The 60,948-nt window shown below is 42.2% G+C and overlaps 1 long non-coding RNA gene across 1 annotated transcript; it reads left to right on the forward strand.

Annotated features, from left to right (window-relative positions):
• The first annotated feature begins 33,270 nt into the window (after positions 1-33,270).
• Positions 33,271-41,453, forward strand: LOC125716792 (uncharacterized). Its single transcript, XR_007384405.1, has 3 exons — positions 33,271-33,653; positions 38,808-39,014; positions 40,305-41,453. It is a non-coding gene; the product is annotated as an uncharacterized LOC125716792 (long non-coding RNA).
• Positions 41,454-60,948: the final 19,495 nt, after the last annotated feature.

Below are 60,948 nucleotides of genomic sequence, written 5' to 3' on the forward strand. Positions count from 1 at the left end.
CCCGGCCTCTTATCACCAAACCCATCATCTAGGCTCGTTTTCCGGAATGTCAACCAGAATTATTCAGGTTAGCTTTTTTTATTTTTCAACCTCATTCACTGAGTCAATATTATTTCAATAAAGAGTAAATGGAGTCTGCCTTCACTCACAATTAAAGGGTTTAACAAGCAGATACAACTTGGAATCAAAACCATCACTGTTGTTATTGTTGGAAGGATATTAAGTAACATCAGAAACAGGAGAGATTAGCACCCATACCTGGAATTAAATGTATCAGGCAATATATATTTTTTTGGGGATAGGGGGCTGCAGCTGATTTTTATAACGGAATTTTTTTTGTTTCAAAGTGTTTCCAGTAATTCGCAGATATTTTCCAGCAGGAAAAGAAAAAAATGCGATACCCAAAATAGCAATACTGGTAAAAATGTAAAATTGTACCGTGACCCCTTCAAAGAACACATTACAGGAAAATAGCTTCTGGAATGAAATGTTAGCATCATAATAAAGACAGTATTTCTCCTGAAGCATTTCATTTCTTAGTTTTGTGACACTGATAATGGGGTGCGATATAAACACATCTGCATGTCAGAGGTTTTGCTGGTCTGTTTTTTTTTTGGGAAAATAGCCTACAACATCTACCTAAACACATGAAAATGTGAGTTTGCATTAATCACCTTATGATTCCTGCAAATGGCAATAATTATGCTTGAATGTCAGTTATTTGTCAAATGATTAAATGAAATAGGTCTGAAATGACTATAAGTGGAGTGTTATAAATTAACTGTAGCTAAGGCTTTGGCTGTACTTTCTGTTCCGACTTCAAAAATAAATCTTTTATCCTAAAGGTCAGTAACTCAAAAGCTGTGACCCCAGAACTGGGAGGCACCAAGAGCAGTTTTATAGATGATCGGTGGAGGTAAATAAGCAGATCAATGCAGGCTGAGGATTGTGGCACGCTGGTAGGGAAGATCTCACTGCACTTCAGCCTGAAGGGTGGGCGGCAGGGAGAGGTGGCAGATGGGCCGACATGTGTATAGACAGAAGGTCCAAACGATATCATGTACCCTGGGAGCTGGTGAGGGATCGTCAGCGAGACCTCACAGTCTTGGTACCTGGCCGCACTACAGTGGCGGACGCTAACTGTAGCATTGTGCATAGGGGCGGGGCTTTGACCGCGGCCGCTGAAACCGCTCGATCCCTCTCTGTCAAAACTGAGTGTTACAGACCATTGACATCGATCTGCGACTTAACAGGGAGAAGCAGCATCTACAGCATTCTGATAGGATGCCAAAGTTACAGTACAGTTCACATTAGATTCTGAGCTCTAGCTAATATTGGTAATGATTATTTATCCAATAACTGTTAGCTGTATTTGTACAATTAGAATAGTAATAATTAACGTGACATATTGATAACACAGACAGGAAGCCATTGCACCATTTCAAGAAAACAGCTACCTGTATTTGTATTTTGTAAATTAAAGATATATTATACAGTACATTAAGCATAATTATTATTAATAATATCTGGCGAATAATTGTTTTTCAACAATTCAAAAAGAAGGAAAAAAAAGGTTCCAGCACTGAGCCAAACCAACGTGGATGTTTTAATTAACCAATCTACTACATACTAGGACAGGCATACAGATTGCCACAAATCATCATTATTACACACACCGGACACATATTTGTCATGCTGCCTCGACGTATTTTCCAGCTAATCTATTTGATTGTTTTGTGGGGAAGGGAATCACTGTAGCGACGCTAAAATCTAAAATCCGGGCTCAGTCTCAGTTTGTGCTGAGCAGACATGTGACCACTTAGGCTGATCTGTCGAGCAGCTGCCCCACCTCCCAAGGTAACATCTGCGGGCCAAATTAAAATGGACCCAGTCATTTCCACTCCAAATATGAAATAGGAGAAAAGTGATCCTTCCTGGTAATTGATGAGCTGTTGGTCTTTAAACCCAGCATCATTCAGAGCAGCTTTTCCACTTCCCCTTAGCTGCTCCTCGGCTGACTCTTGTCAATTTTTTTTTTTACTTAATTTGAAGGAAAGAATGCAAAAATTATTCCAGAGTTATATAACCCGTGAATCTTTTTCTCCCATTTTTCCATAAACGATGCTCTTGTTGAATAAATAAAATGTTAAGGCTGAGCCAGGAAAGTCTCCACTCCCTGTGATCGTTGTCTAATTTGGCTACTCCTGCTCCTGACCTCAGCCCGTATTTGATAACATGAAATATTTAATTTTTAAACAACGTAAGAATACCCGAGAATTTAACGAAACTTTTGCGAACTCAAATTTCATATAGTTCAGCAGCTGTCACCGATAATCGTTTATACAGTACAAGGTGAGTCTGGTTAAGATGGTGAGGAATGTGAGTGTGGATCCCGTCCCACGAGGCTCAGGGCACTGGGTAGGGAACCTCTTTGGATAGAATTGCCAGGGCACTGTTACAAATCATGTCTGTATTTATTTCAGGTAGATAGACGTTGTTAGAAGATAGTTATTGTATGTGTGTGGAACCAAGGAGGTGGGTGGGACACTGTACCAGCGATAGGAAGGGGGTTAATTCAAATCCCAGGGTTGCCAGAGAGATTTCACTGTAGGGTCCTTGATCAAGGCCCCTAACCCCTAATTGCTCCTTCAACTATCTATCCTTACCTTCTCATAAAAATACATACATCGCTAAACAAATAAAAAGTGAAGTGTGAGCATTCGCAGCGTCAAACACAGGAGACATGTGAGCTGGGACCTTAAGGGGTTAAATGATCATGAAAGCGGAGCGCTTTTACTCTGTTCTGCATTTTCACCAATCTGACGTTCAGACGTTTATTGCTAATGCTGGTTTTGGGGCAAAGTAAAGTCTGTGGTTTTTTCCTCTGCCCGCTGCCGGTGCCCAGGAGCCCGAAAGCAGCAGAGCATAATTGAAATGTTTTCCCCTGCGGTGGGAGGGATTAAGTCAAAGCAGCATATTTTGACTGGCCGCCGCAGTAAAAAATGCGCTTGACAAATGCCAGCTGCGGACCTCTCAGGCAGCGGGGAAAAGGTGCCAGCTGGCATGGGGGGGGCAGAGATACGCCACTCCTCCAATCAGAGCCGGCACCGCTGCCAAAAACAATCTATCAGCCTCACAAGAAGTGAGACACTAAAGTATCCCCATAAAATAGTGCTCACCTGTTTTCCATTATTGTAATTTATTTTTAATTTTTTTTACTCCGTGCTACTTTGAATGCGTTTTGGAAATTCTGTCATGCTGCCCTCGTTGCACACGCGATATTAAACTTATTTGCACGCTGTTCCTGACTGACAGAAAGAAAACACAATGCAGATGACCAGCCTTCTACAGAATGCTGCCTAAATATGAGCTATGCTTTATGCGTTTAATGCTTCATTATTTTTTATTAGCTACAGATATTGTCACACGATGAAAACATGTCCCCACATAAGCATTACACATTACATTTGTTTAGCGGACACCTTTATCCAAAGTGACATGCATTTGAGAGAGCAGGGTTAGAGAGTCCTCGGGGGAATTGAGGGTTAAGGGCCTTTATTAAGGCCCCAACGGTGACATCACTCTACCGATTCTAGAACCTTCCGATTACAAACACAGCGCCCTAATCGGCAGAGCCACGCACTGCATACATGCAGACACATACTGTACATGCATGCACACTTCCCTTCCACTTTAGCTGCCAGAAGCATTTTGCTGCTTCCAATTTCATTTCAGAACTTGGCTACAGTCCCAGGGAATCATATTTTATTCATTTATTATTCTAATGTTCTTGTCCTCACCTTGCAGATGGCTTGAATGTGCCACATTCTTAAAACAGGAATCTGCTTCCTTCCATTTTGACACTTTGCTGCCTGGGTCGTCTTTGATTTCCTATTCTCATTTATTCCCGTCGGTGCCTGGAGACCTCGATAAACTGGCGAGCCATATTTCGAGGTCAATCGACTTTACCTTTTAAACACAGTTCAAGAATCCTGCTCGTATTCCTGGCAATACCCTTAATTAGTTTTTACTGTAAAGCAAAGCGAGTTTGAAAGTATTGCTCCCATACTGAGGTAGCTGACTCACGCGGGCACATTGCCTTATCCTCTGGACTGTTTATCTTCTGCATTTGCAGTTTTAGAATATTGGGAGCATAACAGTCTGTCTACAACATACTTAAGAAGAATACAATTATAATAGAGAAGCAGATTTCACAACTGCATTGCACAATATAACATATTACATGCAAGAGACTCCATGCCAATATAATGAGGTCATCTGCCTTAAGGACACATTTAGAGTTTGTTATATGAGAATTTGAAACCAACCTGCAGAGCAGAAAATGTCACATTTATCTTGCCTCTACTTCCATGGTCTGAAAATGATGCGAGAGCCGTGAAATAACATTAAAAAGACACAGCCTTAGCACATGTGAGTATATTTGCTGGGATATGCCAGGCCGTCCTCACAGATGCCGTGTTCAGAAGAGGAACAAAATCTTTTGCATTTGGAAGTGAGATAGTGAGATGGTGAGATGGTGCGAGGCCCATTAAACAGCCATGGCTTTGTAGATGCTGCAGTTTAAGTATAAGATACCATCTTTCGTTCTGGTCTCCGCACCAGTGACAGAGTGTTGTGATTGGCATCGTGCACCTTTGCATTTCTGACCTCTGACGCCCATCTTTTCTAACGGAGGAGCAAACTACACGTGCCGGGATGACAGGATATTCTCAGACGTGCGAGGCCGACTGAAAAACATATGGGTTGGAAATATCACAAACCCGGTGGTTGTTTAAAGTGTGACGCCGCACAAAAGTGCAGAAATCAACAGAAAAAGTGACGGAGGAAGTGCTATCCTCACCCCAAAAATATTTTTATTCATGACAATTTCAGCTTGTCTTTTTAGAAAATCTTATAATGCATTTCCTTTCTTGGTGTGTGCAGGATGGAGATAAGAAAGAGCAAAGTTCAAATCAATGTGATGCATAATAAATAAATGAATCTCAGAATTTTTGTAGGAAGCATCCAAGAGTAATTTTATAGGCAAAATAGTTATAAATCCCCAGAATTATATGCAGTACATTTATTTTTATTGACATCTCTACCAATAATTTCAGGAGTTCATTCGTATATTTGGACTCAAACTGCATTTATGTTATATAAAACTCAAGTGCTAGGGCTGAACTATGAGTCACAAACAAAAACATTATACAGACAGCAAATTCAAAACATGACTTGTGTTAAAAGCAGCACAATCATGGTTTTATGCATTGTTGCATTATGCATTATCTTGAGTGCGCCACTGTGCATTCCTGCGGTAGGCCGACTTTTAATGAGTAGAGCGCTGTGTCCAAAATGTTTCTTTCAAGTGGCAATTTTATTCAGGGTGAATATATTTTTAAGGGATTCCAGTTTTCAGAATAAAAAAATGTTGTATTCATTCACAACAGGGCTGATGATTTACATAAACCCCAATAACTAACCGTAATGAATTTTCTTAAAGCACAAGTCGGGACGTGGCACGGAGCAAAATTGCAGCAAAGTGAAGTTCTAAGACCTAACGCAGAAAAGGCATAATGAAATGATCTTAGAAGTATTCCTCGCTCACTGTTTGCAGATGAGAACCACGTCCATCACTATCTTGGCTGCGGTCATTCAAAACTCTCTGGCTGGCTGACTTGCCGGAAGCTTCCTCCCGGGATCTTATTATTTCTTGCAGGGAAACATTTCAACTTTGACCTTTGTAGCTGTCAGACGTTCTTCTCTTCACAGAAGCTGACAGATGAGAGCCAAGGTGCCTGGAGTCTGGTTCGTGTTCAATGCTGCTGAATTGCTGAAGATAATTAGGAGAACTTTGGTTCCATGTTGATACCTTGGCCTTATGACAACAAATGAGGTACAACTTGTAACAAACCTGGTAGCCATGTGCATGGAAGAGATCTGGACCAAAACCCTAACTGTTAGCCCAGAAGCTGCTAGAATGCCTGATTCCCCCCCCCATCTGGTTTGTTGTGAGTAGAACATCACAAGGTATTAACTGAACTAGACTATGTTTTACAGCCAGGAACACTATATGGCAAGTTATGCTCTCAGATGTCTAAGTGTAATTCATCCATTCGTTTTCTGCACCTGCTTGTCCTATTCAGGGTCATGGGGACTGGAGCCTATCCCAGAGGCTAGAGGCACAAAACAACACCGGATGGGGCGCCAACCCATCACAGGGCACACTCACACCTAAGGGCAATTTGGTAACTCCAGTTAACCTCAGCATGTTTTTGGACAGTGGGGGTAAGTCAGAGTACTCAGAGGAATTCCCTGCAGGGAGGACAAGCAAACCCCACACATACTGTACAGAGAGGTGGTGGAGACTGAAACCCTGGTGCCTGAGGTGCGAAACAACAGCGCTAATCACTGCGCCTGTCCTTTAAAGTCAATCGTTTTTTATGTAACAGTCTTGTATTTTTTAACCCAGAGATCCTGAACTAGGTAACAATTAGAATGTGGATAATGTTTGGAAGATGGATGGATGGATGGATGGATGGATGGATGGATGTATGGAAATGATCTTGCTCTGAGTTTAATCGCTAAGTTTGGCATCATTGGTATTTTTTGCATGTTTTGTCTTGGCTCTTCCAAGCATTGCCCTAATAAGTTTTATTTTCTCCGGATTTTCTGATCCAGTGACAGCCATCAGCGAAGCCTAAAAAGGCTTCTTTTCATACCCGCATGTTTCTTTTAAATGACCACTTTGGGGGGGCTTAAAAGGATGCCAAACCCGTATGTTATTATAATAAAACATAAGGTATAGTGATATGGGAAACTATACAAAGGAACACGAGCGATATAAGTAGTGGCACGGTTTCCGGGTAGAGGCAGCAGTGCAGAACGTGCAGCAGGAATCTGCTCATGTATTCGGTGCAGTTTGAATTCTGGGTAGTGATGACCTCAGGGCATATTTGCATACGGAAAAAAAAGAAGTTAAAAAAAAATCACTTTCCAGTGGAGGATTTGTATACACCTGTCAACCGGCTTAAGCATTCCTGATGTAATGTTTACTTCAGACCAGAGGTTGTAGGGGTGGGGGCAAGGGGGGGGGGGGTGCTCTATTGTGGGCTGTTTGCTGAACCGGAAACCAGTGACTGACTGATGGGTGTGCGATTCTTGACAAAGTTGACATGGGCACACAGCTAAGGGGTGAAATTCTGAAGGAGATATATGCCAACAGGCCAGGCACCATATTTGGGGCTATTTTATGGGGGGGGGGGGGGTGACTTTCTGTCAGTTCACATTTTTTTACCCTTTGCAGCCAATTAACGAGATGGTGGCATGGAAGCCATAACGGCACCAGAATGATTTATTCCTGTATTTTTTTATTGTGGATAGACCCTTAACACAAAAGTAGACTCAAGTCATTCCACAAGCCAATTGCTTTTACATTTTTTTGCCAAAATATAGCTTCTCTTTATGATCCAAGTGTGATGCATTGTGCACCTGGAGCCTGTATCATGAAGCAAGATTTGTTGGTAAGCTAGATAACTTATTGGGTTAAAGGTACCCCAGTTTAACCGGACTATATCTTTGTTCACTTACATTACAGCCTAGACTACCTTAAATCTGACAAGCTATCTCACTACCCCAAACAGCCAGCTTCGTGGTACAGACCCCTGGAGATACCAACAGGGTTGTGTAATTTTCAGTAAACAGAAACCAGAAAAAATAAATCCACCTACAAGTCTTCTAGTTGGATGGGGGCCTTTGATGACCCCAATGTTCAATACATGGCACTTATACGCTAATTACATAAAAGCATCATTAGCTTAGTGCAACATGCTGTTGAAATGCACACATATCAAATATGTAGCTAATGATTTCTATTCTGGTCACTGAATATTGAAGAGAGGAAAAAAACGGTAATTTCATATAATATGCTTCGGGTAGTGATAAAAAAAACAGGATTAAAAGGTGAGATAATGAAGGTGTTTTATGGATTACCATTGTCTGGGGGTTACAGGATAAGGGGGCCCAGAAATGTAACCAGCAGATAGGAGTAATTCTGGATTCACCTGGAGGGACTGAAATTATTTTTACAGTCAACCTGCACAACATGTCAGTCAGTGAAAAAGTGTAAGAGGAAATATCAGTCCTGCTAATTAGCTGAGAATTAGTGTAAAATGAACTAAAACAAAAATAATTCTGGCATCTATTGTTGCTTCTTTAGAATATCATTGTGTTTATGATTTAAGAAAAAAATTGTAATTTCTGCTGCAGTGCCAGTTGTTTTCTTTCTTTTTGCTTCATGCAGAATAAGATTGTGATTCAGAGAAACCGCTAGAACATTTTAATAGCATTCAAAAAAAGAAAAAAGAATAATGACTGCAGGTCTGCACTCTTGCAGATGAGCACATTTTCAGCCATTTTCAGAAGATTCTTTAACTGTCAAACACTAACTTTATGACAAAGCAGGCCTCACCTCCACAAAATATGGACATTTCGTTTTGTCACATAGAAAATAATCTGATGTAAACAAACATGAGTCTGACAGGGTCATTGCACAGCAAAACAGAACATGTTAGCTTGGTTTGGCGCAAACGTCGTCCTAACAGCGAGTTACAATTTTTGCTGTTCACTACATTATTACCGAGCCAATGAGGAGCCAGTCCAACCCAATTTCCAGTCTGTTTTTATACGACTATGTGGTTTGGGTGGGAAGTAATAATTTTGTTCTCTGCCTTTTTGTCTACAGAAGCATTTCATGTATTTGTATTTAAATGTGTCTTATGCAGCATCAGTCACATTGTTCCATAAATGATTCTACACTAAAAATGAAACTAGTAACTTGCACTACTGTGGGAAACAGCACACCTACATTTAATCACATTTATCTAGAAAGAGGGCAATTCACGTCACAATGAGTAATTGGGACCAGGCATGGAAATGAAAATAGGGGTTTTTTTGTAGGGCGTACGGTTTGTTGGAGTTGAAAGAGTCACAGGGTGGAGGTAATGAACTATTCACATTAATATTTTGTAATGAAAACATTTTCGATTGGCCAAACACAGCATGTTTATAGAATTGGAGAATACACAATTACTGTAGTATATTCAACAGAAAGCTTAATTAATAACAGGCAGGAGCTGAGTAAAGCTGAACTATAGAATGAGAGGTATAATAACAAGATTCAAATAATGGCTTGTGGGAGTTTTACTTGCACAAAAATGCTCTGAGGGCAGAACAAAAAAAATCATTGGTTCAGAGAAATAACCAATCAGATTTTAGAAAAGGTGGGTCCAGGCAACTGGAGGAGGCGGGACCAAGACATCTGATTGGTTGGTCCCATCTCCTCTACGTAAAACTCACATGAGCCAAATGCTCACTGTTTTTAGGGATTCAGGCTATCGACGTGATTTAGATGGTAGCATTATCACTCTGGTTATGTCTATGATTTTCATATCGGATTTGCATGTTTCAAGTTCCGCCTCTTGTCCCTGTTTACTGTTGCTCTTAAGCTCAAAAACTGACTGCTATTTGGCAACATTGTGCAGGCCTGCGCCCTCCGACGGCCTGACTGTCTTTCTCTGCATCCTATTTCACCCTGCACATGTTTTCCCGTGAGATTCCGATGGGATAATCTATTAATGACATGGATTATTTTTAATATTTAGTAACACATACAATATTTCCTGTCTCCTCCATCCACGGCTAATTTATGTTATGACAGAATTTGCCTTAATTTGTTTTAGACCAACCTGGAGGAAGGACAGCATGAAAGACACAATTGTGAGGTTTAGTGTATTCCCAGTGGCAGTGGCTGGCGTTACGAGCCCTACCAGGCATCTCCCTGCCAATGGAGTGATTTCTATCCCCTCCTTTATCTCCGCAATGCCTAGGGCTCTGCTTTGCCTGTTTCTACGGTCTAAAAATAGACGGTACTGAGCTCTCAGTTAATCCGCGCTGCCAGTTTTACTGACGGGAGAAAGTCTCCTCCATTTCCAGTCACACAAACTGCATAAACGCCTTTCGCAAAGCACTTTCCCAAAGCCCGTGTCGTGTCTGTTTGTGTGTTGAGGCAGCTGTGCTGGGAAAGGTGCTACACAGATACATAAACACAGAAATTGAACTGATGCAATTTATCTCATAACTGCACCGTAATTTGTGCGCGAGTATGAAATACGTTTCATTTTTTCATGATTAGTTATTGCACCCCCCCGTATTTCATACTGTCCTCCTCACATTAAAAACCATAATTGGTTTATAGCATATATCTATGATTTATGGTTTTGAAGGTTTTTTTTAAACTATACATTTTATAATGAGAGCCCCCGAATTAAGTCTCATATGCGAAGCTCCAAATAATTACTATAATTACACCATGGCAACAAAAATGGCACACTTTTCATATGAATTTGTTTTTAGATAGATCTTTAACCCAACAACAACCTCAATTAAGGCAAACAAAATATATGTTTTTGCCCCTTTCGTGAGTGCAACTAAAGTGGTTTAAAAATTCAATTTTGATGGTTGTCTCTTCACTGAGCCTGGGTATTTTTGGTGATGGATGGCACCGTTAATCAGCATCCAAGCGCAATTAACGTCATCCTTCATTTTCTGAGCACATTCCCCAACTGGACCTCAGCAGAATGATGCCTTCCCTGACTGAGGTGTTGAATAATCTTTCATGCTTTGGACTTTATTGATTCTCGCCTCTTGGTTTTATCACAGCGTTCAACAGGATGTGACCGCTCCTAACCGTGGCCCTGTAATTTCCTCGTTAATCTCCCGGCTTTCAAAACTAAATTGCCACATGAGTCCTCGGGCGGGTGCATTTGTCTAGTTCGTCTCCAAAACGTTGCATTACGTTGCTTATTTATTTTTTCAGATGGCCGTAATTGCCAATTTCAGCTTTAGCTTTATATATGCACGCCTATAAAGCGTTAAAAGCTTTGCTGTCTGAACTTAGTGTTCGGCAGACCTTAAACGATCAGGAAATGTCCGGAGATTAGTTATAAATAACATTACTGATGTCTGTCTGTTATTGATTTATAAATTGTTCACAAACCTTTTTATGGACACTGCCTTAATGTAAAGACTTATCATGTATCTATAGTTTCCCATGGGTAGAGTAAATAATCAGAGTTAAATAAACTGAGGCATACCTGATATCACTGAGGGGCAAATCGACTAAGATAAGGGCAGAGATGCCTAGATATCAAGGGGATTTCATGAACCTATAAATGGCACATGCAAGCTAACTCTGACATTTTCAGAATCTCACGCTTACGCAAGAAATCTTACAGTAAATCCATATTATTCCATTATAAACCTAAAATTAGCTACATCAAGAGCGATGGGGTAGTTTGCAAACCCAGCAGACTATTTACAAGGTAATAAATCTACCACATACATGTAAATGCGTGTGCATGTGTGTGCAGATTAGCCTGGAATTGAAAATCTCACTCTAGCCAGCTGACCAAAGTTGGCGCCCCTTAGTATGTGCGCATGGAATCTCTGTTAACACTCTTTAAAGTGTCATCAGTCGTTTTCTTCCGTGAGAATGCTATCCAGAAATAATAATGCTGATAACAATAAGCAAGATTCAAATGGTGCTTAATAAGATTTAAATGAGTCTTTCGAGTTATGGAGTAAAGTAAGAGTAAGTAATGCTGCACATATTGTAAAATATCCATCTGTCATCCAGTATAGTGACCCTAAAGCCTATCCCAGGAGACTCTACTGCCAATATACTGCCAGTGTATTCATGCACTCCTACAGTGGCAAATTTAGAGTCACCAGTTCACCTAGACACTTGTTTTATAAGTGCAGGAGGAAATCCACATCAACAGACAGTCCTAGGAGTGGAGCGAGCCAACAATGCTACCCACTGAGCCATCGTGGTGACCATCCATACACTGTTAAACGGCGCTTCATTATTTAATAACACATTGTCGCATTCAGTTCATGTTATTTGTTTTAACAGAGAATCTTTCATCATTGAACCCTTTAAACCTCCCCCCCGGCTAAATCATGTGTCTGATCTGCTGGGCTCAGACGTGGTTAAGAATGAGGTTTCTGTTGTGAAGCAGGCCATCGCGGTGTCCCGTGTCAGAAAGGGGGAGGAATTAATGGCACTGGACAGCTATTAAGGTCAGGGGTGTAAATCACCGGGAAACCATCTGACGGAAACACTGGCCGTAATCGCTGTAAGATTTACAGCCGTCGGGGCCGGCGTAATGTATGCGAGTGCCATGGGCACACTTGCAAATGTCAGGCCTTCATTTCCCTGAAAGATTATGCTGTAAATTTTACGCTTTAAATTTCCATCACAGTAGTGAAAGGGGATCGTGCACTAGAGGAAATGCACACGTGTGGGTCCGGGCTTCTTACGCCGTCATCTCCCTCTTCCCTAAGAAATCCCCCTCGAACGGGATAGTCTCCACTTCAAACACATAAAAGATGTTGACTGGTACGAGTCATCGACCATCGACCTCACGATGTAATCACCCCCTCACCCAATTTAACGCCTCTACCTCACCTTCCAGCCACGTGAATGGGGCATAGGGGCATATCCACACCTGCGCCATGGTCTGCTAGCTGGGCCAGGAGCCATTTTGAAGACCAGATGGGGTAGAAGACAGGGTCAACATCAACGTTACACAACGGCCCGTCGCTAATCTCCCCGAAAGTTCCGCATGCATTAATGAATGTTTAACAAAGCAACCGCTGTGAAATTCTCTTTTCATTTGATCCTTTAAAAAGTGATGGTCAGAAATCAGAAAAAGAGAAAATAATTGTATGGTTGGTACACTAATGAGTTTTCAATCGTTTCATTATTTTACTGTTTCATCATGCTTTTATTCGAAGTAGCTTAACATTTTTATCTATTTGTTTGAAATATTTTACTTTTCATGTGTTTAATCACATTGCATAATGCTCTAGTACATCACTCAAATGTGAAGTTTTTTTGTTATACATGTTTTTGTAAAAATGTGGTCATTTTGACACCGATACAGCCTCATTATTAATAAGAATTGCCTTTAGCCTCAATTTATGGCCACTGCCTCATTCCCAAAAGACAATGCCGACTCACTTTTGTAGTCTTTGGTAGAACATCATCGAACTGTCATCCTTTTAGGTTGTTGCTGTTGTATTTGACAGGGACCCAAGCCCCGACGGCTGGAGCAGTGTGGTTGGTTTGGTGTTTCACCACGCCGTCCGAGGAAGGTTATGGTTAGTGGGGCTTTTTGAAGGAATCGGAGAGAACCTCCCTTGGGTACAGATAGCTGATGACTCTCGGCAAAGCTCAGGCACATGTTTGACAGCTATGTGTCGCACGTCGTGCTTTGGATGAACGCCTTTGGCGGGGGTGGGCGGCTGGGTGCCTAAACGCCTGATTACTGACGTAGATGACTGGCACGTTCCAGCCATGGCATCCGGGAAGCTTCATGAGCGCAGGTGCTGTCGATAGGTGGCGAGGTGAACCAAAAAGCCAGAAGATGGCTGAGCTGTTTGGCCAGAGTGCGAAGACGTGCTGTCGGGAAGGTGAATGATGGCCAACAGGGAGGAGTGTTAACAGAAGCACACGTGTGTTGACATTTCTTGATGGAAACGTTATTCCACATCAAGCATTGTGTGAGAGGCTGAGCTGTGTTTTCCCAGAGCTTGTGGGGCCTGCCTCACCAAACTGTGACGTAGAGACCAGTGAGAACATTTCAAGAGAAAAAAGTAACTATTAAGGATGTGAGAGATTTATAATTACATGCTTAACTATTTTTATTCTTGTATAACCTTATAAATGTTACTACTTTCTATTTTGGTTTTATTCTTTATTTGGCGACATACAGTATAACCACATGGATTCTTAGAAAAATAGCAAAAGGATGTGGCGTGAATTCCCATCACAAATGGCGTGTCATACGTTTGATATCCTTTACCTGTTGCGGAAGTGAAATTGCATTGTGTTGGTTGCTAAGCGTGGACATCACAATTGTTCTCACATCGCTGAGGTCATGAATTACCGTTAACCCTCTGCTCTGCTTATCTGTCGCAACAACGCCGAGTGACACCGCATCGCTAGACACCGTGCAGTTGCTTTGACATCACAGAATTTCAGTTGGCGGATAAAATCAGGATTAGCAAGTAGAGTGATGGCGAAGCGGGAATGGGGGTCCCGCTACATTTCCCACAGGTCGATTAAGTTTACAACAGAACGACCTTAACAAAAGGAAAATACATTCTCCGTCGGTATCGGCCTGCCCATATGCCAAGGAATCTGTAAGTCAACAGCGGCTCAGAAAATGTGTCTCATTGATAAACAAATGATTCTGTCAGCCGGCTTGCAGCGCGACTTCTCAGCAATGTCTGGTCTAATAATGCTAATAATCATCTGCAAAGGTCATTTCCGGGCTGCGGTCACCCACAGCAACCGTGTCACACCGTCAGCTCGCTGCCCGCCTCAGTGGTTTGGCGTTAAACGTAGCCTGAAAATACCCCCAGTCCATATATAACGCTTATGGGACAGGAACAAGCAGGGCTGGAGAAGATGGGGAGCCAGGATGCTAATTAATATGTGAGCTTTGTGAGAGCCAGTGACATCCGTGTTGGGACCGACTGCACATTGCGAGTCCAAGAAGCGGCACTTCAGCTAGAACGCATCTGAATTTGCGCCGCGATTGTTTGGAGGAAGGTGTCTCTGCATGGACAGCATGTTGTGCATATAATGCGGGGAGTTCTGGAGCCAGATATTAAAATAGGTATTTTAATAATTAAATTTCACCTGGTTTGGTTTACAGACGTCACAGTTATTTGCATAATTTATCAAAAGCCAAAATCGGCGCGCAGTCAAAATCAAATTCCCCCAGGTACAAATTGCAGTAGGGTCAAGGTCGTCCAAAGACCGTCCTGGGAAAGCTGAGAGGGTCTGGCCCGGTATCCTGTTGTAATCTCCATGTCTACTAATACATTGGGGGGGGGGGGGGGGACACTTATACAGTCAAACACAATATTTTTGTTCACTGTTTATGCTCAGCTGTTCTTTGTTCTAGTTGTCTGATGCTAAAGAGAATTGCAGTTTCAGGTTTAATATGTGACATTAAAGTTGCATTGACGTAAAGATTCTCCAAGGCTGCGTGTCTATAGACAGTGAGAGGACACTGCGGCAGCTGGAGAAGAGCTGGGTGTGGATTTGCAGCTGCGACGCTGCAAACGTCTCAGTCTTCAGGAAACACAATGAAGCGAAAGGTAGCAGTTTCAGTTCTCAGCTTTGAAACGGCGGCCGTCAGGCTCGTACCGGCGTCCTCGGTGGGGCCGCCAGACTGCCGCTTCATCGCTTTCGGAAAACACATATTTATTAGCCTCCGTCTGACACCCGAAACACGGTGACATGACTCGCTGTTCAGAGAAATGTCACAAAAATTACAAGAAGAGGTGGAGCAAAGTGCAGATTCCTGAGGACTGTGGTCAGGAGCACCTGTGCTACTGTATCTGTTTCTGTACTGACACTGTACAATTCTTACTCAGGCGAACACAGAGAGTCCTTTGAAACTTTGGAGATGACAGACATGGTACCTACTCTGATGATACTGCTCTGATGAGTGTTACACAAAAAGGCAGCTTTTTGTGATTGTATACACCCATATTTGTGGGTGGGGGATATAATCATGTCCTTATTATGCATGTATAGCATATACAGCTTCAGTTTCACTCATTTCTCAATTTATGGGTCTGCGCCTGTGTAAAATATACATTTGTTTTGCAAACTCCAACCTGGCACTTCTCTGTTTCTCATTAATGAAGTGCTTCTTCTTTTATACTTTATGGGTCTTCAGTCCTGCTTCCAGGAGCCTGATATGAACTTTCCTAGTAGTGCACTTCACACTGGCACTTAATGTTTGCCATTCCTTTTGAAGGTCACTTGATGTCCTCCTACGATTCATGAGAAACTGCTGAACGTTCATCTCTGGCATTAGATAGTTGCTTCCACCTCAACCTGGCTGGTTTCTGGTCATTCCCAGTGTCTCCTGCTTCACTTTGTTCTTGAGCCTGGAAGCAACCTGCCTCAAAGTCTATTGCCAGGAGAACCAGGATTAAAGCAGGACTTAAAGCTGCAGATTTTTTTATATATTTCTCAGAGCTGTATAGTACACATTAACAAATAGCTGCAGACAAAATATTAAAAGGTTATAATATGTTGTTTTTACTTGTGCCATTTATCCTGCTTTTTGGAAGTATATGAAACACTTATATATACATATATATATATATATATATATATATATATATATATATATATATATATATATATATATATAAAGATAGTCGGTTTGGATTTTAACATCCAATGATGTTGATTGATCAAAAATATAATGTAATCACAAAGTAATCATAATCATAATCTATGACCATAATCTACACAACAAACTGAAGGCATAGATGCTAAATCTCCAGAACACAAAGCTGTGCGTGATACCACTGCGTGGTAACAGAGCATTGGGCAGAAGAAAATCGCATGAAACAGCAGGAAAGCTCCAATCTGAATTGTCCTGGACTTCAGTGAGATGAGGCAGATGTCATGTTCCAGAATTCTACTGCAAAATGACATGAGTGGGTCTACACGACTATTGAAGCGTAAATCAAACGGCTAAATGGATAACAGAGGCCCTATTCACTGAAACGCAGCACTTTCACACCCATGTGCTGTTTTGGGACTGAGATAATGGCCAGTAAATATCGAACAAAATAGCAATGATGAGGGGGAGAAGAAGAATGCGTTGTGCTGACGAGAGGCTCCCTCGTTGACGCAGGGGCGAGAAACGACAGCTTAATCAAAGGGGTTTTCTCGCATAAAAGCAGGTGCGCTTCATACTGAAAAGGAGATCGCATCATTGTGTTCCCATGCGTCGTGGATTTTAGACCCCCTCCAGTAGCGCTCTTTATACAAAACTGAAGAGCGGAACGTAGCCTAAATGATGCTTGATTTGCTCACTTCCTTTTATCGTGGAGCACTTTGAGATTTTCGTAAAGGAAATAGAAATCGAGAGTATTATGTTCCTTTGAGAATTTATAGCTACCCGCTCATACTTCCCCTGCAACATGCCTCACTAACCCTTATTTTTCACTCGTATCTGTTCGACGTGCCACATCCCCAGTGTGATCACAATTTTGTCTCACATCTGCCAATGACATGTAGTCAACACAGGATTGGATGACTGGGCGGTGGCTTAGTGGGTTACGCTTTGGTACTTGTGATTGTACAGTCACTGCTTCAAATCTTGTCCTTGGCTGAAAAGCTGCAGAATGGGTCCTTAACCCGACCAAAATGGCCCACAGCGCTGGATAAATAGCCTGATCCTGTACTTGGATCCCAAGCGTCATGTGTGTTTCTCAAAAGAGAGCAAGATGGGATATGTGAAAAGAAGCTTTTCCATGTCCTTGTGGAAATAAAACATCATTTCATGTTTCCAAATGGGGTCATGGTGCAGGTCTGTAGGCTATAGTTTCGGTAAATGTGGCATCAGGTGAGAAAAACAGCACAGTGCTGCTCTGCTGGAGACAAAGGTGCCACGCGTGTTTGTAAACACAAGTCCCATGTCCAGACACCTGATAACTGGATATACACCCATGACGTGGGAATTGCTGTAACCCAGCAATTTCTAAAGGCTTCCTCTTGCGCTGCTGCCGATCAGCCTGTGATCTCCCAGCATCGCGTCTGACGTGAGGATCCCTAATACGGTTTGCATCGAGTCTGGCGAGCCTGAACACGCACTGACCTCAACGGGCAAAGCTGAATGTCCCTCATATCAGGGTGCCTTCAGAATATCTACCCAGCTCTCTGATATTATAAAGTATCGGCTGTCTTTTGATGACATAGTGGGCTGAACCTAGCGAGATGCTCTTCTTTATATATATAAAAAAAGACTTAAAAATGTAATTTGTGGCTTTTGTTTAGGCAGAGACAGTACATAGTGTCATGGGGAATGGCGATTTGTTTTGAGAATAATGCATGAAAATCATTTTTCAGGTTCATTAGTAATCAGGAGAAGTTTAGACATGATGAAACAGCTCCGCTTCTTCATTACATATGTATTTGTTTGCTATATATGCAGCACATTTGTGTAACAGTGGGTCTGCCTAAATTCATGGTGTACAGACAATGTGGTCTGGATGTAACGCCGTTTTTCCACGGAAGGGCTTGGGTTCAGAATAACTGTATTTTAGCCGTTCATTTTGATGAGTCAATTGCAGAGTTTCATCTGACAGGTCAAAGCAAAACTTTCTTACTGTTTTAGTTCGTCAGTCTAATGTTTTGTGCACTTCAGACAGTATATTTTGGATTTGAAGCCCCCCCCCCCCAAATAAGAGATAAATCAGGAATAATTGATTAGCTTTACAGAAGTTCCTCTTACAACACAATGGTGTGCCTATTTGATGCAGAATAGACCAATGGAGAAATTGTTGTTTTTTAAAGATTATAGACTATATATATATATCAGATGATGATAATAAGCATAATTATGTGGTATCTTTTCATCTGGAGCCAAGAAATCTACTGTTTTTCCTCCAGACTGCACAGATCATAGGTTATGATTCCCAAAGCATGTTGTTTTTAATCAGCTGTAACAACATCGTCTGCCTAATCTATGCCAGTTTGATAAACCCGATAAGATTTCTGGCTTGTGTTTTTGCTCCCTAAAGCACCACTGTTGTACTAAATAATTGGAAGAGTGTCTTTTACCCATCGCCTCCAGGCTTTGGTTGAAAAAAAGCCCCCAATTAATCATGAAAATAACTGTTTCATTAGAAATTTAAAGAGCCATTTAGCCACCAAACCAGAAGACGAGTTTTACTCCTCATTGAAGCTTCCGTGTCCCATATCTGGTGCCTTTTCGCTTTCTGCTACAAAATCAATGTTCCTGGAAATCCTTGTGAGGGCAGTATTAAGAAAAACACAAACTAAATGCTGATCTTCAGTGCCAGGGCTGTGGGGCAATGCTTTATCACAGAGGACGGCCGCTGACACGCTTTCGAAAGTCAAGTTAAATGGGTCACAGAGTCATCAAGTTCAGCGCAGCGCAAAGCAAATATAAAACAAACCAAGGAAGCGGCGATTGTGAAAACACTGTCCTAAGGGTGTTTTGTAAGACGTTCAATCTCAGTGAGTTAGGATCCCTTACCCATATCCGGCATGTTGGCAGGTCAAATCCCATGACTAAGAGAGTAATCATTGGGCCCTTATGCAAGATCTCTATCCTCTATTGCTCCAGCAATGCAGGCTGGCTCTGCTTTCTAGTTCGTAGTGTGTGGCTCTGTGGGTTATTTCTGTGACCAGTTTGCTGGTTCGAATCCTGTGGTCAGCGTGATGATACCACCAAGGTGGCCGTATACTATGGAATCGAACATGTTGGCGAGACCGATCTGTCGCATGCTTAAAATTTTCCGTTCTGTGACACGCAGCAACTCTAGACGGCGCAGAATGCTTTCGATGTAGCCGACCCAGATACAGAGCGCAAATAAACATATTATGGTGAGCGTATGAGTCATTTTAATAAAGGAGATGACAGCTCTTTTAAAATGGAAGTTACTCTCTACATTAACAGCCCATATTGGTTTTATACTAGAAGCAGAACAAACAGGGAAACCAACTATTTAAATGACATTGACATGCTTGCTAACTAATGAAACATATTCCACGGTAAACATGACACGGTTATGAGATTTACTGTTTACAGAGATACATATATTCCATTCATTTTCTGTAATCATTTCTCCTATTCAGGGTCATAGGGGGTCTGGAGCCTATGGGCACAAAGCAGGGAACAACCCAGGATGGGGCGCCAACCCATCACAGGGCACAAAGCAGGGAACAACCTAGGATGGGGCGCCAACCCATCACAGGGCACAAGGCAGGGAACAACCCAGGATGGGGCGCCAACCCATCACAGGGCACAAAGCAGGGAACAACCCAGGATGGGGCGCCAACCCATCACAGGGCACAAAGCAGGGAACAACCCAGGATGGGGCGCCAACCCATCACAGGGCACAAAGCAGGGAACAACCCAGGATGGGGCGCCAACCCATCACAGGGCACAAGGCGGGGAACAACCCAGGATGGGGTGCCAACCCATCACAGGGCACAAAGAAGGGAACAACCCAGGATGGGGGCGCCAACCCATCACAGGGCACACATGCACCTATGGGCAATATTGTAACTCCAATCAGCAGAAGCATGTTTTTGGTCTGCGGGTGGGGAAACCCCATGACGACATGGGGAGAACATGCAAACCCCACGCACATTGAACTTGGGCAGAGACACAAACTCCGCTTTCATAGGTGTGAGGCAACAGTGCTAACCACTGCGCCACTGCGCCACCTCTGAATACACATACAGATGCTCCACTACTTACGAACTTTCAACTTACGAACTTTCAGACATATGAACGAACAGGACTGTAAGTCCAAATTGTATTCGTTGGGCTCCCGTTTCATGTCCGCAACATCGATTTATTTTTCCTGCGCGCCAATCCCACCCAGTACGACTTCTGGCCACTAGCACACAGCAGCGTAGTGTACAGTACGTACTCCCAACTCCCAGCATCCTAGTTCTTTGTACTTGCAAATACCCTTAAAATGATGTTGAAAAACTACTTACGAGCATTTCAAGTTGCGAACGGCCGTTCGGAACGTATCTTGTTCGCAAATAAATGAGCGTCTGTATTAATTTACAACATTTAAAATGCGGCGTGATAGCATGTTGGTAACTGCATAATTAGTCCTGCAGCGTCAGCCAATCGTGGATAGAGGGTGGGATCAGAACAAACGAAGCGGTTCACTCTGTCTGTGCTGCTTCCTGTACAGGCAGTGTGCCAAAATAGTGAGCACCAGAGTTATTACATATCATACGACGTCGTATTGCCAAAATGCCGCCCATTCCGTCATTTTTTTCTGAGGTATACAGCCCAATTTAGGCTCTTGAGCCAGGCCCTTAACCCCAATCGCTCCGGGGACTGTCTGACCCCACCTTCTCAGCTTCACTTCACTTTGGATAAAACCGGCTGCTAAATAAATGCAATTTTGCCCCATACATTTCAAGCTAAGCTGTCAGTCCCTACCATATAACATACGTTATCTCATAGCCTGCAGAAAAGATTCACCTCCATTTTTCTATATAATGTGCCAACATCCTACATTTAAGGAAGTATACTCTGTTCATGATCTTAATAAATAAGATTTGAAAGGCTGAGAATCCATTCCTTTTTTTTCCCCAGATAGCTTAATGTATGATTTATGTCAAAATGACCTTGATAAAAGAGTAAAGGGGTAAAACCGAAGATACAGTGGCTTGATGTAGTATTACAGCGAAGCGACCGGGTACTAAGGAGAAAAGCGCGCTAACAGCATCATGTATCAGAGGTAGCTGGCCTCGCGGTCATTGCCGTCGACTGCAATAATCGCTTAACTGGGAGGTTACTGTCTGGCTTTTCTGCTGTCTGGCCACCCCCACTGCTGTGGGGAATTATTAAATGCACAGGAAATTACCTTTCTGGGAACCGTGCATGTACCAAGCAGTCCTTCGGCAGAAATCACGTCACCGATGGCTATTACGGCTTTCTCTCCTGAGCACAGATGACATGGTTCCTCACAAGTAAACAAAGCACCGGGAACAGACGCGGCTATCTGGACGCCGTCATATGAGACGCACGGTGCTGGTTTAAGGGCCAGGCCCGGGTTCACGCAGGGATTAACGTTATGAAAGGTTATCGGGTTTGTTTATCCGGCGTAACGTGGTTTGGTGCTTCTTGCTGGTGCTGCTTATGTATTTTAACCTAAAATAAACACTGCCTACAATTAACAGCATATGACCTGGGGAAGGTGAGGTCCTAACAGATATGCGGGTCGAAAAATAAATGAAAAAAAAAAGCCGTCTGCAGCTTTAAAAGCAGAAACGAACACAGATTGTGGTTTAGGATGCAGCATATATGTGAAAAGTCCCAATGCAAACAATGAGGCAGAAGCCTGACAAAAAGAACAAAGCGACTAAGTGAGACACCAGCAAACCCAAACAGTGTCAGGCTCCATCGGTCACATGCAACCACTGGGCTGCCAGCCAAAAAGGCCTCTACTCCAGGGAGCCTTCCACTTCCTGGTTTTATCCTGTCACCTGATCCATCACTTGTCATCAGGTGACTCAGTTCATCCAATCAGGAGAGGAAGCTCACCATCCTCCACTGTGTTGTTCTAAATTCACCACATGCCTCATTTCTGCCGCTGTTATCCTGATCACATTGTTTTTATAACCTGTGGTGATCCTTACTCGAGCTACAGTAAATTTCCCATCTGTTCAGCTCAAGTATGATATTCGCTCTGAAATATGTTATTGTATTTGTTATTGTGGAAGGTTTTCTTGTGAGTGTATTACTGCTCAAAAATACATATTGTAACATGTTGGGGTAATCATGCTGCCAATGATTTTAATATACATTTGGCCCATGTTTAAAATCTGTTTGAGTTGTGCTGGTTTGAGGAACGACGTTGCAGCGAGTATTCCTGTGACGCTGGAAACCTTGGCATTAGCAATAGTATTGATTTTCATTCTGCTTCGATTTGAAACTTCTGTGCATTTTGTTTTTCCAAGAAAACACAGAAAGTAAAACAATCCAACACACTTGGCTGCCCCTTTTTATTGTTAGTGGAAATTCTAGCTGCATGCCTCTGATTTCATATTTATGTCCATTCAGTTTCCTGGCAATATTGAGTCAACGTAACATCATATTTGATACGAAAGGCGTAAAATACAGGGCACATTAAACAGCCATACTGGATTTCACATTTATTAATAGATTACACACTTTACTTTAAGTTCCATCAACAGCTTTGAATCATCTATAGATTACTAAGGTAAACAAAGCAGACTTAAATCACAGCCCCCGTATCTTGGCACAACTGTTGACTCCAGACAGAGGGAAAAAGAGAGAGCCAGCCCTTAATATGCTCCTAATTGGTTTCCCAGAGTCGCAGCTGTAACAAATTGCAGATGACACAGATTATGGAGGATTCTTGCATTCCCCTTAATAAGTCTCCATCCTCCCCCACAAAGCCAAATCCACCCCCCTCCCCCTACACCATTTCTCTCCCATGTGGACGCTAAAGGACGTATCCGCACGGCTCAACTCAGTAACTGCACCGGCTCGTCCAGGCGACGTCCTTGGCAGATGGGGGAGTTTGTTTAAGAGTCTCTAGGATAAAATTTCACCAGCTGGCACTGATGTGGTTTAGCTCTAACCTAATTGTGAAAACAAAGGGGTCCGTTTGTCCCTCCCTTTCTTGCGGTACGTCTGTGCCCATTGTCTTTGAGTGCAGTGTTCGGTGCCTGGTGTGTTTATGTCAGTATTGATGTCAAAACCTGAAAAGAGTTTTTCGTGCCTGTCTGGGAAACCAGTGACAAACATGCTTAATGGAATGTACTGGGCAACTCATAAAAGATCGTGTAAGCTGAGGAATTGATAACAAATTACGTAATATTTTCATGGCGTGACCTCTGCATTTTTACTCAACGAGAAGTGAATAGTATGGTTTGTGTAGGAGTCATGTTCCTGAAAGAAAAGTTTGGAATTCAAAGTAGAAATACAAGCAATAGTATTTCAAATAAATCGTAACTGGGACAGTCAGTGCGTCCGCCATTTGCAGTGCTGCCTTCCCTTCACCATGTGATCAAATGAATAACTGCATGTCATTTTTGCATGTTTTTTTTTTCCAAGTCTTTTCCAAACCTATTTTTTGTCAGACACCCATTTCCAAACGCTGCATATGTAATGATCCTTCGTCACTCCAAAATGCTCCTCGCAGCTCCGCTAATGCACCTGCATAATTAAACCTGCGATTTCTCTCTTCTGTTATATAAAGCAATTATCGAGTTAGCGCTGGTCTGTCAGTCCTGCGTCCTGCGTGGGATGAACACCGGTCTGAAAGACACGGGATACCGCCGGTTTTACAATGAGCAATTAAGGCATTTGCTGGCGGCCCCATGACCCGGCGGAGACAGATTCTGGTAAATCATAACACCACAATCTTGCCTTTCTCTACCAGACAATGATAGAGAGTTATTAAGAAAGACTGGATGGGAAAGAAATGCTAAACAGGCATAATGTTCTCCATTTAGAAATTCTGCAAAGAATAGCTAGAAAATGTGTGTATTTGCAATGGAACGTCCTTGAGTGTCAGAAAATTCTAGAATTAAAATCTAGCTTATTATTTCTGTACCGTAGCTCGACATTCAATAAGATACAGACCATTAGAACAAAAAATTCTATCGAGACGAAAATATTTATATGTGTTATAGACATAACATTACCCATTACCAGTATTGTCAGCTCTGAACTATTCACACTTAATAAGCACTGTTTCCAATTAGGAATGTGGGTTTTCTTGTTTTCATTAATTACTTCATGCAGTGGTTTAAATTTTGTCACTTTTACATTTAGTGCTGATAAGAGATTAACAATTGCTCAGTTTCACATGCATCATTGAGTGAATGTTACCATAATTAACTGAATTCACTTCTCAGAATACACCTTGAACTAATTCACTAGAGAGTCACATGTGCTATTGGCAGATACTGCACTGCACTTAACCTCTTCTTTGCTGATTCATTAGCACTGCATATCCGGCCAGTTCCACAAGTGATCTGAATCTGTAACTTGGTTTGGAATAAAAAAAAATGGAGGTTAGTTTTATTACTCATTATAAACATTGCCAGTCAAATGTTTATGCACACGCTGAGATTTTCTACATTTGCATGTTACTCATGTAACCTTTACTAAAAATACACTCAATATTCTTTGACAACAAATAAATTCACAGTATGTTTACCATTTGAGATTCTTTATTATCACGAAAATATCTTCGATTCATCAAGTGACCTCTAGCAGTTTTAACAGCAGAGAAAATTCAAGGCGTCTTTTCTAGAGGGAATGTTAAATATTCTGCTTCATGGGATCAAACCATTAGCTAGTGGATTTAAAGGACAGCCTGGAATCTGACTATCCCATCACCACACAAACAGCTAATAGGATGTCAGACATCCACTGGTACATGCTCTTTCCAGGTTATAAAGGAAACTTGTTTTATTTGACTTATATTTTCATTTATAATTATTCACTCATCTTTCCAGTACTTAACAAGAATAAAAAAAATGTGTAGTTTATGAAATAAATGGAAAAGTGGTAAAAACCTGTGGTGTGCAAGAACGTTTTGGGTAGATATATATGATTTATGTTATATATGATATATATGACTGTTTGTTTGGATGTTTATTTGAGGTATTTATTTTATTTATTTGTGCAACAACATTTTGTAACAAACTAATAAATCATTCTTTTGCTCAATAACAATGAAGGACCAAATTTATATTAGTGATCTAGCATGATCCAATGATTCAACAATAGTAAATCACAAACTATATCCACCAGTGCAACAAATAAAGTCTTTTTGTGTTCGTAAACCTAGAACAAAATATTGTAACTGAAAACGAATGGATACCATGTAATTGCTTTTTTACTCTCTATTTATTGTTCGTTTAGTCAGCCTCTATTCTGGATAGCTTAAACCTCCTGCTTCTGTCAAGATAATACACCACAAATGGACCATAGTCATAGTCTTGGGATTATCATGTCAAAATAATAAATAATTGCTTCAATGTCACCAATATAATCAAGCCTTACTGAATAAAACAGACATGCCACACTGAACAATATACTGCACGCATTGTTGGGAAATAAGCTGAATCTGGTTATTACCGTAACTTACATGTCTAACGAAAAAAAAACATCATATACTTCACAGCATGGAAAAATTTTTACACTGACCATTAAGAAGTGAGGTTCGTTTCCAATGTACAGGAGTCTGTATTTTATCTGCTGTTGTGTATTTTTTAGGCTGGATTTCACTAAGATTTACATGAAAGCTTCTTAGGCAAACTAATCTCACTGCTTATGCAGAGAGAGGCAGAGCAGAGAAAATCCCAGCGTCCCCAGCAGAGCGGCGCTGACGCGCTGATGCAAGCTAGAGGCTAAGCCTTGAAATCAGTCGGGCCACCCGACGACACTCACTGGCTGCCTGCTGCCGTTCGGCGCGAACCTCACAGCCTCGCCTGCCCTTTGATTTTGCTTCGAAGTTAACGAAAGAGGTCATTTTAGCCTGTGGGGGACGGGAAGCACATTTCCTGTAAATGCTTGCTTCACTGGTGACTTTCAGGGAAACTCTACTTATTCTTTAAAGCTCCTAAGTCTTCAAACCACTTTGCAGATAATAAGTGTTGAAAAATAGGCGTTCTGTTCTCCCGCCAGCGCTTGAGTCCAGATCTTCCACCTTTCGGAAAGGCTGAATGTTCCATTAAGTTATGATGCTTTTTGAGTGCTCTTCATTATCATGATGTTGCTTGTTATTCATACCATAAATCCAAATAGGCCTCCATGGTGGAGAGCGTAGCCAGTAAGATAGTAAGATGATTATTTTTCTCCCCTGAGACTGGACTGAGAGTAGAGGATACTGGGATTTTGTGTGCAGAACCTGGTCAGTCTCAGATGACCTATGCCAACAGAATTTCCCATCCAGTTCCCCTGAACACAATGCAGCCATAACCTGCTTTATGAAAAAGTCTTCTCACCTCCACGCTCATTATCTTCCATTCGTCCATCCTGCTTGGCATTAACGCCTTTGATATTAATCCACAAACATGAGCTCCCTGAGAAAACCCCCCTCGCCGTCTGCAATTCCCAGAGCTTTTGTAGGATGTGGTTACTGCATACCTGTGCATGGCGGCAGGGCAAAGGGAGTTTGATGTTGAGTTGATATGTGTCGAGACATGATCATTAGTAGCCTTGATTGCTGAGCAATGATGTCACAATGGCCATAGGTGTCGGAACACTCCTTAAAGTTAACCCCTTCAAAAACCTACTCGTCGCATTTATACATTAAAATGGAATATGAGATGGAGTATTTGTTTCGCAGAGCTAACGAATGGCGCTATCACGAATCAGTCCTTCCGAAAAGTGCCTTTATTATACCTTGGAGCGATGCCCATCACAACCGTGCCCTTACAACTTTAGCGATGTTTTACTTGCCCCATTTCCTAATTTTCCAGCCTCTCTTTGCAAGTGTCCTCTAAATGATTTTTGCATCTTCCAAGGCGCTAAAACAGTGAGCTTCTGATAGCCTGTTAAAGATTTTTAAAATGTAAATTTGCATTTATATGCGCATTTTTAAATCATGTACAGGAATTGCTGTCACATGAATGGTGTGATTTAAATGTGAGTGTGCATGTGTGTGTGGTCTAGGTATTCATCACCAAATGTCTCCACAATATGATAAAAACCTGTTATTTTGATGTTGTGGGGACCATTTTTCAGGTCCCCACAAAGATCTATGAATGCAATCAAAAAACAAAAAAAATCTCATATTTAGTTTGGTTACTTATGGTTAAGGATAGGGCTGGGTAGGGGTTAAGGTCGTCATGTTGGGATTAGAATTTTCCCCACAGAAATGAAAGGAGAGTCCCCACAAAGACATAATTATAAACCTCTGTGTGTCTGTATGTGTGTGCGTGTGTGTGTGCGTGCGTGTGTTTGTGTGTGTGTTTGTCTGTGTGTTTGTCTGTGTGTGCGTGTGTGTGTTTGTGTGTGTGTGTGTGTGTGTTTCTGTGTGTGTTTGTGTGTGTGCGTGTGTGTGTTTGTGTGTGTGTTTGTGTGTGTGTGTGTGTGTGCGTGTGCGCTGCATTCCAGCAGTCAGACATGTGACATTACGTTGCGTCTGTAGAACCAGGCAGAATTAAATCTCAAAGCAGGTGTTAGTGAGACAAAAAAAATGGAGCAAATTGACCAAGCCAGGAAAAATCCCGGCAGTTGTGGGATCCAAATATGTGGGAATCAGGCCATGGCAGCTGACACGAGGACTGCCAGTACATTTTTGGGAAGTCAGGAAGATGTGAAGCCGCCCGGGACCTCCTTCTCCCAGACTGAACTGAAAGCTGATGAAGATGAAAGCGAAGATTCCAGAACCTGGTCCAATTTTTGGAATATATAGGATACAAAAAGGAAAACACTGAGTATGGTTTCAGACACTGACAGACACTGTTAATAAATACAATCATTTAGTTATATAAATGTAACATGCAACACCAAACTTGTTGTTATACTCACACATAATTTTTTACCGACGATGTAAATGTTCACTTGTGTCCCTGAGCATCTAAATCATTTGAAGCGTGTTTTCATAAAACTGGGATATTTTTAGTTTCCTTCAGAAATGGTACCTGCGATATGCATTGAGGTCTTCCCACGGGACGGGACATAGTACAGCAGTCCAGGACAGGAACCCCCACCTTAAATAAAGATCCTTTGCCAGGGAGCAGAGGGCACAAGGCAGGGGACACCCTCGATGGAAGGCCAGGCGATCACTGGGCACACACACACACACACACACACTATTTGTGATGCTGAGTCACCAATTCACCAAACTGATTGTTTTTGCACTGCAGGAGGAAACTGCAGTAGCTGTTCGGAAACCCTCACAAATACGGGAAGAACACGTACCACGAAACGCCTCTCACGCAAGGAGGGAACCGGAAAAAGACAAGTAATCGCTACAGCCAGTCCCCAGGTTAGGAGCAAGATCCATTCCTGACTCTAGAAGTTGAATCTGTAGGTAATTCCGAACAGATACCAATGAATGAGTGTTGTATTTATATAGCGCTTTTCGAAACACCCAAAGCACTTTACAGAATAATGGGGGGGCACTTCAACCACCCCCACTGTGTAGCCCCCACCTGAATGATGTGACAGCAGCCATTCTGTGCCAGTACACTGACCCCACAGTAGCTAAGCTGGTGAAGGGGCAGGAGAGAATTCAGCAGTTAGATACAGGGGATGATTAAGTGGCCAGATTTGATAGGGCCACAGTGGGCAATTTTATCGTAGACATGGCGGTACCACGCTAACCCTTCCGAAAGACGCCCATACTTATGGCTCTTATTTAGGGTTAGTTAGCTGAATGTTTGTCTGAGTACTTTTCTAAATACACTAAAGCACTGTTTCTCAAACCAATCTTCAGGGAATGGGAGAGAGAGCAAAAAAACATCTGGGGTGGTCTGGGGGTCCCCAAGGACTGACTTGAGAAACACTGCACTAAAACATTTTAAGTATAATAATATATATAATATTCATGACCCTCATAAAGCAATGTGTGCATTCGTTATTACAAGCTGTTGTATTTAACACAAATGTTTAATATAATAAGCTTAATGGTAGTCTGTTCGTAAGTATGAGTTGACATTCTTAACCCAGGGATTTGTACACTGCTACCTGCTGTAGCTTTGTGAAGCTCCAGTGAATCTTCTGCTCCAGGAAAGTGTCTATGGAAAGCGGCATGAATTCAAGCATCAGTTAAGAAAGGAGATAAAGCTATTTTACAGTCATTTTACAAAGAAACTGACTTTGTCAGACATATATCCTGGATAAAGATGGAGGCAATGAAAATATACATTTCTATTAAATGAAGCTAGCACAGGGAAGAATTTATTTAAGTGCATTTAATTATTCAATGTAATTCCTTTAAAAATGCTAAACCTGCTACCACTTTCCTATATGGAAATAGACTGTAACCCAGACAGCAGTGTAAAAATAATGACAAAATGGTTTCATTTCCTCTTTTGAGGTCACACACACAGACCTCCGTGTAGAAAATCTCTGCGTATCATTGGGACGGAGAGACAGACTTCCTGTTTGGTTAACACTGTTCCCAGGGGAAAAGGAGGTTAAAGGTGAAATGTACAAGTGCATGCACTGTACTGGCCATTGACAGCCAGTGTTTTTGGTCGCCATGACACCCCATCACACATCAGAGGGAAACACTCCCTAGCCCAAATACACTGAGGTTTATGACTATAGAATGTGATCCGCTCCCCTACCTATGTTTACTTTTCGAGCCATTTATATCAGCTATTTTCTAATACAATCACTACTGAATTTTACATATAAAACAAGAAACTTAAGGTCACAGCTGTCATGCATATTACTCAGAAAATGATTTTTAATCGACATGAAGGATTCTTAAATTATACAGATCAAATTAGCTGGTGTCGAGGATTATCTTAATCCACAGATTTAACATATTAAACTGAAAGTAAAAAGCTTTAATAATGTCAAACAGAGCCAAGGTATCACCTTTAAATCCCGATAATGCTCTGCATTGCTTTTGCAACACCCAGCTATTCATCTTACAGTTGTTTATCCAGTGCAGAAGAGGGTCTGGGGTATATCCTAGGCGAGAGAGAGCAGAAAGCAGGGGTACATCCTGGATGGGATATCAGTCCATCACTGCGTGCACACACACACACACACACACACACACACACACTATGGCCAAATTACAGACACCAGTTTACCTAACTGTATAACTGTGTACTGTGAGGACACGAGAGTACCCATATAACATGTTCTCTCCACACACACACATGCAAGCACACACAATGAGCTGAGGTGGGATCCAGACCCAAACCCTTTACGTGAGCGGGGAAACAATGCCAAGAATAACAACAATTATTTTCGATAAAGCTAATGTTCATGGTGCCAGTCAATGCAAAATCTAGCGGCTGCTAACATAAGAAGCGGGTTAGACGCTCAGTGTTGCATATTCATAGCAGTGATATCCCCAGCCTTTACCGTCGTGCACATTACTGACGGAGCATGCCGTGGGGAGCATTACCATCTCAGATATGTTGAGATTCCTGTCGGAATAACGGGAAGTATCTGGTTGCTAATGCTAGTCAAATGTTGACTAATTACGGGATTATCCAACCTGAGCAATAGCAACCCCTTCAGACGGATTGTCTTTGGAAGAAGAAAAAACTGCTTGCCTCTCTCTTCCAAGCAAAAGATCTGTGTAGCATTGCAATCTACCCTAGTAAATAAAGACAAGCAGCTGTGGTTACATTCTCAAATGTAATTTCACTGGTTTTATTAATATTATTATTATTATTACTATTCAGAGGTCATAAATGACAAATTACGACACATCATCTTAAAACTCTATCAGAAGGTCATTTGGATTTCGTTTCCCGTTAATGCTACCACAGCAGGGGCCTTATAGCATTATCTGCCCCTTTATATTTTGCAATCATCAGTGTAGCAACAAAAGTCAGTGTAGCAACCCACCGAGTGGCTGTCCTGGAGTTTTCTTAGTGAGCATAACAGTTGAGCCATTTCATTATAACGATTCTGGTCGAACAGTATTTGTCACGTCATTAAACCTCAATTGCAGTGAAACAAGACAATGATCCCGGCCAAATGTCTGTTTGATTTGCATTAGCATTCATGATAGCAACGTTAGTCTCCAGAAAAGTATGACATACATCATAGCATAAAAATCTCGAGGAGGATGGAAAACACTGATCCTGGTGACTCTTTCATTGTTCGCTCTGATTGAAGACACAAGGCCGCAAATGGAAAATAGTGTGGATGGCTTTGGATCAGAACAAAGAAAACATTTTTCAAAACAAAGAGGAGTGGGGGTCTGGAATGAACTTTCTTCCAGGCCAGGACAGAGGAGGCTAAGTCCTCACTGATTCACTCCTGCCTGTGCTGGATGAAATTTACCAACACAGGAATATTAATCCAAAAAGAAACAATGTAGCCTCTTTAGTAATTCTATTGTTCTTGTCTTCTCCCTTGTGAATTCTACAAAGTGGGCTTTTTCTGAGGAACATATTGTTTGATGCTTACTCAAGCCATGTTTATTCTTTTATATTTGTTGTCCAGAAGATAAGGAAAAAGAAAAGTGCGGTGATGACTAATACCGAAACACAACGCTAAATTGGATTACGCTAAATCCAATGAGCTGGCCTGCCGTAACCTCAGGACACAAGGCTTGGCAAGACCAGCGATAGGTAAAATGATTAATGGGGAAGAACAGGAACGGTATAACGTGGCTTTCGGGTTTCGCTCTGCAGAGCCCGCGTCTGTACGCGGCCCGTGGCAGGTTTTGTGCCGGGCGAATCTGGAAATGGCAGCGAGTTCACGCAGCAGGGATCGTGCGAGTCATGTGGTGAGGCCCGGCCCATCAAGCTGGCCCACCCTCGCGGAAAAGTAGGTGAAAGGCCGTCTGCTCTCAGACGGCTCTGTTCCTAGAACTGCTCGCTTCAGAAGGAGGGGCGGCTTTTATGGGGAAGTTGGGGGGAAGGTTGGAGCCTGTCAGATGTCTTTGTGGGCAGACTCTGACCTGTTTCTGTGCTCACACCAGATGCACACATGTAACACAGATACACAGAACTCTTTTCGGCTTTTACAAGACAGATAAGTCCAAAGTTACTAATACGCTTGGTGTCAACGTAAACACTACCTACTAAACCTTCCGATAAAATCTTAAAAAGGTTTCCAGTGAACTTATTACAGAACTGAGGGCTACTTGCATAAATACGGATGTTCATGTTTTATTATTGTAAATTATTGTGGAATGTAGAGAAAAATATTTTCTGTCCCCTACAAAAGCCAGGGAACTTAAACCCTGCTAGCTGCAGACACGTGAAAGAAAAGCTTTTGTACAGTATTAAAATATTCACATATTTTCCATGGATACTTTATAATAACTTCCATAACTTTATTTGGTATGGGGTTGTGGTATTAATACACTGTATTTAAAATGTAATGGTAAATGTTTGTTGTTTGTTTTGGAATTTTAGTGTAGGTTCTTTTTTGTATGAAATTGCAAAATTTTTATCTCCCTGACAACAGTTTTCGGACTTGGCCAGTTCCTCCTGCTACAACAGCAGTGAATTCAATGGCATCTTTGCGCAGAAGTGAGATTGTGAGGAAATCTTAATGAAGGTTCTTCTACCACTGAAAGTCCTGCAGTGTTACTGGTCCATTCGAGGTTATCTGAAATTCACACATGTGAACACATGGCAAGTTTTTGCCAAGATTTTGGGAATGTAAGCAGCTTCTCATCAGCGTTGAATATGAAGCTTGTGCAGGTTATTCCGTATAAGTCGACAACTTACGAGTCCATAACTTGATTGCACGCCCTTATCATTTTCCACACTGAGTTGATTTTAAATATGTCGAATGTCTGTTTGGTAGAGCGGTTTTGTCTTCATTACCACGCGATGCTTAAACCTTGAGACTTTTGGCAGCATTTAGAACAAGAAGATGAAGCCCTTTGTACTTAAAATGTAGAAACATTTGTGTGAGTCAAAGCCGGGGGGGGAGCTTATGATAGTATTTTCATACTGCGTTAAGCTTTAAAAGGTTTAAAGGTTTGACCCAGATGTATTGTGGGAAATTAATGCGAGCGTTCACGCTCCGACAGATTCTCTCAAGCCCGCACTTAGGATATAAATGCAGAGATGCTCTGCACCTTGCAATCTACAACAGGCGAGCTGGATTCACCTGAGCACTGGGGGTTTGTGTCGCGGCAACCAGGCGACGGAGCTCCATGACTGGCAGGAAATGGAAATGAAGGCTGGGCTACCTTCCCATGGCTCAGTATGTCAAGTTTGTTTAATTAGTTCATGTCAGCACTAGGGCAGAGCAGGAATTCCCCTGCTTATTTTTTTTTGAGTGCTTCATCCCTTTTCATGAGTGGAATCCTTCTGCTTGGAGTGAATTTTAATCAAGGTACCTCCCTCCTCCTAAAGCCAGTTCTGGTTTAAGTTTGATAGCATTTTTTTATTTAACTCCAATGACCTGTTGGACTGAAGATATGGGTTTGAGCCTGCCTGTGTATCTGAGATGGGGGGGGGGATATAGCATTATCTATGGAAGCAATCTGTGTGTGTGTGTGTGAGAGAGAGAGAGAGAGAGAGAGAGAGAGAGACAGAGAAAGATAATTGAAGGAACAAGGAACATTCATCGTCATGCAAACACATGGCTGTGTTATCCATTTAGCATCACATTGGCGTCTGGTTGTAGGTTAGCGTCTATCCCCACCATCTTCATCATGTCTGGTTACATCACTGAAATTTAGCTGATAGCCGTTGCAATGTCACAATCTTTCACCTTCATCTACTGCTTTCTGTTAAGTAGTTTATTTAATTTGTGCATTTTACTAAAAACAGAAAACTGTTAAGCCTCAAATAGCTTAATTCGGATTTTACATGCTGTAAAATAAAGGAATAGACAGGAACTGATATCATCATTTGGTGTGTTTTATTAATTCAGTTTTTTTTTCGTTGTTTCATTTAGAACAAGCTGAGATACTGTTGCTAGGGGGAACGAGGATAGCTTTTATTGGCTTAGTGGTATCCAGGCAATTAAACAATGCCTACAAGTCATGCTCATATTTAACAGAGAATTACTGCCATGCTGAAATCCCCAGCAACCTCTATTCACTTATTACGCAACGGTCGTTACCCAAGTTGCAGATATATGTAGGCAGTCGTTTAACTACTCATTTAGTGTATCACAAAATTTTAGAAGCAAATGTTAAGCTAGGTAAATGCAAGTTTACTGACTATGACAACAAGATTTTGAGGACAAAAATCTGACAGTGTTGAGTAGTTACAATTTGATTGATCACAATTTGAATTAGATTTTAACCCTTCTGATTCTACCAAAAAAGAAATCCAATTCATATAGTCGGAATGTCCTTGTCCTTTGATCTCGGTTCCACACGTTGCAAGCCGTTGAGTATAATATCCATCCATCTTCTAACCTATCACCCAATTCAAGGTCACGGGTGAGTGGGTGAGAGGCTTGAAGCTGGAAACTCTCCAAGGCAGCACAAGGCAGGGGACACCCTGCATGGAATGCCAATCCGTAACAAGACACACACTCATACACTATAGGCAATTTCAAGACAACTGCAACAGGAAAAAGGAATGTTCAGATGACCTTCAATAAAATCACATGCAACCCATGCATGATGTGCAAACTCAACACCCAACAGAGTCGGGGCATGATTCAGCTCCCAGTCCTGTAACGTGGTGAGAGGAAACCATACGTTACTCTGGCCTACCATCCCATTCAATAAAACACCCAGCTCGACGAATGAATTAAATAACTCACTTTGTATAAAAGCCGCAGACGAGCAAGTAGATATAAACGTAGGTGTGAAACTGTGACATTACCACAAAGGCACGACAATCTCTTATGGGATTTTCATTCCACCGTTTAGAGGAAAAAGTCTGCGTGGTTACACAGGCTGTCCTTCCCCTTGCGTGTTTAATACGACGCGTTCATGAGAAAGCTACGTGCCGCCTGGTAGTTCGTGGGCTAAAGTAGGGCATCTCATCCACGGTCGCTGGAGAAGCTACCTCTAATCAGTGGTTGTTCTCTTGCTGGTGAGTCACATCAGTAAATATGGGTTGGGCACCCGGAGGACAGACACTCACTGCAGATTCAGTATGGCGTCTTCGTGGGAGCCATGCCCTGCTTTGCAGCTCGCTGTGAGGGCAGTGGCTCCACCCCACACTAATTATCGATCTCAAGATAGAGAGGAGAAAAAATCATGACCAGTTTGGTTGGGACTCGTTCTCGACCTTGTGGCAGAGTTTATCATTTGTGTGTAAACTGGGCCACTGTCACTGGCTTTCAGCTGTGTGACTATGACTGTTTTGGGCTGGTGATAATATACCGGGTTCCGAATTAAATCACCCACGGTCTGTTACAGAATGAGTTAATTGTGCCGCTCACCACGCAAAATGACAATACTGGGTCTGTGGAAGGTGGGTTTGCTCTTCTTTTGAGTAAATGCAAGCAGACGAGCCGCCCACCACCCTTGGAGAAGTGATGGGCCTCATCAAAGGGAACGGAACGCATCAGAACACACAACAGCGCGTCGCTTCCCGTATTGTAACATTTCAGCGACGACTTGGCTGCGCATTTATACATCTGTTACTGTGCTTCTGTGGTCATGTTCAAGTAAAGGATCAACAGGCATTTTAACCTGTCATTAGCCAGAGGGGCTCTGACATCGGAACAAGCAGCGTTCAGCCTCAACGTGCTTTAACAAATCAAATGAATAGCTTAAAGAGGTTGGGTTGTGCTTTACTGTGTTTTCTGATTGTTGTACTTTATCCTCACGTTAAGTGTAGAGGTCAGCATTCACGTCCCGCTTGGAACAGCACACCATGCTATGTGATTCATCAGGGCATAGAAGGTTCTTGCTTTCTACACTATGAAGGAGGAAAGGTTAGTCAAGAAACGGGGTCACACTGAACATAAATTACAAAAAAAAAAAAATAATAATCCGTTTGTTGCCATGCAGCACGATTGTACTTAAAGGTTTCGCCCAGGCACGTCATTTGTCATTTATAAGTTTGCCCCACGGCCGGAATAAGATCTGAATGGATTTGCTACGGTAATTTGGCCCGGTTCTCACAGACCATGTAGTCTGGAGAGCTAAATATGGCCTCATCTGTTGGATTTCCCCGCCTCGCTCTCCGGTGCCAGCGAGCACATGATACTTAGATCATGAACCCAGTGACTCCGTAACGCCATATTTAAGGCCAGTACATGTTTGCTGGATAATATCTTTTTAGTGCTCTCTCCCCTGCTGAGCCTGAATAGCAAGTTGTTATCAGTCGATCACAACCTCTGCGTTTGTTTCTGCACATGTACAGAATATATATATATGTTTTTTTTTTCTGAAGTGCAGAAGATTGCTGACACGAGTGAGCAGAAGGTTCCCCTTGTAAGGGTACTTTCACCATACTAGACTGTTTTTTTCCTCTTCCTCCTTCCTTTTTTTTTTTGTTTGACAGTAAGAAAATAGAAACCCTGGGTGTCCCCCATTATCCCGGCATGGAGAGGTTCCAGAAGGGCAAGTCTGAACGGACAGATAGTAAAATATTTCCTCCCTCACGCCCTTCCTTTTTCGCTCTCTCTCTCTCTCTAGCGCCTTCTCCCTCCCCCACACCCGCCCGCTCTCTCTCGCCCTTCCCCCACCTCAGCATGCTCGCACCGCCCGCCTTCCTCCAGCGCTTTTATGGAGCATGAGAAGCTTTCGCTCTGGCAGCCAGCCACCGCCGCTTTTAAGGTCACCCTGCCTGGTTTCCAGTTCCCTTAAGGTGGAACTCTGACATTAGCCGTGCAGAGCGCTAGGGCTGTATCGCCAATTAAAGTGGAGGGGGTTTTTAAAATGAAAATGAGCACTCTGTACCACCCAAGTTTAGGGGGAGTCAGCATGTTGCCAAAGATCTCTCCGTTCTGTTTAAATAATCATTATGGTTTTCTGTGTTTAATATAGTCATCGGCTTCTGCTGAAAGTGACTTGAGTGTTTCAGCTAGCTGGGGAGGGGAATTTAGTCACATTAAGTGAGAAGTCTCAAGTCACCTTGTCACATATGGACCTGGTGATTGATTAAACGCCCTATAAAACTCTAATGCAGCACCATTTTGAAGTGTGTCCCCTGTTATATTTAAGGTACAAACCAATACTGTTCTATGGCCAGGTACTTAGTACCAGGGTTCAGCACCAAATCCAATTCGGACATTGTGATCAAAATGATTTTTTTACCATGAACGTGAAATTTAGAAACCTAGTCTATGTTGTTTTTATGAAAACGTCTTCCCGCATACACGTTTGTCCGTGTACGTTTGTCCCTTCTTGGTGCAGGCTGAGGGCTACTAAAAATGACACATATATCCCAAATTTCTATTAAACGTTTCTCCTTGAAAGACAGAGATTGCCCTCAGTTGATTAATTTCAACATTTTCACTCATTACTTCAAAGCTGGTTGCTGGTCATGAAATATCAGGGATATGACAACATAAATGTTTAAATAAAAAGGCAGCATGAAATAGCAGCCAAAGAAGGGCAGCGACCTCTGTGATCGCTCACTGCTGGTCAGTATATATTAGCTACGGTCGACCCCGCGGCAGCTTCAGGTTAGGCACTGCAAAGATGGATGACTGGTTAAGGCTTGGTGTCATAAAACACGTGGCTGGTTACAGTTTCACCAGGAAAAAAGAGCAGCAGTCCAGAGTGAGAATTATGTGCAGCTAATTACCCTCCCCCCACCCCCACCAAAAAAATGAGGCATGCGGATCCAGATGGCCTGCACAGAATTAAAATATCGGCTTGGCAGTCTGAAAATGCGACTTCTTCCCTGCTGCATACATGCGGGCTGCAGTGTTTAATTCCTGCATGGTTGTGGAATCGACACAGTTTGACGTGCAAAAAATGAAGGACTGAGAGGTCTTCGGAACAGACAGGGAAACTAGCGGCAGGAAAAAAGGATGTGTGAAAATCAGGAGACGACATAACCAAAGCGTTTTTGTTGAATAGACTTTTTGTTTATAATCCATTCCATCCATCCATCCATCCTCTTTACCCACTTCAGGGTTGCAGGTAGTCCAGAGCCTGAGTCGGTGGCTACAGGTGCAAGGCAGGGAACAACCCAGGATGAGGTGCCAACCCATCACAGGGCACACTCACACCTATGGGCTACCTCCAAGTAAACCTCAGTATGTTTTGGGACAGGGCTGGGGGGGGACCAGAGTACCTTGAGGAAACCCCACAATGACATGGAGAGAACATGCAAACTCCACACACATGGAGTTATGGTGGACACTCGAACCCGGGTCCCAGAGGCGTGAGGTGACAGTGCTGACCACTGCACCCACATGCTGCTTCCTCCTTGTGCTTTACTTTCAAATCACATGACTTTAAGTTGTAAATACCGTGGAAGTGCAGTAAAAATGACAGGAGATGTTTTACAGATCAGAAACACCTTCACAAGACAGAAAAATTTCACTTGCATTTGACCCAGCAAGAACATTGCAAGGTGTGGTGCTGCCTGATAAAAACAATCTGTCCTCTGTCTTCAGATATTTTTAGTCAGCCACCTTTCCATGACTACGCCATGCCAAGTGTGAGCTCCCACAACTGAGTTCTAAGGATTGAGCCAGTTTGCGGCACTCAGGAAGCAATCTGGCCTCCTGAACTGTAATTCGGGATGGTCGACCTTATCCTGTGCGTGACCAAGAAGCTTCAACATAACAGACATGCAACAAGACGGGCCAGGAAAAAACGAGGTAACACAGAGGTGACGACCTGGTGCCCCTTCTGCAGAAGATTATCAGGGGAATGAGCACCCTGGGGAGATTTATGACGCTAGTGCGGTGGTAGGCAGCCCTGATCCTCGAGTGTCGATATCCAGCATGTTTTCCATCCTACCTGATGAGTTACTGCCTGCCTGAGGTCAGGTGTGGGTCATCAGAGACCAGGTAGGATGGAAAACCTGCTAAGTACCTGCTAAGTCCCAGTACTCCAGGATCAGGACCCGGGCACTAATAATAACAATAACAATAATAATTGACATTATGTAATGATTTGGTAATATCTAGTTTTTTCTTTAATGTGCATTTTTCGTGTCTATTTCCTGGGTCCCCATCTCCTGAGGAACATTATTTTATGACACTATTTTACTGTATATGGTTGGTCTGACGATAAAGGCACAGAACTTCACTGGAGCTCCATAAGACGCGGTTAGATGAAAGCAGGCAGGTTTCCAGTAAGAATCACAGTGTGGGAAACCTGCCTGTGCTCGACATGGGAGGATGCTGCAGCCAGGAAGAGACACTGCATCACTCCATATCTCCTCTGTCCACTTAACCAGCCCAAACAGCTAAAATTAAGGAACCAACATCACTGAAGTCCTTTACAATCTGACAAATATTAAGTAAGATATGTACTTTCCCCGCGAATGGTGGTGTTTCAGAATAGGAACACTTCTGACTGACTGACTGACTGAGTATAACGACTGAAGTGACTCTCTGCTAATTCTCACCACCCGAACTGTGTCATTTTATTTACCGAAGAACTGGCAAGAACTCTTACAGCAAATTTGTTTGTCAGGGAAAGTAGGGGAACAGACAGCAGTGATGAGTAATATTCATGTCCAGAAAAAAAGCCCTTCAAAGTGCTTTTACTGGAATAAAGCAGTCTCTCTCTGGTCGAGTAAATTACATCAAACAGCCATTTGTCTATGAATCATACACCATGCAACCAGAAAGTAAAAAAAAAAAAATGCCGACAAGAAAAGATACAAGTAATATTTTCACTCGGCGTATGAATATAATAGCCGTGGCCCTCAATTTCATTGTATGTGCGTATACCGATAAAAGCGATGCGTATAGAGAGAATGATGATGATGATTATTACTATTACTAGCAGCGTTTGTAGCATTGGTATGCCTAATGGAAGAATTGGCAATTAAACCAGGAAAGACTAATGTATATCTTTAAAAAATGTAAAATGAATGATGCATAGCTATTTACTGTACCCAAAGACTGATGGCTAGCCTTCCTCTCTCTTAATTGCAGGTTATGCAAAGCAGTTACCAGCTAATTTCCTGCTACATTGGCTGCGGATTCCGAGGTATCCATCCGTCTACTGTGTCCTCCTCAAGATTCAAATCGCTCTGCGTAGCCTGGAGTCCTGGATGGGCTCCCTTCACCTTTTCTTGCTTTTATATTGTCTTTCCATGACCATGCCGTCTGTTGCCTTGTTATTTATACCTTCTTATACTCCATTGGCACGCGGTTTTATAGGGGTAACAGTGTGACCATGTGTTTCAAATGTTACTATGTGCACTTAAACACAAAGCATCAGGGAATTGTTCCGGCCTTAATTTAAAAAACATTATCCTACATTTCATTTTTCATTACCATGTGTAATACTGTTCCTTGCACATCCCACTGGATACTTTACATACCTGACCACATAAATATTTACCACCCAATATCGCACATTTGCATTTCCATTTACTCATTGTTTTCTCCCAAAAGTGAAAACATTCAGGTCATTAGATAAAGTGACTAGCGCTTCAAAGGCCCTCAAATCAGTTAGGGTTGGGTCATTCAGGTCCAGAGTTATAGTCCAAACTGGGATTTTGTTTCAACCAACCAGTTGAGTACTCTATGATTGTGGCTCATTATGCTCCGCTGGTTAGTAAACACCCCAGTAGGATAAGCGGTTTGGAAAATGGATGGATGGTTAGTAAACAAAATCTTGGTCTCAACTTTTACTCTCTGGACCTGAATTACCCAACTCTACTTATGGTATACATGTGCTTTTTGGGTTCATATATAACATGGACTCAAGAAAACTATGGAACTGGCTGTCGCTCAATTTTATTGTGAAAACAGCAGTCAGTCAAACACATTCAGGTTACATTTGGTAGCTTTGGACACTGCAGAACATATATCAACTTAATGGCAATTTGCTAAGTGCAGTCAAGCTCAGAGATGATTCTCTGCAAGGCTTCTGGGGGGTTTCTGAAGGGAACAAGCACTCATGATCTCACTGTGAAGGCCAATATGAAGGAGCCGAAGATGATTAAAAGATACCACACTGTTTACTAGTAGCATTACTTCTTGATATGTGTCAACAAACAGGTAATACAATAGACATTACAATATGCATTCATTAACTGCATTGTTGCTAATGCTGGTTTCTAGCTGTTTGTATATTTTCCCAGTTTCACAATATAACTTTGTCAATAGTTTTTTTTCTACCAGTAAAAATGATCCATCCATCCATTTTCCAAACCGCTTATCCTACTGGGTCGCGGGGGGTCCAGAGCCTATCCCGGAAGCTATGGGCACGAGGCAGGGAACAACCCAGGATCACCACCAGCTCGCTTAATTAATGAACTTAATTAGTCAAAAAAGTGAAAGAGATATCAAATAGATATATGAGGTGGGCTAGTGGTCAGGTCAAAAAATGCACGGGTGTGTTGTATGGTTGCTGGAAATAATAGGGTTATTTTAGCAGAGGTTTTGAAATGGCTAAGCTGACACACTTTGCCAGGCATAACAGCATAGTTTTACAACAACATGACAGTTATTTAAACATATATTTTTTTGGCTACCTAAGACTTTTGCACAGTACTGTATATTTGCATTTAGTGCTAGCTTGGAAGGATGCTTCTTTTCTACAATTCATCTAGTGGGTTTAATGACATGTTGCCTTAAATGTTGGTGATATATCACATCCAGAATTTTTGTTGTTTTATGTACCAAAACATACAAGAGGAATAGTCTATTAATTGCTTCCATAGTATATAGACCTGTAGGTTTAATTTTGGTAGCACCAATATATTTAAGAAACTTGAGAGGATTATGACAGTTGTGTCTGTTTTGCTGGTCGTCTGGGTGTCTTTCGTCATAAATAAGGCCTTCGGAACGTAGCAATTTTTGTGTCTCTGTTGGTTCTACACAAGTGCTTTCTTGGACAGGCATGACACTTAGATTCTATCTAGTGTGACATTTTCACTTCTAAAAATAAAATTTCCGCATGCATTAAAGAAGGTTAGCCGCAGTTTAAAAAAATAAGAAGACATAAGTAAAGACTGCACATTAGAGTCCCAAAAGACTGCACTTAAGAGCTAAAACTGTGTTTATAATCAGTGATGGTCTGGGATCCGTTTTAACCCTTGTCTCAATGATCTGTGGGTTGGGAAAAAGTCATTGGTTCAAATCCCATGATCAGCTGATTGATCCTGCCATTGGGCCCTTGAACATGGTCCTTAACTCCAATTGCTCCGTGGACTGGCTGACTGTCTCTACTCCAGTTCCATGAGGTGGCCTCCTAGGAAGCTCTGCCAGCCATCCTGAAGGAGGTCCCACATAGGCTGAGCTCTCATTGGCCGCTTTTCCTTCACTCTCTGGTCAAACTCTTCCAAACCCATTCCTACTGTCTTCAAGTAAGTTGGCCAGGTCATGTGATGCCACACTATCACTCTCCTTTTAGGCGGCTTGGCGCGTCCCAACTTGACTAGTACTGTATGTGTACATCCACTCAGCTATCCATCCATCTTCCATAGCCACTTAAGTAGTATAAGGTCACATTAAGCTTGGAGTCTATGCCAGATAGCACATGGCAAGATAAAGAAACGCAAATGTATATGTATGCACGTTCCCAAATTATAGCCATCTTTACAGCTAGCCTCAGTATCTTTCTGTCCTAATCCTGTTGGAGCTAATAAATATTTACCTCCTATCATTTCACCAAAACCCTCCAGGGAGAGAAGATCACTAATGCGTGACTCCGATCACTGAGAGATTGCCTTTGATAACAAAGGCGCGAGCTGTACTGCATTCAGATGAGCTGTTACTATATAATAAGATTTTTTTCTCAGCACCGTCCGTCGCCCCCAGCCACAAACGAGAACAACCTGCTTAAAAAGGCCGGGTCGCTGTGCAGAGTTTCATGCACTTCACACAGAGCCTTTGAATGAAACATGCTTCTGAATATTGTTCATTTTTGGAAGGTGACTGTGCATGTTTGGGTTTTGGGTCGGTTGAGCAAAAATTGGCATTTATTCCATTAGATTTGAAGAAACAGGGTCCATTGGGTGTCAGGTTTAATACCGACTGCGATGTCTCCTTCTATAAAGATTGATGCATTTTAAAACAATAACATGAGCTACATATTTAAGAACCCAGCAATCTTAATAAGACTGGGATTCATTACAGGGTGTCTTCCATCCTTTGATTCCTGGAATAGGCTCCAGGCTCACCGTGACAATGTCCTAGATAAGTGGTACGGAAGATGAATCAATGGACGGATGATCTTCATTGTGTATCCTTAAATGACAGAAGCATGAGCCCTTGGGTTTAAACACAAGCCGAAGTGAAACAAAAGTGTGCGAATTGTAGGTATCGCCTGAAGCCGGCACAAACAACACCTGCCACTGGTCTCCCTCTCCTGCGTAGGACATGTGACCAGCGACGGGTTAACACCTCGTTACTTTCCTGTGGAGTGTCCCGCTCAGTTAATGAAGGAGAACATTTTGCATGTAGTGCTAGGCTCATTTAAATTTCACCCTAAAACACGCCAAGGCTGGCTCTCCTTGTAAAATCTTGGCCACCTCACCGAATTCCGAGTTAGACCAATTTTTGTTTTTTTTTTTTTTTATTTAGGATTGAAGCCAGCTGGATACGGCGATAACTGAGTAGGCAGATCAAAGGGAGCCCAGATTTCAGTCCTCGGAGATGATATGGAATAGAAATGTCCCAGAACCAAGGAATGAACACCAGCCACATGAAACCACCTGATGAGAGATCCTTAGATGGGGCCCCGTGTTGATCTCCTGTTATTAGTGGATGTCCCTCCTTGAGGATGGCCCCCGCGTGCACCTACGTACACTTACATACCTACGCTAATGTGCTCTCAGGTGACGAGCTCGCCTGATTTCCTTGTGCTGCAGATTTTCGGCTACACCCCCCCACCCCCCCCCCCCCACCAAAAAAACAAAAACCCTGGCAATATTCCCGGTGTGGCTCCGGCTACAGCTACATTCCTATAATTTTTAGTCTGCTCACACCAGCCTAGGTTTTCCCAAGGCAAGATTCATGTTCCTCCCTGAGCTTCACACAGAAACAAGCAGGGAGAGCTGACACTCAAAGGACTTGTTTGGTTACCTTTGCCATTGTTTCAGTAAGCCATAGATACCTCTTCAAGGCTTGCATTACAAATTAGACCTCTTAGGCAGGTCTCAGACACACCTATTTGGGAATAGAGGCGGATATCATAAAGATTCCTGGTTTTTTGATGGGGGGGGGGGTTATGTTACAGGCAGAGTCCCTTAGTTATTTTCCCCACTAATTGCAGTTAGAGAATGAATCCCCACAGCAGAGGTTGCTGACAAATGTCACGGTGGAGTCTGCAAGCTACACGTTTTAGCCTGGCAGCTGTAAACCATCCCCGCTTGGAGCCATATGGTCTGATGGGCCAACTGTACAGACATCCGCTTATGTTGCTTGGAAACAGGCACCCGGAGTGGGGGTCGGGAGTGGGGGCGGGCGTTTCCTTCCTTTGCTTTATTTACATCTGGGCTAGTAAAATGTGTACCGTCTGAGAAGTGTTGATTAGAGGGTCACTCCTGTGCATCGTGCCTTAGGTTTGATGCATCCTTGTCACTTATTAGTGCACTTATTAATGTTCACTTATTAGTGCACTTATTAATGTTCACTTATTAGTGCACTTATTAATGTTCACTTATTAGTGTATACTATTGTCTGTGTCACATGTCACTTCATAATCACATACCAACAATTCAACAATTTGAAAATCATCCGTAGCCTTGCATTGCATTGCACTCCCCAAAACGCAGTGCCAAAGAGCAACTCTGTTCTGGTTCTGAGTGGACCGGCGATTGGCCCGGACAGCGGTACCGCGCCTCTCAGCCGGGCCTCTTTACAGGCCTCTGGGCCGCCACAGCAGCAACTGACATACACACAGAGGGTTAAGTCTCGGCCTGTGTGGGATGCAGGCTTGGAAATGCCGACTGGCTGAGGTAGAGCGGTTCCTCCCCCCTCACTCCACATCTCTTGCCGGAATGTATTTTTCCACATCCCGGCCCCTGCGTTACTGACGCAGGAGGAGGCCGGCACTGCCGCGCGGTTTTGTTCCCCATGGTCTTCTCTCGGGCACCTCTTTCGGCGTGTAACACCGCGGTTCACTGCTGGCAGGCGCGGCTGGTCGAGCCCCTCGGCTGATGTAGGAAGATGCACTGGCATGGGGGAGGGGGCAGGCGTGTCGGAAATGTGATGAATTCCATAAGGGAACACGGCATTCCGGATTCCCGATGCAGCAAGGCAGCGATTGGAAATCATAACCGCCCGTCTGTGGAGACCAAACCGCTAAAACTGAAACCAAACCATACGCTTGGAGCCTCTGTACTGTTTCATCAAATTTCACATTCCTTTTGTAGGATTCCTACAACCACGGTAGTTACTTAGAGGGGAAGGAAAGGGAAAATTGCTTGGCTTGTATAACTGTTGGCCTGACCTTAAAAATGCTCTTTCAGCAGTGTTGCATCATTTTCCATTTGTTGACATAAAATTATGTCCAAGTTAACTTAGTTTTCCTCGCTGCTATATTTTGCACTGTGCATAAAATGCAGAGTTAGCCTGTGCTTCCTTTTACTGTACATACATAATTTCATCCCAGCTTCCCAAATATAGTAAGGCAACATCAATTGTGCAAAAAACATATATAAAAAAAATGTACTCACGTAACCACAAATATACAAAAAAACATCTTGCCTTACAAAAAAAAAAAACTTCTCACCAATTCTTTGTTAGGTCGAATTAGTCTTATGCTTCATGGATGTCGCTGTAATTTCACATTATAAAGTAATTCCTTGGTTTTGTTAGAACAAACTTAGAGTGATACATCCATCCATCTATTTTCCAAACTGCGTATCCTCCTGGGTTGTGGGGGGGTCCAGAGCCTATCCCGGAAGCAATAGGCATGAGGCAGGGAACAACCCAGGATGGGGGGGTCAGCCCATCGCAGGGCACACTCACACACCATTCACTCACACACCATGCACTCCTATGGGCAATTTAGCAAGTCCAAATAGCCTCAGTATGTTTTTTTGGACTGTGGGGGGAAACCAGAGTACCCGGAGGAAATCCCACGACAACATGGGGAGAACATGCAAACTCCGCACACATGTGACCCAGGCGGAGACTCGAACCCGGGTCCCAGAGGTGTGAGGCAACAGTGCTAACCACTGTACCACCATGCCGCCCCATGATACATCCAGAACAGTGTAAATATAAGTTGCCAGTGGGGGTTTTTTAATTATACCTCAATGTTGTCAACATAGTGAAAATTAAAGTAATGTGTTCTTTCCGCTAGGGGGATTATAAAGGTTGCAACGCTTTGGTCTATGTGGAATGACAACACAGGAAATATGGACTGCAGTAAATGACAGAAAATTCTCCTTACACTAGATTCGCTTTGGTTTGCTTTTGGGAGTACATGTCGGGCTTGAATGTCATACTTTGCTATTCGAGTGCTTCTGGTTAAGGGAACATTCCAGTACATTTAAGAGTACATTTCACAATACCTCGGGAAGGTGACTTTCGCTTGTACTGCGGAACGTCATATACCATAATACATTTCTTTTGTAATCCTAATATATGAGGAAGGTTTTTCAAACAGAAAAAAAAATAACATTTGCAGCACTGAAATTGAAATACGACTTTCTGAAATGTACTATTAGTGTGTTTGTAAATGTATTTAAGTACATGACATACAAGGCAGACCTATATGGACAGCCATGTGTAGCTTATTGGGTTGGTCTTCTGGAATTAGAAGGTAGCATGTTCGAGCTTTGGCTTCTGCAGAATAATTACATATCCGTTGGATCCTTGAGCCACGCCCTTAAGCTCCCCCAAATGCTCCAGAGCTGTAAAATAAATGCTTGACCCTGCCCTCAGACCCTAAACTTCACTCTCACCTGTGTGTGTGCATGTCTGCAGGGATAGGATATGCAAAAAGAAGGAATGTCCTTCTGCAAACAGCAAATAAAGGATGACTTCATATGTGAAATAACCGTGGGAGATATGGTTGTTATGGGGGAGGGGAGTCTGTGAAATGATTATGACTTGGTGATGAGAAGGCATTGCTAAAAACATTCCTAGAGTGTGAGGATATTCCTAGAAAAGAACCCTTTTGGGATTCATAATAAATGTCTTTTGCCGCAACCATAGTATTATACATATATTCCATCTTTGAATTTCCGGAATGTTCTCAGGCCAAAGGAAGGTGCCTGTCTGGCTGGAACCCTACTGCCTGCCCCTAGTGTGTGTCCCTTAAAAAATGGTTGTATATAATATGACATTTGCAGAAGATTTTAAAATGCAACAAATGTACAGTATTTGTCATTTCTGCCCTTTAAAGTAATGAACGGAAAATGGTTTCGGAAGGAAAAAAAAAATGTGTTCATTTCCATATGCATTGAGTGGTTCTGGAAGCTGTTTAAATGTGGCAATTCAAGAAGAAATAAATCTGTTACTCTGCATATTATTGGAACAAAATACTTTGGTCTCCTTTTGGTTAATATCTCCGAGCGCAATTATTGGAAGACATTCAAGAAAAGCTCTAAGAAAAAACAGATGTTGCTTGATTCACTTCATGCGCCTGTTAAGACTGTAGATGGATAAAGACTCTCATACAAAAAAATAGTAGAAACAACGACAGTTTAATTCTACAACAGGTCCAGCAAGCTAATTTGAATATATCTATTTATATATATATATATATATATATATATATATATATGTTTGTTTGGAAGGAGGTGTCCTGAGCCTGGTTTTGAACACGAAAGACAGGAACTTCTCTTAACATTTACGTAGTGGACCTATATAGACATCATCTCATAGGCAAGGAACAGAAAGCAAATGTTGTGTGTGACATGGAAACGATTATCTTCAAGTGCGTATAGAATGAATAGAGAGAGGAATCAATGAGAACAGACATCCCCAGAAGGTCTGGTGGTGGAGTTATTGTGGGTCAAGACAAAAAAAGTTTGTCAGTCTGGAGTTTTTACAAAATTGTTTGAGTTGGCCAGATGATGGAAACACGTGGTAGAGGGAACCCAGTGAGATATGGAGTAACTCAGATGTTGCTGATTCCAGAGGGCCTCGCTTTTACAAAATGTGTGTGTGAACAGGTTGGTCACTTAAGCAAATAAATAATAAACCCAGCTCAGTTCATCTGGGTCAGATCATTTTATATTAGCATAATAATAATGACAGAAATTAGCATCAGGTATTACTAAAATAACACACATATTTGATGTGCAGTTTTACAACCAAAATGTATATCCTAGATGTCCATGGCTGGGAGACAACAGTCCTTAATAATTATTATAAAAATTACAAATTCCCTGCCGAATTCTAAAATAAAATATTGTACATGAGAGACCTAATTAACATCGCAAAAGTCTATCTGAAAAAAAAGGCTAGTTGAAAATATCTACAAAATGGGCACATGTGAATTTAGGAGAGGAATTTCCGCAGAGGTCTGACAACCTCAATTACGCAGCATTCGCTGTCTTCTCTAACGTGCTAGTAAAAATGTAAAAATAAAGAGACAAAAGGAAAATTGCACCTGAGCCTGAATGACCGAGTGGGTGCAGAATGTAGAGCTTGTTCAGGCGATGTCTATCTTTCATGAGAAGCACTCAGTTTGACACCCATACACCCCCCTCCAGGCTAAGGTCATGTGAACACTCCTGTGTTTTTTTCCCCTCATTCATTTGGCCTTTTGCAGTACATTCTTCTTTTTTAGTAGAGATTATCTGAACAGCAAGAACAGGCTGACAATCACGTCAATGCTTGTCTGGGGCCTGCATGACACATAGGCCATGAACATATGAAGCACAACTTACTGGGCTGTACGATGAGTAACTGTGTTCTCTGTGAACAACAATTCTGAGGGTTGTTTTTCAAGTGGAGAACAAGACCAGCCAAATTTTAATGGTGGCGGGGATCTCCAGTGGCACATGGTGCCATTAACATACCATTTATTTGATTTAGACACCTACTTTTTGTTAGTCATCCATTTTCTGTAAATGCTTGTCCTATTCAGGTTCTCTGGGGGGGGGGGGGGGCACAGAGCCTGTCCTGGAGACTATGGGTACAAGGCAGGGAGCAACTCAGGATGGGGTGCCAACCCATCGCAGGGCACACTCACGCACCAGTCACTCACAGATGCACACTTACGGGCAATTTAATAAGTTCAATTAACCTCAGCATGTTTTGGGACTAGGGGGGAAACCGGAGTACCTGGAGGAAACCCCTGGATGACCCAAGGAGAGCATGCAAACTCCACACACATGGAGCCAGGGGCGAGACAACAGCGCTAACTATTGTGCCAACATACGTTTTTGTCATTTTTTTAAAAATTGCTTACATTTTTATTCTTTACATTATTTTTAGATTCAGTTTTATATTTACTTATTTATATTCTGTTGCTGTTTATTCTGTTTATATTCAGTTTATTTTATATGCTATTCATCTTATTTATCTCTGTACCGTTGCTCTCTTTTCTATTCTTTCCTTCTTGCAACAATAAGGACAGTCATCCGATTTTGATGCACCTTGTGCAATGGCAACAAAGGCATCCCTTCCTTCATTCATTCATTCATTCATTCATTCATTCTACTTGACTGTAAACAGAAGTCGAGAATTGACATGACAGTTGGAAAAAAGTGGAGAATGTACACAAGGGGTGTCCCACAACTCTGGAAAGATTAACAAGCCGAAAAAAAAATTGCCTGTCACTGGGAATTACTGGGATCTTGACCTAGCTGACTCTGCCCATCCAAAAATCCCCATAATGCCTTGATCCAAAATGAACATTACACTCATTCTCCAAGATCATGAAGTGAGATACAACTGCACTAACATCTCCTCCAAGCCATAACAGATTTCTTCACAACAACCTCAGTGTTTACTCCCCAAATAAAAAGGCAGAATTGACGCGAGGCCAAGGCACCACATATTCAGCAAACATGATGTTGACTGGTAACCCTCATCAGAATTATATTGCCTGGAACTCACATGTGTTCTCAGCCTTGATTATATTCCATGACACATACCCTGACATCAAATGATATGGATTTAACATCCAGAAATCCAGCTGAGGTGGGAGTCGACCACACAGCACTGCCATTCATTCCAGTGTTGCCTCCATTAGTGATTGAAGGTAAATATTTGCATGGAAACGGCTTGCTCTGTCAGGGATCTAACTTACAGAGGGGGATGGGACACATTTCACTAAATTATGCTTGTCTTGCTTTACAATAATATCAGAACCCTAAAGCAGTAAATTATTCTGTTACTGGGAGTAATGCACACATAGCAGTCGAATAAATCGTCTCTTTTATCCTCTGGTCAGGTTCCTGTCCTTGTGCGGAGCTTGACATTTTAATCGCTGTTGTTTTTCATGACCTAAAGCCAGTCTGCAGGAGTAAACATTTACAGCTGTCACCGAACCAAATGCCAGAATCAAGGCATCAGGAGGGCTGTAGAGAAATCGCTAAAAACCTTATTTTGACCTTACTTTTAAATTAGTGCAACATGCAAATAGAAATTAAATTATATATATGAAAAACAAGAGCAATGATTAGGACCAGTGGGCCTACAGGGATATATAGATGCAGTTTTCTTATTTACTTTATTTCCGTTCAAGATGTATCAGTATTTTAAAGCACATTCATTATGCGACCACACCAGTTTAATTTGATTATAGTACAAATGCACAATGTGACATAATTTTGAGAATTAATAAATCTATTTTCTTGAACCTCAGTTCTTAATAGCAATCATTCATTTGGGGTGAGGTGGGAATTTAAACTGCATTTAATTATCCAAAACTGGTTTCAATTTTTACAGCTTGAGATGTGTACTGGAGTAGTGCAGTTTAAGTACAGTACGCCCGGAACAGGATTTTGGGTTAAGAGCCTGCACATGCAGATCTGTAGTCCTGACTCTCTGGGGATGCTGGAAAGTACGCTAAGGTTTAGATAAATACTTGGTTTCTGCTTTCTGGCTGGTTTCAGTTGAACAAAGCTTGTATTTTTGAGATATCCTTCTTGTGACCCAAGGAGTAGAAGCTATCAGCGAGACTTTCATTTTGCAAACGCTTCAGCCTTTAATCTTCATATGCACAAATGCCTTAAGGCCGAGGACACTCCCTCAAACTAAACGCGTCACCAGAGGGGGAAAAAAGGCTTGTTCTCTATTTTTCACCTTATACTAGACCGCAGGAGTCTTGGCAGAGATAACCCATTTACACCCGGTCCTTTCACTCAACAAAAATATCTAGCAGTTGTTTGGAGGAAAAGGAAAGAATTTCGCTTTCCCTCATGTCAACGTAACCAAAAAGCAACAAGAAAATAAGAAGGACTTTGCCTTCAGAGCAGAACTGAAGGATCTTCAATAAGACCCTTCATTCCTCTGACAGATGATCATCCCCCTGTGTGTGTGTTATAGAACCATCATATCTGCTTTTGTCAGAAAGAGACATCAGACATAAGGAAGCAGAGCGTCACATGGAAAAGTTCTGTTTCCAATACAGCACAAAATGTGAGTCTTGATATCACTCTTACAGAGAATTTTATGTTCAAATACCTCCTTCCTTTAATGGCCAAGTAAACCATGCAAAAGTCCTTTGACCAAATGATGTGTGTGTGTGTGTGTGTGTGTGTGTGCGTGTGTGTGTGTTTGTGAGTGTGTGGAAGTGATACACATGGGAATAAAAGACAATCATTTTGTTGTTTCCTGTTACAGTATAATTTGCTTTGAAGAAAGTAACTGTACAGCAAAAATTCCATCTGAGACAATAAAAAGTGACTTCAGTTAACCCTGTTATTCTTTGTGTCAAGCTGACCCAGGCCTGATAGGATTGCTACTTAATGTCTTTCTCAGTAAAATATCGTGACCTTTTCTTGTTTGAACGGGAGCTCCTATTGTTTACATGATCCGTGTTTTGGCTTGCCTTTCTCGAAAGACAATGTTGTGGGTTGTTTTGTAGGACTTCTAGAAGTGTTCATGAGATGGCGAATAAATGTGCCATCGATACCTTTGCTGTTGAATAATTTGTGTTTTAAGCAGCATATCCATGAATGCCCCTTAGTTCATAAAGGACTTTGCTAGAATTTCAACTATTCATTGATGCATCGCACCAAGGCTGACAGAGAGAACCTAAACTGAAACCGAAGAAGGTTGACAGTCAGGCAAATGATCACGTAGGTCCTGGATGGTGATATTAAGGAGGACACTTGTGAGGCGGAAGACACTAATGATCCTGGCCTTTATGTTTTCTTCCATTGATGTTTTTAAGCAGGGCTTAGCAGGAGACAGAATAGAGCTTCAGCAAGTCAAAGGCAGATCTGTAGCTATTTCAACTCAAGATTCAAGAAATCTTAATTGTGACCCTATCGATATGCACATAAACATGCATATACAGGTATACATCATTTACCTATAACCAGTCAACCATAACCGTAATCCATATTCATTTGCTACATAATTATTCTTATGTTTCAAGCTATTTATTTTTGATCTGTTTTCCATTAGGCTGTTCATCATTACTAAACCCAATTTCAGAAACCTGCATAGATTAAACATAGCCCTGCTTATTTTGAGGTTTGTGGTACCAGGAAATAATGAGTTGCTCTTCTATCAGACCAAGAGCTATTACTATGAACCGCTGTCTGCGGCTGACCAATGAGTATGTAATAAATGTGACAGGTAACCAAAAAGACTAATAATCATGCAAAGACTCCATATATAAAACGAAAATTAATTATTTTATAATGTTTGGAAATAAAGCACATTTGTAGCCTTTGAAAGTGCTATACAGGTAATATCCTACATATTGATGGTCACCATACAGTACTAATGACTAAGTAAACCACTGGCCTCATAAAACAATGTTTTAAATTCTTCGACATGTAAGGTGTGTCCCATTTTGTCTTTTGCTATCAATTCATAAGTTTCATACGGGTTTCTTTTTATTAAGGACAATGTTTTAGGCGACTGATAACCCTGATCAGTCCTCAGTAGCACCTTTCAAAAAAGCGTGCAAACCCTGAGACGTGGGTGTCTCGAAATGTTGAAACGACATCGTTATTTTTTCAGTAAGGGCTCCCCTTCTGCCTCACTGTCGCTGTTGAATAACAGGATACTTTGCGCCCCCCCCCCCCCCTCTTTTTTTTGTTGTCGTTTACATTCAGTCCTCAATAGGGCTCTCTTAGCAACAACGGTTGCTAAGAAGCTGGCTGAAGCTCCTGTTGCGATGCAACTGGAAAGGGTTGTCTGAGGCAACGTAAGCCTTGCGGAATTCGGCGTAGCAGTCATGCTCTCGCATGCCGCATTGTTTACGCTGCGCAGGCAGCCCAAAGTCCGCGGCTGTTTCCTCATGCTTCCGTTTATTTTTACCCTTGTAGCGGGAGAGCAGCGGCAATCCATTATTTAAGCCAAAGGCAGCCCGAAAAGCCAGTGGAACCTCTCTGTCCTGGACGCTATTTTCGGTTCTGCTCATGTGAGTGTGAAATCTACTTTGAAAGGGTGGAGGCCTGGGCCAGCCTCTCTGTGTGGTTCCCTCGAAGCACAGAACCAAATCCTTGTGCCGTTTTCTAAAGAAAACAAGGCTATTTACAGTATATATCAACAGCTTTCTAAATTATTAATAAGCTTGGCATTTCCACTCTACCCAATGGCATAGTGGAGAGTTTGATATTGGGGGCAGGGGGACACAACTTAATGATTTAAATGTAAAGGTCAATTTTTCTGTGTGGGGTACGTGGGGAATGAAGCCAAATTGAATATTACAGGTACACATATCTGACCCCCCCTCACCCACATCCTCTAGTTCCTATGTCGCTACTTCTACCCTAGGAATGTTTATGAATGTAGGAATGACGTATGAAAGTGTATCTGTCTAAGGCTGATGCTCTAAGGCTGATTCTCCCTTCTGCCAGGCAGGAGGTGAGTTCTTTGCCACTTCTAACCGCCTCAACAAAGCCACTTCTTCCCCACATTCAGAAAGCCTCATCCGTCGATGATGAGCGTGGCACGGATTCAAAGACCAAGAAGAAACAGAAAACAGAGTGTCAGATCTGTTTTAGGTCTTTGCTATCAGATCCCGTCATAATTATTTGTTTGTATTTCACACTCTACTGTTCCCTGATGGCGTTCACTCAGGTCCAGACTTCTGTGATAAGTAAGACTGGCAATAAGGTGATGCTTTCATGAGTAAAGACATATGCCGCGTTGCGATTTACTAGGCATGGAGTGATACCTTGCCAGAAGATAAGTCACTGATCTGTACCAAACATCTAAGATGATTGAGAGTTGGTGGATAGAGAGCTTGTTTTTATCCTTAGGCATCACTCTGTGGGAGTGATATATGTTTAGATATAAAGAAAAATACCTTTCAGTGATGATTTTGTAAATAGATCATTTATGGAATGTACTAGCAAGTGCAATAAAAAATGCAAAAAAATAAAACCGCCACGCAAGAGAAAAGCGCTTCGTCTGTTAGCGACTCCCTCTTGGTCATGTGCCTTTTAAGTCGTCGTCAGAGTATCGTTACCTTTCGAAAGGAAACACACGCCTGGTGATTTTTAATCGAGGAGAAACACGGAAGCAGTAGCTTTGAGCTTTGCTTAACTAGGTCAGTGTATAAGTACCATCTGGGCACGTTTAGGTTGTGGATATACAAGGACGTGCCTCTCCTCTCTCTTCTACAAATTCAGCTCAAAGACCTGAAGGTTTTGGTGCAATTGCCTCTAGCAATTCAGCTGATATAATGGATCTTGATGATAGATTAATAAATAATATTTGTCTGAGTCTTTTCACGAGCATGGGAGTAGGATTTATAAAATTGTGCATATCATTGCAATTTGTGGACCCCTATTGTTCCTGGCACAAGTGCCTGATCAGCAGGACTATGACTGGGTAAGAGGTTGTACAAAATGGTCCAATGGATACTTATGCACATCAAATTGCTATTTTTCTCCTGCTTGGAAATGCATGGATATTATATGTCATAAATCTGACGATATCTATGATGTCTTATGTTCTGACTTGCATAATGCAATCACTTCAAAGATTTTCTGTTAGTTAATGCCAGTTAATGAATTCTGTGCTCCTGTGAAAGGCTTTTTCTATAAATATGAAAGGAGAGGATATAAAATGTAGCTTGTGGGAAGCAGCGAGCCTCGAAATTACCTTAATTTTATTCACCATACAAAGTCAGCCCTGTAGCAGTAGTGTGATAAAAATACACAAGTCGATGTGTTTCACACCATGTGGTGTGCATTAGCGCGGCAGCACATTTCTGTTATTATGCGTTTGTTACAGAAAAGTCTAAGTGCTATAAATCTAAGTCCCAAAGGCATGTAGCACGGTGTGATTCTGCAGCGGTTATCAGTGTACCCACAATCCTCCTGGATTGGATGTTCGATTTTCGCCTCCAGTTCCGCATGTTTGGGGTTTACAGGAGCTCCTCCTGTTTCTGTCAGTTTTCTTCTGCAGAGCAGTTTTCTTCTGGGTATGTCTGAAATCACCTACTTACACAGTATGTACTAAATTTCATCAGAAGCCTTCTACTCGACCGTTAATTCCGTGCATACTGTGCGTACGCATGAGAATTGCATGCACGTGCCATCTCGCACATTACCTGACCTGGATATTTTGCAATGATGTAGTTTGACCCCGGTGAGAGTTAAAAACGATCAATTAAAAAATCCCAATTCAAGTCAATTAATGTACGTGAGCATTGTTTTCTACGTAAATTTGGAAAGAGATGGTACTTTATCCATCACCATGACAAAACTTGCTGAGCAAGCGACGTTCTTTGCTGCTCCAGTGGACCTTGTGGGATAGCATACTGTCCTCAGTTACACATTTTGAGAATCCACAGAGTGTAATATGTCATCTGGGTGCTGTTCGCCTACTATCTCATCCATACTGAGGATTCTGGCATACTGCTTACTTTGAATACTATATTTTGCCTAGTACATATCAAATAAGTCTGGTATTTCAGATACACCCATAGTTTCTCTATTGCCCATAGTGTGTGAGTATATGCCCTTTGATCGATCAGGATTCCATACTAACGGCCCCCTGCCTTGTGTCCTGTGTTTCCAGGATCTACATCACCCTGTACTGCAGAAGTAGCTATAATAAATAAATGAAATTAATGTACAATGTGCTATCGATTGCATATAAGGAATGTAGAGCATTTTATTGTGTTGATGTACATTTCAATTTTAATTCTGTCTACCAGCAACAATTTACTAATAACAGATTGATACAAACTGGAAATACACGCATTTCAATTCAATCTATAAGAATCGTTAAGCCCATTTTAATCCGTCTTTGTGGAATGTACAACGCAGTAGCTAGCATGGTCCGTAGGAGGCGCCACGTTTTATTTCAAGAGACACTGACTTGGAGTGCAATTCTTCTGTGTAGTGAGTAACTCCTCCTCCTAGATCCAGCTAACTGATCAACTAACCCACCTGGTCTTCTCAGCACACATATCCTGAAAAACACTGCCATGAGATCAATTAATCACTTTGCAAAATGGAAACCACAGCACCACAGACCGGAGGTAGAGCGCTGAATAATTTATGAATGAGTGGATTTGCAACTTTTGCATACTGAGTGCGGCAAGAAGGCAGCTGCAATTCGGCCAGGAAAACTTTACTGCTGCAAGTGATGTTTTTATTTCTCAGGAGAAACACTGCATTTTGCTCGGTGAAGTATCTTTATTGCCGCAGTGAGTGGAGGTTAAAATAAAAAGTACCTGAGATCTTCCAGTGATCTCATTTCTAGATATATGGAGTGAAGACCCTGCAGAGGTCTTTTTTTAGTCCAGTTGTGGTTGCTGCGAGATCTTACACGGACATTTCTGTTGATAAAAACCAAATAAATGCAAGTCAAAGATGTTACTCCCATGTTTATTTTATAGTAATCTGGTTTTCATTGAGGAGAAACGAAACCAGGGCTACATTTTTGGCTTTCCTCGTGAATGAGTAATGGATCACACTGCCTGAAAAATGTTTGGGACTTTTGCATTGATTGGAACCGAGGTTTGTAATTTATTTATTTACTTTATTTTGGTGGTTCAGTTTTTGTGTGAGGAGGGGATGAAAAGGCATTGAAGATTTTAGACCAGCTGTGAGCTAAAATCCGTTTCTGGCCTGGCTCATTTTTGCACACGGATGTATGTTGCCATTTACAATATGTGATGTGGTCCAACCCACTTTTGACATCTGACGATTATGTTTACTCATGTCTATTTTTGTGTTTGCGTGCGTCTGCACGCCCCGGGGCATGTGTGAAGTGGAGCTAGGGTCTGGCGTGGGTGCACGCTGCTGTTTCTCCTCCATCTCCTCCTCTGTCTGTGTTCTAGCCCCCCCCCCCCCCCCGGCCCCCCGCCCCAGTTTGCTGTGATAATGCTCCGCGTGGCAGCCGACAATGTACCCCTCCCCCTTTTTCAGCCCTACTTCTCACTTCCGCAGCCGGCAGGCGGCCGACCTCATGACCCTGTCCCTTGCAGATGGCAGGGGTTGAATAAAAGACCCCTCCCCCCGCAATGCTACCTTCCCATCCTCTGATTCAGACTGCTTGCCAAAGGAAATGCAGAGAATATTTGCGCTCCCATCCCGGGATCCACATAGACTGATTTTTAAACTCATATTCTCTTGCCTTTTTAATGTCAACCAGCTTTATTTTCATTTATTTTTATTTTAAGTCCCTCAACCCCCCCCAGACCCCCCCCCCACAACAAAATTAGCTAGTCATTCTGTTAGGTTACATTTTTACTCTGGTCCCATGACCAATGAAGGTACATGAAATTTATAAAGGGACAAGCACAGTAACACATGGAGAAATGGTAGGTTTGGCTTATGGGCCGGGATACAGTCTTCAGTGTCTCTTTAGTGGTATTTGGAGTCCATTTACTAGTTCACTCTCCATTCTGGAAGCTGCTGTAGAGATGAATGATGTGTTTAATCCCATCAAAATGATCCACCAGATCCCAGCTTCTTCTTCCCATTCATCCTGCGCATGGTTAGCCCACTTTGTGGGCTCCATGACACCTGGTCCACGTGGAGGGTTTCAGAATATGTCATCATCCCCCACCCCCCCGGCACACAGCCAGCCCCCTGGGAGGGGCCCCGCAGGTGGGAGTGATGGCTTGCAGGAGACATATGCCCTAACAGTCGACTGTTTTTGTGGCGAGCGAGTAGGGTCGCCGGCGTGTTCTCCGCCAGCCCGGCATCCTTTTCACGAGCTGACCTCGTTCTCATGTAGGCATCACCAAGCAAGCATGCGGAGCGTGGTCGCATAGTTCATGCAAGGATCTTAAGCGGACCCAGTGCATTGAATGCAAGCTGTGTCTCTTTAAAACTAAGGCACCATTTTAATAAAGAATAACACAAACGCAGATGGCGCCGTCTATATTTAGGTTTCTGGAGTATATCAGGCCCCTGCAGTTGGACAGAGCACTATTTATTTTAACGATTCGGGCACAGTATCGGGCAGCCTTCTGATGGGCCACGCAATGGGTCCTTAGCGGGGATGGAGGGAAGAGTCTCCAGTTTGAAGGATGCCGGTTTATCAGCGCTTGCAAAGTTCTGCCCAGTCCCAGTCCAAATTGCCTGCTGTCTGTAGGAGCTTGTGGGGCAGGTATGGGGTCATTAGCTTCTGAAAATGAGGCAGGGCCAGTTAGGCTCTAACCTGGGCACTGATTGCTGTTGACCTGGTTCAATTCACCCTTAAGGTATCTGCTTAAGCATGCTGGATTTAATAAAAACAAAAAAATGTAATAAATGCAAATGACCCAGCCGTTGCATGCTTTTATTACATGATGCTATATGCATGCTTAACAGATAGATATTCCATTGTAGCTCGGGCATTACCTGTCTCTCCTAGGCCTTAGAATACAGATGGGCCTGTTGTAAAGTTATCCAAGGTCACTTAATGATGCATGGAGTCTATTCACGCCCCTGGAATCCTGTTTCTATATATGGTATCTTAACCGTTGCCTCATATGCAACAAACTCCTTATTCATCTTTTTTTCTACATATGAATAAGCTTTTCCACAGTTGAACTTGGCCTCCACCTGAAGGATATTGCAAAAGCATTTGATGGATAAAAAAAAAATTGAATCCAAAAAAAAATCCCAGCAACAATCAACTGATCCACACAGGATCAGACTTAACCTCCTAAAGATGTTTTTGCTGCATTAACTGAGCACTGACTGACTGTCGTACCATGACGCATGGACGAGTGTTAGATAATGACAGCATTTAGGTGAGCGAGTCATACTGACTTTGCCCGTTCTCCTGTCTGGGCTGCAGACATGGAGTTCCTGTCTAAACACCGAGCATTTATAAGCTTTCAAAAGGACTTTGTGGACCATAAATGCAGGTTAAGTAGTGAAAGGGAACCTCTGTGAAACAAGCTCTGTTGAATTTGTGGAACAAATAATAGTTTCCCTACTTACGGGTCAAATGTGTGCTGCGTTCATGAAGGTACATAAATCCTAAGAGCCACAAAGGACAAATATGTAAATAAACGTAACTGAGCCTGAGAAACACCACAGACATTCTTCATCACTCTGACTGGGTCAGATGGATGGATGGATGGATGGAGTATTGGTTTCGAGGAGCAGCACATGGAGATTGACTGTAACAGAACACAACTGTCATGGAAATGAGATTTGAGCTCCTATGCTTTGACTTTCCCATGCTTTTCTCCAACAGAAATGTTGACTTTTCTTGGACTTGCTTATACCTGATTGACTGCACAAAAGCCCCTTTATCCCTGTCATCAATGGTGAGAAATATGCATTATTTATCTGTGCACTGTAGCCTCATACGTCTCATACTGGCTTAAACCCCATCCCCCATCACTCTGTGTGCTGAGCTTGGATGTTCTTCCATATCTGTGTGGGGTTCCTCCCACGTACCAAAAACATAGTTAGGTGAATTGGAGTCACTATGTTGTCCATAGTCTTTGAGTGGAACTATTCAATGGACTGGTATCCTGTCCAAAATGTCTCCTTCCATGTGCCCTATATTCTGCATGAACAGCATGGAAGATGGAAGGATGGATGTTTATGCGCCTTTAAAGAAGGTACCATTTTGGTTATATCTTCTGGTTTCAAGAGGTCATGTGCGGTGCTGTGGTTTATTGACCTTTTGTTTGAGTTGTATAAACATCAACAGCCAAATACATTTACTATCTTTTCTGCAGAATATTATTGTTTTTCTGAAGCACACCAGAAACAGCTACACTCTGCTTCTGTCGATAGAAATTGTGTGACCAGTTGTCGAGGGAGATGACTTTGTAGTGTACAGTGTGTATCTGCCTATCGTCTTCAATTTACACTCAGATCTGAAAACGCAGTGCTTAATACGTTTTACGCAGTTGTTTATGTGTCGATATTTTTCTCTGCACATTATTTCCCTGCAGCCCTCATTGTGTTGTTTTTTTTTTTTTTTATTCTTTTGGAAACATGAGTGCTCCTCTCTTAGGAGACTGTGGGTAACTTGAAAGTAGCAGTGTAATATACAAACCAATGATGATGTCAGCTTGTTATTGACGTTCCAAGTCTGAATGACTGAGCAAGGGATA

This window comes from Brienomyrus brachyistius, chromosome 21 (assembly GCF_023856365.1).
Source record: "Brienomyrus brachyistius isolate T26 chromosome 21, BBRACH_0.4, whole genome shotgun sequence".
In the NCBI taxonomy this organism is placed as follows: domain Eukaryota; kingdom Metazoa; phylum Chordata; class Actinopteri; order Osteoglossiformes; family Mormyridae; genus Brienomyrus; species Brienomyrus brachyistius.